The following is a 71,589-nucleotide window of genomic DNA, read 5'->3' as shown; positions in this document are numbered from 1 at the left end:
CTCATTGCAAAAATAAATAAGGAGATAAACGGATCTGGAAAAACTTAAAGGTTCCCCATGTTCTCACCAACGAGAGGAAACCACTCGGAGTCCCCCTCCCTTGCGACATTCTTCTACAGGAATCATGATGGAGATGAAATACACTTTTTTTCATGCAGACAAAAATGGCATTGCACGCCACGTACGAACAGGCCACACACTTTCGCAGAACAGCGGTGGCCTCCATGGGCCACGGAGGGGTGTCCTTCAAGGATGCCGTCTTCTTCATTGGCTCATTAAACAAATAGATACTGAACACCTCCCATGAGCAAAGCGCACGTCTGGGAGCTGGGGATTCAGCGGCAGATCACAGGTCCTGGCCGTGTGGAGCTTACATGCTAGCAGAAGGAAAAGGAAAAATAAAGTATAAGCACAATAAACGGTCGATCATGTGGTATGTTTAAAGAAGAAGGACAAGCAGACCCAGGGAGCTGGAGACACCAGAGAGGAGGGATGGAGGCTCAGGCTCTGGATGAGGGGAGCGAGGGCATCGCGGGCTGCTTGTCCGAGGGGCAGGCGTGGGGCGTGGTGGTGGTGGAGGGAGTGGGCAGCCGACGCACAGCAGAGGACCAGACCACCGGGGAGCTCCGGGCACTGGACATCTGTCTCCTCCACGTACGTCGTGTGAGCAATGGTCTTGGAAAGGCTTGCAGTGAGCCCAGAATTGCCAAGAATCAAGAGGACGACAAAACTCTGTGGGGTAGATGAAATCCAACGTCTGATGTCCAGAGCGGGGAGCTCTAGGAAGGAGACAGGGTCTTTAAGTCACAAGTGAGGGGCAAGAAGACCATGGCCCTTCCTCCAGCACTGGGGAAGAATCTGGGAAAAGATCTTCTTTGATCAAGAACCAGGTGTCCACCCGGGCAAGATGAGAGCGAATCTGGGGACAGTAACACTTGGCCACCGAAGGACGGGACTCACCTCCCCCTTCTCTTCCACACCGTGTGAGTGGGTTTTCCCTGAACTAGGCTGTAGGCAAAACCTACAACCCAACGGTCACTGTGACATGAACAGGTGAGATTTACTAGTTTTAATCAGGAAGATGCCGGTGGCAAAACAAAGCAAAATCCCAAAACATGCAGCCCTTCGTGAAAACTCCTTTTTTTAGCATCCCACTTAGTAACTCAGGCACAGCCCTTCGGAGAGGTCAGGGAAGGACCTCAGAGGGGCTCTGGGGAAGCGGCACCAGAGCACAATCCCGAAAGGAGCAAACCCACGCAGACCTTTGTGTTGGGTCAGCATCATCCATTCCTGTAGGTCTGCGAGAGCCCCTCGGAGGTGGTGCCGGGGCAGTCGTTCAGCGGGTGATCTGTGAATCATCGTTCTCCATCATCAGCCTCCCCCGCCCCGTTCCATAGTTCCAAGCACACTGGTGCCGCGGGAAGTGGGGGGAGCACCCCACACGCACCGGGACATCTGTATGAATCTTGGCGCATCTTCTCGCCTTGCACAGAAATGAGTTTCTATTTTCATCTCCTCCCGAACAGAGGGACAATCATTAGAAAAGTCTAAAGCAGTATTCCAAAATTACGACCCTGATCCCCTCGCCTCCGACGCGGCTTCTCCTTCATGTCTACATGTGTACCTTTTGGACTATTTCCCAAAAATCATCTATTGGGGTCCTCTATAAATTTCATCGATTTCTGACTTCTAACAAATTCAATTGCTGACGCTATATTTCCTTATTCAGTTCTCTTGCATTATTTGCTTCTCATAAGAAAAAAAAAACAGTTAATTTATTCTTATATATTCTTGGAATTCTTATGTACTCTTTTGAGTTTAGTAATAAAAGGATTTCTAAATACTAGCTTTCTCTGGAACCCAACTTTTGCTGAATACCATGTGTTTGAAACATAATATTATTATACTCACTTCCTACCCTGTATATAATTACCATTGCTGTTTTCTCATTGAATCAAGAGATATTTTTTTCCAAAAGTATCCAAACCGATTCCTTTTTCTTTTTTTGTTAATTGCTACTTTTGTTGTGGCTAAGGAATATTTTCTGAATGCAACGCCCACTTTGGGGTCTTCATTGGGGTTTTCTTCGAGCCCAACTTTTGTTTATGTTCCAAAAGCGTTTAGAAGGAAAGTGCATTCACTTCATAGTGCATGCAGTTTTGAATAGAGCCTAATAATTATACTACATCATTTCTACTCATAATTTCCATGTTTTAATCTTGAGCTCTGTCAGAAAAAGAGAACTTTCACTACGATGATAGTTTAAATTTTTTAATAGTTGTTGTTGACACCATGGTATTTATTAAACAGATATTCATAAACGTTCTATCTTTATCAGAGATGATCAGGGTTTTGCCTTGAACCCCATTCCTTCCAGCGTCTTCTAACGATGCATTATTTTAACACCTGGGCTTAGTATGTATTTTCTAATCCCACAATTTTTAGTTCTTCTGTGTCCTGTCTTCTTAGATCTCTTTGTAAATAATACATTGTGTTTCTTACTCGATAGAAGAGATTGTCTTTAAAATCATGAAAATGAATATAGCATGTATATCATGACCATCATCATGATTATGATCCCGGTTTTTTTGTTTAATGCTTTCTTGCTGTTAATTCTTACACCTTTCCACAGGTTAATGTTATTTGGAATTTAAGAAAACTTCCTTTTTTTTTTTGAAGATTTTATTTATTTATTTGACACACAGAGATCACAAGCAGGCATAGAGGCAGGCAGAGAGAGAGAGGAAGGGAAGCAGGCTCCCCGCTGAGCAGAGAGCCCGATGCGGGGCTCGATCCCAGGACTCTGGGATCAGGACCTGAGCCGAAGGCAGAGGCTTTACCCCACTGAGCCACCCAGGCGCGCCTAAGAAAACTTCCTTTTATCCTACAAATAGGTAAAGGATGTTGAGGACCCCGTTCTTTACCACATCAGGAATATCCACTACTCTCAGAGTAACTGCTCTGGGCACAAAACTCAGTTGTCTTATTACCGACTTTGCAAACACCCTTGGAAATTCCACAGGGATAATCTGAGTCATTGGCCCAGATGGGTATCATCAATCTGTCACTGTAACGTCTTTCTTTTTTTTTTTTTAATAATACTTACATTTGCATTAAAATTTGATCTTCCCCAACTCCTGGCAATGAGCTCCCTAGATGTGTGTCATAAGACAGAGCTGTGGCCATCAGACTGAAAACCAGAGAGGTCACAGGAACTCAGGGCCTGAAATTCAGACCCTCTGTGACAGAATCTTCCAGACTTTTCCCCGCCTTGTGGGTTGGCACCGAGTTCTCTGGATTTCTTTCTCTATCTCTCTGTAAAGCCCTCAACACTCCTCAGTGGTGATGGGCCACGGGTCATGAAGGTTGCCCTGGGCTCTGCACCTACCCCCAGTCTCGCCCACATCCCTGCAGCTCTGAGCCTGGGGGTGGAAGGTTCTAGACTTCCTATGGGAAACTGTCTTCCAGACTCCTCAGTGGACCCTTTCCCCACCATCTCTCACCATCTGATCTCTTGTCTCAGATTCTCCACACATGTCGAAAGCATCTGGCTTTTTCGAGAATATCCTTCTCTCCTTTCCAGTGATCTTAGATATTTTTCCATACTCTTGTCTTTGGGGCTCATCTTACGAGAAAAAGGAAAAAAGCAAGACCCTGAGGCTGAAACTGTCACCTTGAAACTAGACTCTCGTGGGCCCGGCGCTGTCTTCCTTTCTCTGAGATTCCCAGGCAGGTCGGGCCATGGAAACCCAGCCTTCCCGATGGAGACAAGGGCTATTTTCACTGCATTGTTCCCAGACGCCGGCCCAAAATTGATTTTGTTTTAACCACACTGAAGGACATCGTTAAAACATACTAATGGAGGGCTCCGTCGGTTACGCATCTGCCTTGGGCTCAGGTCACGATCCCAGGGTCCTGGGACCCAGCCCCGAGTCAGGTTCCCTGCTCAGCCAGGAGTCTGTTTCTCCCCCTGCCTTCTGCCTCCCCCACCCCCACCCCGGCTCATGCTCTCTCTCTCTCTCTCTCTCTAATAAATAAACAAAATCTTAAGAAAAAAAAAAAAAACATACTAATGAGTGGCCCACAGGCAACCTACGTTTAATGAAATCCCTCTCGTTCCTGAATGCAGAAACCATTTTTGTGGTGGGTTTTCATTTGTATTCTTTGTCTTTTGTATTTAGGTCTCGACCACTAAATTCCTGTCCCCGCCCTGACAAGTTTCTTCTCTCTCTCCCAGCTCTGCCCCTCTTCCGGCCAGATTTCCACCTTCCTCTAAGCCCGGGGAACAGCGAGGTGCCCGGTTGTTCCGTGGAGGGGTCAGGTTTTGAGACAAGCTTGACAGGTGCTGGGTGACGCTCTGAGCAATCGGGGACAGCTGGTGCAGACCCCGCGGGCCTGGAGGTGAGCATCCGAGTGAGAAAAGGACATGCCGACAGACCCGTCCACGTGAGCACATGCCCAGAAATGCCCGGCCGAAGGAGGGACCCAGCCCCCATTGCCCGGCGGAGCCTGACCGGGACGGGACACGCCCCAGAGGGACCAGAGCTCAAGACCCAAGCTGCACAGCCAATGTGAGGGCGAGGGCTCCGGGATGCCGCCCCATCTGGAAAGCCCGCGCTCCGCCTGCCCGCTGCCCCCCCCCCCAAGCCTCTCCCTCACAGAGACCCCGCCACCCACTCCGGAGCCTGTTCCTGCAGTGGCCTCTCCTCCCAGGACCCGCCCGCACCCCGTGCGTGCAGGATGGCGGGGAAGCATTGGTTTGACAACTAAATCTTTTATGTCCTATTAAATGCCCGTTCTCATTTTTTAGCAATCCCTCTTTGTAATTCAATGTATTGATCAAAAAAGTGGTTTCTGTCTGTGGAGAGAAATAGAGCTACATGTCTGGCTTTTGTTTGTTTGTGTTTCTTAATGTTTTGTACTCCTGCATTATTCAAGTACCCAGAGGCTCCACACGACGGCCCCATTTTTATAAATCCCCCAAATAAATAAGTAATAGCCTATTTAGAAGAAGTACTTTGGTTTACCCAGGACGTTGGCTGCTGGTGTCTGATCAGTCACATCCGGCAATGCAAGGCAAAGGACCGGCCAGGACAGTGTCACCTGACACGCTTCAGACATTAGAAGTAAACCTCACGGCCACCCCGCCCAGGTGTGCCTCGGAGGGGAGCGCAGCAAGGGAGCTTCTCCGCTCCGGTTCCCTGCTTGCCTCCCTCAGGAGCCTGGCTCGCTCCGACACTCCGGACAGCACACAGTTAATTGAATGACAAGTGACTTGATGAGAGCCTTGCATTAAGAGAAAATAAAGACATCTTGTCCAAAAGCATTTTGGGGGTTTTGTTTTGTTTTGTTTTTCTCCCTCCAACTCTTTGCCCTGCGACCCACGAGGCTCGTGGCTGCTCTGAGGGGATTTACACAAGGGTTGATTCACTTTGGCAAATGGCGATGGAAAAGGAAGATAATTTTCCTTATTACGCTTGTTCCGGGTTTCTCTGATTGAAGAAGGGAGAGGAGGAGGACGTGCATCTTCCACTGACGGAAACTGCGTTCCTCTCGGGACTGGGTGGCGGGGGGGCTGCTCGTGTCCCCACCACCCGGGGCCCCCCCAGGGGCATCCTGTCCACCTGTTCCCCCGTGTCACCTTCAAGGCAGCGGCTCCCCCAAAACACACTGAAGGCAGCGCTGAGGCTGTCGCGTTGTGTGGCTGGCAATACGACATTTAAAATAATTCACCCAACATTAAGGTATTTCCTTTTTTTGTGATCGATCTCGTGTCCTCTAATTGCAAGGGCAAATCTCCATGACAACGTGCTCGTGGGAGCCAGGCTGTGCATCCAGATCTGCGTGTACCTCCCTTACTCCACACTCTCGGGAGGACCTCGGGCTTCTGGATTTTTCCGTGGCTCTCCTCCCGGATGCGTCCCCATGATGCACATTTTATGCACACTTCCCTGGCTCTCTCTTTTGTGGTGAAACGCATTAGACTTTCCCTTAGTTTCACTTTGGCTTAAGATCAATATTTCGACTAAATTCATATCTTTGATATATAGCATTTCACTAGGAGAGTATAAGAAGCCATATATTATTTTGCTCTTAAGAAAAATGGGAATCTGATCTGGAGATTACCTGCTAAGCGGTTGTGAGGATTTATTTGAATTCCTCTAAGAACCTGTTAGTGTATAATTTGTTGCACAGGATTTATGACCCTCCCAGGAGATTTCACTCACTGCCTAAGAGCGTTTCCCTGACCTGTCAGAGACGGGCTGCTGGGCCGCGATTTTTGTGTGTTTTTGTGTGTTCACGCCGGGTGCTTCTCATGAAGATTTGGCTACGCGGCATGGACCTTGCTTGGAGGTGTTTCAACACGATGACAGTCTGGCACGTTCCTTCAGAATCGAGTTCCTCACATTTTGAAATACAGCCCGGGGGGGGCCTTCATTTTCTCTGCTCTCGCAAATCTCTAAAATGGGTATCCACTGCAGCAGAACGTCTCTGGGGTTTACTGATCCTGTAAATCTTCCGGCTGATGGGACTATACCAACACAGCAGCGGCCAAAGAAAACATCTCCGTCCTGTCTCGGGCCCTCCCCACACTGAAGAGCGGCCGGTCCGGGAGAGGTGGGCAGGGGCGGGGGCAGCAACGCTTTGTTGCCTTTCCTCTCTGTCTCAACCAGTCTTTGGGATCGTACAGTGAACGACCAGTGGGCTAACCTGCGCTTGGGCAGCACGGCTCAGGTGACCATATGATTTCTCACACAAACTGCACATTTTGGCTTAAGAAAGGAGGGTATTAATAATTACAGACAGCAGCACTGATCAAGACCGTCCCAAGCCACCTGGGAAGTTGGCTCTAGGACGATGTAAGCAATGCCAGACGGGCTGCCGGATCCCCACTCTCTTAAACTATGGGGAAGGGGTTCGGGGCCCAGGAGGGAACTGGGGATTGAACGTTGGGAATTACAGAGCTCATCACAAGCACCCAAGCCCCTGCCCTCGTGTGGGCTCCCTGCAGCCCAGCATCTGTTCATTATACCAACTCTGACTATGGTTTTAGATTGCAAGGACCCAGGGACACCTGAGTGGCTCATTCGCTAAGCATCAGACTTCGGCTCAGGTCATGATCCCAGGGTCCTGGGATGGAGTCCTGCGTGGGACTCTGCACTCACGGGGGAGCCTGCTTCTCCCTCTCCCTCTGCCCTTCCCCCCACCTGCATACTTGCTCACTCTTTGTCTCTAATAAATAAATAAATAAAATCCAAAAAAAAAAAAGAAGAAGAAGAAGTTTGCAAGGATCCTGATGGCTGCTCGCTTCACAAAAGGGTGGTGGATTATTAACTAACACAAAGAGAGGAATGGGCCTCATCATACCAGGAAAATGCCACCAACTTCAGGGGGTAAAGAAAAAAGTTAATTTACCATCCGAGAGTTAAGAAATCAATCGAACAGGCTTGTACCTGGAACTCTGTTCGTAGGTCTTAAGTTTGTCCAGGATATTAAGGAGTGCCCCCCCCCCCCGCTTTATAAATTGGCTTTGACTTGCTATTGGAAGAGGAGCCAGAGGACCGTGGAGAACAGAGGGGCCGCGCTGCGCTCAGAGGCATTTCGTCCGTGCCGCCGCTCCAGGGGAGAACCATCCTGCCGTGGGGATTCGGATGCCAGAGGGAAATGGAAAATCGGAAGATTCTCGTGTGCTAGTGTGCTCGACTCTAGTGTGCCGCACAGGAAAGACGAGACCTCAGCTGTCAGGTGCAGAGCAAACCTCGGACGTCGTCTGAAAGAAAAGATGGTGCATGTGGGGACTCCTCTAGCCCCACGTGGGTGAGCGGTCCTCTTCCTCCTGACCGAATTCAGATTCCTCGGACTCTCGGGACCACCGGCCCAGAAGGAGACACACGGCCACAGGGGCTGAAACCAAGAATTTCCTCTGCCTTCCCTTCCTCCCTCGGGCACAAACCGGCCTCTCCAGCAACACACCATGGACCTGGATTGTGCTAGATTCGGGCTTCCGGGAACATAACCTGACAGCGGTCCCGGAGCTGGGTCGTTTTTCCTTAAAAGAAGTGGCTCTCGAGGGAGCCGTGTGGCGATCCTGTGTTTCTTATTCACGCAATGACCAACTTCCAGGACCCCCGAGAACTTGGCTCCAGCACTCCGCAGCCCGGCTGACTGAAGACCCTCTCCCCGCAGACCTCGGGAGGAGACCCACCCGACAGGGTCTGAGCGGTAAGAGTAGGGAAATCCTCTCTTTCGGATGTTGACTCATAAGGTTAAGAAAATTCAATTCTATTTTGACTTAAGCTTAAGAAATGAACTTTGACACTTTCTCAAAAGACTTCTAGCTAAAGAAGTTTCGCTGTACATCAGGATTTTTTCGCTGCACAGAACAAAATCACCCCAAGCCCACCTAAAAGGAAAGAAGAATCATTCCCAAGATCCCCTCTCTCAGGGGCCAAGTGGAGGGACCTACATGGGTCTCGGGTGGGGGCCAAGCTTCCTCGGCTTTCCATGTTCTCCCTTACTGCTTCCTAGACTCCAGGGTGGACAGTGACCTTCACCCCCCCAGGGAGAGAGCAGCTGACCAAGTCCATCCTGCCCCACCTCACACGTGTTCTGCACTGGCCCTTTGGTCCTGGGCCCTTCCCGTCATTGCCGACTCTGCTTCTTTCATTGCTTCTTCATGCAAAAGGACAAAAGTCCGTACTAGGCTTTAGGGCAAGCTTTCCATCCTTGCCACTGCTGCTGACATCTGGGACGGGATGAGTCCCTGGGCAGTGGACCGGTGGAGCAGCGTCCCAGGCCTCCACTCCCTAGGTGCTGGGCCCCCCCGCTTGCTGAGTTGTGGGAACCAAAGTGTCCCCAGACATCACTAAACCACCTTCAGGGGACCACGGCTTTAGGGACAAAGGTACCTGGGTTGATGCTCTAACTCCTTCTTTCCGTGTGATTGTAGATCAATTAGCTCATCTCTCTGTGTCTCAGTGTCTTCAACTGCAAAGTAAACTTAATCAAAATTTTAAAAATATCAATAATGGAAAATTTTCTGACTTTCACAAGATAATGAAAACATTTAACACAGGAGCATGTCATAAAATACTTAAAAATGATGGTTATTATTTATAAATAAAACCAAATAACCAGCTGACATTTTTTTTTATTTTAGAAAAAAAAACTTTAGGTATCAATTTAGTGTCCTTGAGTAGCAAATTATTCTTTAAACAATGTATTCAGTCTAGTCAAAAGCTACGTTACAGTGTATTTGACCTAGATGAGTCTTGTTGTACTTCCGCTCCTGAAAACCTCAAGCATATTTACTCTCCACCTCTCAAAGTTCTAGTTCCAAAGACCCTTAAAAGTTACACCAGATTCCTGAATTTAACCTCACCCCAATATTACCTTTTTCAAATTCTTCAAAATGGAAAAGACAAAAGAGTAAAAACTAAAGGATGCAAGGGAGAAAGAGAGAGACAACTTTAAATTTGACTTTGAACTGAAACATAATCATGAAGGTCTGAGGCAAGAAAGGGACACACGAGTCCCGGGAATGGACAGTGGAGGGGGGGGGGGAGCAGATGATATTTCCCGAGCTTCAGCAGGGAGAAGGTGTGAGGGTGCCTGCCTGCCGAGCACAGCAGCCCCCAGGCTGGGAGCCCCGATTTTGAAGAGTCTCAATCTCTTAAAAATAGAAACTAGATTTCTAGGAACTCAAGGAATTCTCTTAAGATGTAACATGGGGCTTCACACGACGAGCGCTTTCCCAGCTTGAAGCCAAGAGAGTAGCTGCCACCTGCCAGGCTCACGAGCGCCAAGGATGCTGTTAGGCAATTGTTAGAATCGCGACCTGGAGTGTGGATTCCAGGCCCCAGAGGAAGGTGACACAACTCTACAAACCACGTTGTCAAAATGCATCACCCAAGTTCTAGCAGACAGTGGGCAGTCCCCCTGTTAGAGGACATGGGGGATGTGTCCTGCGCACACATCTCTCAACGCACCCGCCAGCCCCAAGCCATCAGCGCCCATGGAAGGAAGGACGGAGCACCACACAGGACCCTGGGGACAGAGGGCGCGTCCGCAGCCCCAGAGCATGAAATGTCTGAAGTCAGGGGTGCGGCAGGGGAGGAGCAGAGCAGACAGTTTTTAGGGCCGTGGAGCTATTCCGTACGATACCGTGGTGGTAGGTACGTGTCATTACACCCTTGTCCAGACCCCTAGAACAGGCACTGCAGAGCGTGACCCTGATGTGAATCATGGACTCTGGGGCGATGACGATGTGTCCGTGTCACATCTGTTGTAACAGATGCTTGGCTCGGATGCAGGTGTTGGTGGTGGGGGAGTCTGAAGGAGGACAGGGGTACGAGGGAGATCTGTACCTTCCCCTCAATTTTGTGGTCAACCTAGGATGCCTCTAAAATACTCTACCACGAAAATGGAAAAGAAAAGCCATGGCCTTTAAAAAAAAAAAAATCACAGCTAGTACAATCGTGATGATGAAAGGGGAAAAAAATCCATTTTGTTTCCTAAATTTACCCCATCACCTTGCATACATAAAGTCACAATAAACCAAGCTAATTTAGTTACTTGCTTAATAAAAGCTCGTATTTACAGGGACCTTCTGAGTTCTAGGCTTAAAAGCTTTACGTGGGCGACTTCCTTGCGTCTCAAAAGAAGAGTGAGCTCCGTGTTATTTTATCTCCATATTCGGAGGAGGGGCCTGAGACAGAGAGATCTGGGAAAGTGCCCAGGGTCCCGCAAGGGCAACAGAGTGACCTTCAAGACTCAAACCAAAGGCCACTGCAGGCTGGGCTCCGTGAAGGTCACCGCGATGGTCCGGCTTCTGGGAGCCCACGGACTGGAGGAGAAAACTGTAACATTAAGAAGCAACAAGCTCACAATCATCCTACCTTAGAGGCGGAGGCAGCAGCCATTAAGAACCAGCCCCAGAAACCCCATGCCGGGGGAGCGGAGTTGGGCACAGAGGATCCCAAAGGCATGTCAGGACGCGGGGGCTGGTGAACCAGGAGGGGTTGGTGAACCACTGGGTTGAAAAGCAGCGGTCTTACTCAATTCCGAGAGATTTGTTCGGAAAAAAAAAAAAAATCAAATCCAACTCACTTTGAGAAATATGTGCGGCTCTCCGGGACACGGTTTAGAAAGAGAAGCCAAGGGAACCGGACCGGGGCGCGGCGGTGCGACCCGACGTGGGGAGCACGAGGAGGAGCACGAGGGTGACAGGAGCACCGCCATCCACGCAGGAAACAGCCCAGAACGTGAAACGCGGCTGAGAAGGCAGGGGGAAGGGACCCACCATTTCCTAAGTCAAAGTCCCAGGGAAACGCCAGCAGGTCCCCCTGCTCCTGCGCTCCCAGCGGCCCCGCCTCCGCACCTGCGACCCCCACCCCACCCCGCGACGTCCCTGGCACGGACGAGACCTCCCGCCCTGTCCCCCGAACACGCTGCCGTTGGCTCCGGGGTCCCGTCGCTGTCACTGCCCATGTCACCCGTCCCGCGCTGCGGCCTCCGTGTGGACAGGACGCCTGTCCCCACAGCAGGCCTGGTCCAAGCTCGCCGCACAGATGCGCGCTGCTGGCGGCCCCTGCCTCCCCGCGTCGGCCCTCGCATACACCCCTGCCCCGTGCAGCTGCTTCACCATCTCACGGGCCCCACCGCCCCCAGCCGGCTTGCCCCTGGCCTTCCCCCACCCCAGTGTCTAAGAGGGGCCGATGTCATTTCCAGCCCAGCTGGGCAGACTGATGCGGCGGGACAGCGTACTGAGGACAAAAGCCTTGTCCCTGCGACAGAGCATCTCAGCTCCTGTGTTCAAAGTTCCCGCACCCACAGGAGCTCGCACACTACTGATTGTGCCAAACTTGGGGTGGGTCAGGGGCTGGGAGTGGAACATACGACTGCCACCCCACCTCAGGGCTTGTGTTCCCTGTCCTCAAGGTTTTTCCAGGATTCTTGCACACCTGATCCTCCCACCACCCCTCTGACCCTTGGCAGAGCCCTGCCTCCAGCTTCAACACAGAACAAAGCCCCGAGGCAAATATCTGTTCTCAAGTCTCCCTGCCTCTCCCCTCTACCACCCACCCCCAGGCTGTCACTCATTTGGGGTGGCCATGGGTGCTCGTTCTGGGTCATGAATCGTGTAGGCTCTCAGCCAGTCAGGACAACCCAACTCCTGACTCAGACACTGCCTCAGACACTGGGAGAGGGGCAGCTGGTGACCAAGTTCCAGCCACTCACACAGAAGGCAGAATCTGCTGAGGGCCTCCTTAGGAAGATTTGGCTTCCCTGACAACACGGAAAATATAAGGGGAGAGCTTGCTGAGGCTTTCCCTTTCCCATTGCCCTGCCTTGACATGGATGTGATGTCCGGAGCTGCAGCAGCCAGCTTATAACCATGAGGTGGAAACATAAAAACAAAGGCCAGCAGGGGAAGAGGGTAGCAGGTGATGTAGTCATTTGCCAACCAACTCCTGGACCATGCCACGGTTTTAGTTACTAAGTAAGCAGTAAATATCTTCTATGCCCTGCAGCCAGAGGTATTGCTAACTAACGCAATGCCTCACCCCAAATCTCTTCCTTCCAGGATCTCTAAGTGGTTTAAAGACCCAAGCAAGGAGTCTGGGTGTATTCACACACTTATCTTATTTCTTCTCCCCTATCTACGTTTTGGCCAGGTTTTCTTGAAGTCACTTGCTCTCTTCCTTTCCTGAGTACTTCTTCCTCCTACCTTCCTCATCTCTCACTTTGGTTACTCCGTAATTAAACCTATTTGAATCCTGATCTTTCAATCCCCCTGCCATGCTGTCACCATCTTTGTAAGCCAGACAGCCAAGCACTGCCCTGTTGGGAAAACCCAGGCTCCCTCCCAGCCTAGACTACACAATACCCCATCAAGGCCTCTCCTGGAGGCCTCTCCATGGTCCGACCTCTCCGGCCTTTCTGCTGCCTCTGCCTGTGCTCAGCCAGATGCCCCGTATTCAAAACTACAGCTTCCTTAGGACACTGCTACTGCAGACCTTTGCGCCTGTGCTCCTGGCTAATTCGCCACCCGGAAAGCTTTTCTTCTTTTGCTAGCTGCTGTGAGACATCTACCTTCCAAGGTGCAGTGCGATGCTTTTCCTATAAAACTTTTCTGGTCCCTTCCATCCCAGTGGAAATTCCACTCTCCCCTGTGTATACCCACTTTATAAATAGGTGCATCGTGTTAAGTGCAGTATTTCACAATGTGTGTGAGGCTCTATGTCCCTGTTGGTCCTGTGAGGATTGGGAACATATTGCCTCTGTGTCTACAGAGACTCGTACAGATCTTGGCAAATAGCATGCACTCAGTAACGCTGCAGGGACGGATGAGTGTAAACGTATTACGAGTGTACACAGTATTTCACTTTTGGGTGTGCCGACCTGTCTCTCTGCCAGAGTGTGAGCCCCTTGAAGCCGGGATTCTGTGTTCCTCATCTTTGAATCCCCAAAATATAGCAAACAGCAAACATTCAATAAATGTTGCATCGAACACACCAGGACGGAGGTCATTCCTGCATCCAGGGGACAAGCGAGCTCATGTGTTGGTCATCTTACGTAGCTCAGACACCGCTTCGTACAGAAGGGAAAGGGAGACACAGGAGCCAGAGACCACGAGCTGAATTGAGATTACCTGCTCTCCAATTCCCTTCTGTCAAATATATTCTGTGTGACCTTGGCCAAGGTGATTAACCTCTCTTAATGCAACTTCCTCAGATGTGCTATAGGTTTGAAAGTGCTTGCCTCACGTGGCAGCATAAGGATTAAACGGGGCAGCAGGTTTAAGCTCCTTGGCACAGACAGAGGATCGGCATGGTAGGGCCGCCTGAACAGGCACCCCAGCCTGCGGGTGGGACGACAGACATTTACCACCTCCCCGTCCTGGGGGCTGGGACACCTCCCGTCCTGGGAGCCGGGACCCCAAGGTGCAGGCGTGGGCAGGGCTGGTGTCTCTCCAGGCCTCTCTCCTGGGCATGCAGACGCCGTCCCCTCCCCGTGTCCTCACGTGGGCGTCCCTCTGAGCTCGTCCGTGTTCTGCAATCCTCTTCTTATAAGAACACCAGTCACATCGGATCAGGGTTCAACTAGTGACCTCATCTAACCTTAGTCACCTCTGTAAAGATCCTGTCTCCAAATACGCTCACACCTTCAGGTGCTGGGGATTAGGATGTCTACACAAGGATTCGGGGGACACGATTCAACCCATAACATGCTGGCACATGGAATGCCATGGGTACATAACAGTACAGTTAATAAGTACTATTTTTGAGTAAAAGGCCATTTATTCCTATATTTATCACCTCATTTATTAATGCATGAGAAAGACATGAGTCAGGTGCCTTCTGTGTGCCAGACCAGGTCAGCTCCCGTGAAGCTGGGAGGGAAAGAAAGAAGCAACCACAGCATCGTCGGGGAATGCACCTTGGACCCCGGAGCTACGGCTGTGGGCGGGGACAGAGTGAAAGCCCAGGCTGCCGTGGCCAGGGAACATCTACTAATAACTGATGTTACTCAGGAAATGCAAACCTCCATGTTTCCGAGAGAAGGGGAGCCATCTGTCTCCACCACCGGCTTGCCAGGGGCCCTTCTCACCATAATCACCTGGCCCAAGAGGGGTGGGAGGGCTCTGAGGGTGCAGGGAGCCCCAGGCTGTGCTCACGGAGAGGCCAGACTGAGTAGCCCGGGTGGGAGGAAGGAAGTCTCTTTCCCCACAAGAGTGAACACGCTCCAGGCTCAAAACCTGACCTCTGAGGAACTGTGTGCAAAGACGGACACAGCAACTCACATTGAAAGAGCTGATTTCAAAGGTGGAACAATCAGAGAACAACAAACACACACACGTGTGCACATGCACGCACACAGACGCAAGCACGTGCATGCCCCCATGCATGCACACAAGCACACACATGCATACACACCATACACACTCTGCATGCATGCATGCACACTATATACATCTGTGCCCACATGCACACACATACTCACACATGTGCATGCACGTGCACACTCACATGTGTGCACACATGCATGCACACATACTCACAGGTATGCATACACGTGCACGCTCACCTGTGTGTGCACATGCACACACACCATACACACGTGTGCACATGTACATGCATGCCCACACATGCACACGTGGTCTGTGCCACAACGAAAGGCACATCCAGAGTGTTGAGAGAAGCAGCAGCTGTCCTGGCCACACGGGTGGTGAAAAGAGGCTTGAAGAACACGTTACAGACTTATTCCTGACACACACGGTTCGTCACACGGAACCGTATTAAGCTCACTGCAGACTGTCATGCACTACATGTTCACGTGGGTTCAAATGCTCGTGCCTGACTTCTTCATTGTCTCCTTCAGTGATATTTTCAAGAGTCCTTCGGGGTATCGGGACAGCTGTCTGGGCCAGGAGGACCGAACCGCCCGCCGCACTGAAGGGCAGAATGTGCCTCGGAAGACGCGCCTCTCGGCCGAGGGGTGACTTCGGCTGAAGGCACTTAAAAGACGTCAGGTCCAGGAAGGGTGCTGTGCCCTCCCCTTCTTCTCCGGGAAGCAGGAGGAAAGACCCCACATGGACGACGTCCTCCTGTGCCCGGGGAAAGCAATGTTCTCGTCACTGACGCCAAGCTGGAGCTGAAGAGCCCAGCAGACCTTGTCACGATGATCCCGTCCTCCTTGGCGTCCTTGTATACTTATTTTTCCAGAAGTTCCTCTGTGTGTTCAGCCTGGTGGAAAAGCATTTAGGTTTGCCTCTTCGTTGGGTCTCCAATCCCTATGAGGGTTTGCAGCACCTAACCCTTACACGAAACGGCCGTGGGCTTGTCTCCTGCTTCAGGTTAACACTCAGGCCCGGTCTGCACAGACCCTAAGTGCACGGGGGACCCTTTCCCGCCTGACGGAACCTACTAGAGCTGTGGTCTCTGCGGTCCCTGAGTAAACCGCACCTTCACGCCCTTGGCCTGGACGCGGCAGATCGAGCCCTGTATATGCAGGACGTCAGATCACTGTAAGCACCGCATGGTCCCCGGACCACAGGGAGGGCTGTGGTCGGGGGGACTGGCCTGCGAAGGGCCGGGCGCACCTGCACGCAGTGGCAGCTGCACTAGCCCGGGCTTCCGCAGGTAGAGGCCAGACCGCCCCCCGGATAAAGTCCCTGCTCGCTGGGGGCAACACAGAGGGTGAGGAGATGAAGCTCGCCATCCTCCATGGGCAGCTACGTCGGGAAACCACGCGTACGTGAACAGCATTCAGTGTTTTAATCAGATAAAATGAGGGTTGGAGTCTCTCCGACATGCATCCGAGGCCGAGGCCAGCATCCAGGGGCCACACTGGTGAGTGAGAGACTAGGACAGAAAGGGAGGCACCTGCGCCCGAACCCAGAAACCTCCTCAGGTGGGTGCTGGCGGCCCACCAAGCTCCCTGCCCCGTGCCCGGGCCAGGCTCCTTCCCAAAACTTCTGTCACTGCTGAAGGATGGGTGGTCCCAGGCTTCCCCTGCAGTCGGCCCACACCGGGGGCCCCACGTCAGCCTGTCCCTGTGCTGGGGAACCGGGCCTCACTCCCTGCCTGGGACCCAGGTCCCTCGCAGTCCGCATTCCCGGGAAAGACGCACACTGAGAGTCGTCCTGACCACCGCACCCAGGAAGCTTTCGAGAGGCGCAAAGACGGCTCTGACCCAGCCTCCTAGAGGCTTCTCCTTCCTCGTCCTTCCAAGAGGGTCGCACACAGGTCGTGAAGGCCTCAGGGGCTCGGCCCAGCAGTACCAGGCACAGAAGACCGTGTCGGCTGACCTAGGACAGAGCTCACCGCAAAGTCCGCCCCTTCCGCGGGGGGCCCCGGGCACAGCGGCCAGGGCTTCGAGCTCAGCAAACACTGGCCTTCACTTGTTCCTCGTGACAAATAGGGACACGGCGGCTTGAAGAAGCTCCTACACCTAGAAACGCAAGAAGGGCCAAAGCCAGTCACCGCCAGCAAAGAATGGCTCGTTTCAAGGCAAACGCTGCGGTTGGTTTTTAAGATGTAGTTTTTAACCCAAGTAAAGCAGTTTTGTTTTCTGAACTGAATTGTGTAGAAACCCACAGATGAGCAGGGCAGTCGCAGGCCGCTGCTGGCGGGGCCGTCCTGGGGACACCCCCTGACCTGGGCCGGGGCACCAGACCAGACGGCCGCTCGGGGACTGACTTTTAATTTTATGGTTTTGTGACTGCGTCGGGTAAGATAAGGCTTCCTAAGCAGAGCACAGCCCCGCGAGATCTTATCTCCTCCCCACACAGAGCTGGAATAGCGCAGGAGAACGTCGGGAAGAGAAACCAGATACACTCGCGTGTGCCTGCGCCGTCGTGTGTTCATGTGTGTGCGTGTGTGTTTGTCCGCACGTGACTGCGTGTGTGTGTGTGTGTGTGTGTCTGTGCGTGTGTGTGTGCCCGGGTGCGTTTCCCGACAGTCCTTACCTAGGACGGAAAGAAGTGATTTTCCAAAACAGAGAAATCGTTACAAGTAAGGTTTGAAGATACGTTAAACACTGGTGACCTGGAGGAGGAGATGAAAGGAGACGCTCAGGGCTTTGCTTCGGTGAAGACGGTCAGGATCCTCGTCCTCTCGTGAAAGCCGTGGCCGGGCGGGGATGTCAGCAGGAAGCCCCTGGAGCACACAGCCCCCAAAACGTGGAAACCCTGCTCAGCGATGCGCCTCGGTGGGCCGCCGTCCTAAGAACCCCGGACCGCGGGCGGGTTAGCCCTGGATCTGAAGAGCCTTGACTTCCTCTACAAACGGAGGTCAAAGCTGGGTCCTGGACCGACTCCCAGCAAGCGGCTTTGAGAGCCAGGATGTGAGCCCGTGTTTTCCAACTACAAAGCAAAATGAACGGCATAAACGGCCTGACTTATGACCTAGATGCCTCCTACCCACTGGAGTCTGGTGTTCATTTTGGTGGGAGCCTCATCAAATTTGATTAACCGGTTAGCTGAAAACGTCCAGATGATCGCAACAAAATAGTAGAAAACAGCCAGACGTTTTGACCATAATCTTAAGACCATCCTCTTGGAGGTGTTGGTTGGTTCCCTTAAAACAGCTCAGTTCTCAGCCAAGACACACAACCTTTTCAAGGGCACGTTCCCTTCCTGCCAGTTTAACCAGTGGTGGCCAGTCTGCATCACACAGTTGGCCCCCGGAGACTGACTGACACGGTCAATTCTATGGTATCCTAAGAAGAAAATCCTGGCAAAGAGCAGGAGGGGAGGACAGAGGGGGGGTGGGAGGATGACAAAAGAGGTTGTACAGCGGGAACGGGTATTTTTACTCTATTTTAACTAAATGTGTCAAGTTAAAATGACATGGGTTGACCCCAATTTACCCAAATAATTATGTCGCTTTACTTCCTCATTTCCGAGATGTTTCTGGTCTAAATATATTTCCCTTCCAACTGGTTTGTAAGTCACTACCTTGCTGCCTTTCCTCTGGTTGGAGCTTCCCTCCAGACCCTGGGTCTCCGGACCATCTGTCCTTAGGTCACAACCGCGGGGAGAGTGCCAAGAAGTCCCACACCGGCCTCCACTGGCTCCTCTCCCTAACCAGGGAAGGTAAGTTCAAACACGGCCAAGAAAGGGTATGACCCGGCAAGCCCCCGCCTGCAGTATTTGCACGCAATGGGGACCTCTGCAGTCCAAGGGTCGTGAACAGGAGTTCGTGGAAATACTCCATCTTCCGCGGCTCTCCACGATGCGGACGCTCTGCTTCCCTCCCGTGACTGTCTGGGGGGAAAAGGGCAAAACGCAAGTGAAGTGGCTGTTCCTGCAGACGCTGGGCGGTGTTGTTGCCAATCACAGCAACAAACGGGCTCCCACATCCCCGTGAGATGCTCGGGAAACAGCTCCTCCCCTATGAGCCAGTAGGAGGACGAGGAAGAGGGGGGGCATTAGACCCTGATTGGGGAGGTTTAAGGTGCCACAGGCCGCACGCTGCCCAGTTTGTAAAACTGCCCTTATCTTGAGAAAGCCTCGACTTTATCATTCTTCCACTGGCTTTCCCTTAGCCCCCAGGCGGGGAGCAAAGACCACTGACCGACCCGTGAGTCGGCGACCGAGGGGTGACCCTGAGTCACTCCCCCGGACCACGGCCAGGCGGTGGGAATGCAGGAGCCATCGTCCTGGGCGCCCCTCTGGGACCACGGCCAGGCAGAGACTCGGGGAGGTCAAGGTCAAGGGGCTTCCTGGGGGGAGAGGGCAGGGGTGGCGGCCGCGGGCAGGGCCGGCTCTGCAGACGCCCCGAGCTCTGTTCCGCGACTGTCTGTCAGAGTGACGGATCGCGCTCCTTGGTCTCCTCTCTACCTCATTTTCAAGTGACTCCTTTTTTCCTCTAATTCATAAATCCTCCCTTCCGTGGGAGACTTCTATATGATACTTTATCAAATGCCTTTTGAAAGCCCCCGCAGAAATATAGCCTGTGTCCCGGACTTCCTTCTCTCAGCTATTTCTTCGGTAATGGAATCCATTTTTTAGAACGGGAGCCGCGCAGCGGGGCAGGGACGGTTCCTGGATGCGCGGGGGCTCCCCCACGGGGCTGCCACATCGCGCCGTGCGGACTCCGGGTAACTTGCCCTCATGGTGCGCTCCCTGGGAACGCCGCAGATAAACCTTTACCTCCTCCAAACCCTTTAACAGACACTCGCAAAAAATAATCTTGGCTTCCAAACCGCTGGGAAGGATGCATCCGTCTCCACATAAGGACACGCAGCGAGGCATCCCAAAAACACCCATGGGATGGACGGAGGCCCTTCCCCTGTTGTGTTCGAACGCCCCTGCAGCCCCAGCCTGGGAAAAAGGGGCTTTCTCTCTCCACCTCTCTCTCTTTTAAGATTCTGTGGTTTTGGAGCAGTTTTAGGTTCACAGCAAAATTGAAAGGAGGGCACAGAGGTTTCCCAGGTACATCCCCCCACCCTGACCCCCACAAAGGCACAGCCTCTCCCCGGCAATGTCCCCACCAGATGGTGCCTTTATCGCCATCCATGAGCCCTCAGGGACAGGCCACCCCCCCCCCAGAGTCCACAGTCCACAGAATGGTCCCCCTTGGTGTCGTGCATTCTGGGGGCTTGGACAATGTCCGTCGCCACACGTGAGACCCAGTGGTCCCTCTGGCTCCGAGGGCCGGTCCCTCCCTCCGAGCTCAGAGCCTGTGTGCAGGAGCCCAGGGAGAAGTGTCCCCTCTGCCGACCGCCCTGAGCAGCAGGAAGACCACGGTGCCTCTGGCCCCTTTTACCCGCCTCGAGAAGCTGAACCCAAGCCCCTCGGGACTCTGCGTCCACGCACCAGGGGACGCGGCCGCCCGGTCCTTCCCCTGAGCTACTGCAGCGCTGGAGTCTGTCTGTGAGATGAGGGAACTTGGCCTATCCGCCCCAGAAAGAAAAGCCAAGTGCCAGGTGATTTCATCTGTGTTATCTCACACCCTAAAAAAAAGACTAAATTCACCTCCTGATAAAGAAACTTGAGAGGATTTTTTATAACATCCCTTAGAAATCGCCTCCTCTTTAGCCCTCCGTGATAAGAACATAGGACAATAATAGCACGGTGATTCGGGGCGATTTTCCTTAAATACCGCTTCCGTGAGATACGGAGCCCGTCAGATGCTGGGAAGCGCCGGGACTCTGTCCTCTGGAAAAGCCGCATAGATTGAGGGACTCGGACAATGGGGTTTGGTCTAACGCCTCCGTGGTCACCACTTCTCAGGGGCTCACCGTTCCTGCCGATTGGGCCACATCCTTCCTCTCCTGGCTACATCCAGACCCCGGTCAGCGCGGCCTCGGCTCCAACCCGCCTGCGCTCGGGGCTCCGACAAGGCCCTCGCTAGACCCCGGGACGGGAGCCTTATAATTCAGCTGTAGAGATCGGCGTGAGCAGACGCTCAAGCTACAAGCCGAGGAGGCCCGACGGAAAGACCACTTAACCTGCGTTTCTGGGCGGGGGGAGGTTTAGAAGACCGTGAGCTGGCAATAGGAGAAAACGATCCTTCATCCCTTGTCTCAGTTTTCTGCCTAATCTCAGCGTCCCGGAGGAGAGGCTGGTCTTCTTCCAGACTATCTTCTCTCCATGACAAATATCTTCCTTCTAAAACGCGGACGATCTCTTCAGATGAGAATTCATTATTTAGAACATGTAACGGGTGTATCTGGAAATTCATCAGCTCGTGCCCGAGTCCGGGGCATGAAGAAAGCGCGGGCCGGTGGGCAGACCCCACAGCAGCGGCCCCCAAGTGCGCCTGTGGATCGCGCCCACCGTACCACCTGACGCCCCTCCGAGCCCCGTCCTGAGCTCCGAGGGCCTGTCGCCGGAGCAGAATCCGACAGCAGCGCAGGAGATCCCCGAGCCCCCCGACCTTGCCGGGCACAGGGGACACAGGAAGAACCGGGTTTGGGGTGGCAGGGAGAACCAGACGGGGGCGGGGCAGAAGCTGCGGGTCTGGTGTGGTCCCCGCGGAGGGCTGGGGTGGCCGAGGCCGGGTGGCCAGCAGCGAGAGGAGCACGGGGAGCAGCTGGGAGGGGGCCGTTTCTGCTCGGGCGTGCGAGGAGGAGCCCGATCTGCGTGCCCGCGCGGCGTCTGCAGCAGCCTCTCCGGCAGGGACAGCCCCCAGCTGCTGTGCAGGACAGTCAAGGAGGAACCAACAAGGCTGAGGCCAAGGTCACCAGCGCCTGGCAGGGGTGTGACTCCAACCCCACGATTCGTTTTTCCGTCATTCGGTCTCCAACCCGACGTCCCTCAGCCCCGCAGACTCTGCTCGTCTGCACCTGAAATCAGGACTTGCTGCCCCCAAGCTTCCACACCTCCGTTTACACGCCCTCCTTTGTGAGGCGCCTCGTTTCCAATCCTTCGGATGCCAAGCGCGGTGTCCACGGCTTCTGGCCTCCTGTCGCTCCACTGTCCACCTCCCACCACATCTACCGAGTTCTGCGGACGTCTACGTGAGCAACACGCCCCGATCCGTTCTCCCTCCTGCCTACACACTGCGCCCTACAGCAGCTTCGTAATCACGTCCGTCCCACTCTGGGAAAATCTAGGACTCGCCTCCTGGATGCAGGGAGCCCCATCCGGCCCCCAGCACCCCCCCCCCAGCTCCCAATTACTACCATCAGCCAAGTGGCCTGCTTAGCTTTAAGACGGCCACCAAACGTCCCCCACCACACGCATCCCAAAGGGCGGCCCCCTCCAGCGGGTCCTGGTGCCCTGGGCGTGTGCTGTGCCCTGCAGCCTGGCCTCACCTCGCCCCTGTGCTGGGGATCTGTTCCCCTCCTTCCTTCTCTGGGACTCAGCCCGAACCCCGGGACTCCCTCCGCCCCAGGGTGCGCGCTGTCCGCCTCACGCTCTCTTCCTGTGGCCTCGTCCGCCCAGACTGCCCCTCAACCTCACCAGTTGTAGGCATTTTCTTAAAAGGGAGGAGGACAATTTTGATGATTTCAGATCACGAGTGTTTGCAAGTCTACCCGGGGTGTGCGTTTAACACAGATAAAGTCACATTTGGACCGTCGCTCCTTCACACAGCTCCGCAATGATGGTCTAGGAGGAAGAGAGGGGTGGGCTGGCCTTCATGGGGGCTCCTGGGGGCTCAGGGTGTTGGGGGAGCTCAGGACCACCCTTCCCAGGACCGCCCCTCTGCCCCTGACTGTCACTGAGTCAGATGTGGCCTTCCAAATCCCCCACGTCATCGCGAGGCCGGGACCTGCCTGCTTCGCTTTCTTTCCTTTGTCTGGACCCCCCTCTCTGGTTTCACATGTATGGAAGTGCCCCCCCGCCACCACACACAGCAAAGTGGGAGTGATCGGGGAGCAGCAGTGTCGCCGCCTCTGAATCCCGGCTCCCATCCCATCTCCGGGTCCCTGACGACCCCTTCCCCCACCGTGAGATGCGTAACGGATGTTTCTCACGACACTTTCCTTCCCGTGTCAGGACTGTCTGCCCGACTCTCCTGTGAGACTCCATTCTCCCGCTCCCCTCCAACCCCCAACACCCTCTTTCTCTTCCTTCCTGAGGAAGGAAGATACTCGAATAGAACCCGCCTGCTGCCCAGCCTGTCCCGAGTTCCTCCTCGGGGCTCAGCGGGGACAACTCCCCCTTCTCACCCACGGACGGGGCCGGGGGGGCGGGCAGCACCTGGCAATCCGGCCCCTTCTCTCCACCATCGGAGACTCGCTCTGCAGACGGACCCTCCTTGGGCATAAAGGGGTTGCTCCTTTTCCCGCCCTACAACACACGCCCCTTCCCCTACCTTTCCCCCAGACCCCACCCCATCCCGTCTCTTCCCCTCCCCTTTACGGTCGCGACGCTCGTCCGCCTTAACCTTCATCCCGTGTCTCTTCCCTTTAAACCTCTGCAGTCAGGCACGGATCCCCGTCAAGACCCAAATTCTGTCCCACTTTGCCCCGTGTCTCCTCCTCCGTGAGGCCTGTCCCAACACCCGCAGAAGAGCACTGTTGGCGGGATCGGAAACGGGGCCAGCTGTCATGGAAAGCAGCATGGAGGCGCCTCCAAAAAATTAAAAATAGAACTACCCGGGGCGCCCAGGTTGTTCAGTCCGTGAAGCCTCTGGCTCTTGGTTTATGGCTCCGGTCGTGATCTGAGGGTCGTGAGATCGAGCCCCGCGTCGGGTGCCCTGCTCAGCTGGGGAGGGGAGGGGGCGGGGATTCTGCTCGAGACTCTCTCTTTCTCTCTGCCTCCGCCCCTCCCTGCACCACGCACATACACCCGAGAGCACTCTCTCTCTCTCTAAAATAAATAAATAAGTCTTTAAAAAATAAACAAATACTAAAAATAAAACCGCCCTATGATCCAGCAATCCTGCGTCTGGGCATACGCGCAAGGGCAAGGAAATGAGGGTCGGAAAGAGAGTCTGCTCGCCCAGGCCCATCGCTGCGTCACTCACAACCGCCCAGACGCGGGGGCAGCCTGAGTGTCCGCTGGTGGACGAGCGGGTAAAGGACATGCGATCTGCTTACACGCACCTGGGAGTATCACTCATCCGTACAGAGGAAGGGGACGTCTGCAACAGGACACACCAGGGGTGGGCCTCTAGGGCGTCACACGAAGTGATATCGTCAGACGCAGAAAGACAAACGCTGCGTGACCTCCCTTGTCCGTGGAATCTAAAATGGACCCACAGGGACGGACCATAGAACAGTGGCTGGGGGCAGGAGTGGGGAATGGGGAGACGGTGGTCCAAGGGCACAAACTGAGTTTGAGGACGGATGAGTCCTGGGCTCTCAGGGGCGGCACAGCACGGCGGGCCGCGGTTAACAATAAACACCGCGGATACTTGAGCGTTACAAACAGGGTAGGTCTCCAGGGTTGTCATCACAAAAGAATAAAAACGGGAGTCGTGCGAGGTGATGGGGACATTAAGTAGCTTGTTAATTAATCCCATCACAGTGCACTCATATCAAAACATGCCATATGCCCTAAATTTACAAAAATGAAGATTTAAGAACAATTGTAAAAGGTAACATCGTCCACAAGCGGAAAAGGAAACCGGTGTGGAAACCCCAGCCACCCTGCTCTCCCAGCGAGAACTCACCCCTTCCCACACACCATGCAACTGTCCTCTTTCTGGGTGCTTGGCTTTTCCGTTCATTCCTTCTCGGCAGCGACTGTCCTGGATCCCCGCCTCCAGCCGTCGCCCCACCAACTACCTGCGCCAAACCCTAGCACTGACCGTGAGCTCTCAAATTAACCGTTGATTGAATAAACCATCATAAAAGCAAAAAAACACCGGGGGCCTGACCTCCTCCTCACCTCGTTAGAAATCCACTGTCTTTGCTTTCTCTTTCCGTCCCCACTCTTAGTTTTATCCTTTTTAGAGTAGGAAGAGACCCCTGGGGACGCCGTGGTTGAACTAACACTCACGCTCCGGTTTGCAGAAGACACTTGCACTAAACAGAGAGAACAATGAAACACTACGTCGCACACACACGGCATCTGCTCCAGGGGCCGAGGCGAAGCTCGCAGGGGTCCCTTCCGGGAGTAATGAGCCTGCGGTGACATCAGCCTCAGCGACGCGCTCGGGGTCGGGGGTCCTATGATGCCACCGCTTTCTGACTTTATCCCGGACAAGTGAGAAGACAGACACTGAACCCGCTGTCCCCAGGCCCAGCAGGAGCCCCAGCGCGCAGTAGGGACAGATTTAACGGGTCGTCACAACGGGTCCCAGGAGTTGATGGTGAGGCACAAGAGCCTAGAAGTAAAATTTCATGACTCTGAAATCCATAAACACAGCTCTTAGTAGGACCGTCGTCGCAGCGAGTTGGGGCCCGCCAGCTGCTTCTGTCTCCCGCCGAGGCAGGCGGTAAGGAGATGCTCCCGTGAATTTAATTTCAGAGGCTTGCATCGTGAAAGCAATACCTACAGGAGCTTTTCCCCAGACTGCGCACCGCGGCCGAGCCGACGCGTGCGCCCTCCTCCCCTCCCAACCGGGAACAACCAAGGAAACCAAAGTGCGCGGGAAAGCTCTGTGGGGCCACTCGGGCTGCCGCTGTCCAAGGAACCGTGGTCACTCATCCGTCACGACGACCCACTGCTCTTCGCGTGACAGCGGAGACACACACGAGCTTCTCGGAGTCAGTGGCCTGGGACAGCAAACACGCACAGATGACTGCGGACCTCGGGGAGTCGCCCCGTTTCCAAAGAACCGAGGTCGCGGTGTCCGGGGTGTAGGGTTGCAGCAGGCAGGGCCCGACACGCGGCTCTCCTTGACCTGCGCTGCTCCCTCGCTGCGAAGCGAGGGCTCCCTCGGGTACCGAGCGAATGTCCTAACCATCCCCCCTGCCCCCCGTTCCCAACATCCTCCCGGTGCTGCTGAGTTCAGAGGGGATCGTGCCCCCCACAACTTCGAGCCCCTCTTTTTCTCTCACTGCTGCCGCAGGCACCAGTCCGGGCGGGCAGACCCACCCAGGCTGCGCACACTCGAGGAAACGGCACGTGTGTTTGCTTCCACTAGCGCTCGACGCCCGGGCTCTCCACGGGTGACGGCGGCGGGGGGGAGCCTCCGTCCAGCCCCGTGGGGAGCAGCCAGTCCGCTCCCAGTGGATACGGTCCTGGAGGCGCCTGTGCCCCAGATCCCCACATCTTTCCCTTTCCTGAGAAAGGCTAGAATTCTCAAACTTAAATTAAACTATCTAGAGCGGTAAATACTGGAAACAAATGCAATCAAGACGAATGATGAGTTAACTTCGTGCTCAGCAGACGAGTCCCACCTGTGGGCCGGGAGTCTGGTCTGTCACCTCTGGCCCGTGGGATTAAGTCAAAGGCCTGAGCACAACGCCCGGCTTTCCCAAGACCCTCCCCCGTCCTTCCCAGCTGGGCGTCAGCTGCCGGGTCAGAACCACGTCTCACCGCACACATGCACAGGCTTTCTCCCCGACCCCGGGAAACGGCGGCAGCTTCACGCTTGTCCGTGCATTTGGAAGAAAATTCCGTGAGTGTATCGGAGCCGGAGAAATGGGGGATTTCAATTACTGGAAGGTACTGACCTCAAGACCCCCTTTTCCCTGCAGAAGGGAGCTGTGGGCCGCGGGTAGCAGGGGGCGGGTACCGGGGGGCAGCCGCACAGAACGAGCAGCCTTGGCTGTCTCCTCCCTGCCCGTTTCACAGCTGGAACGTCCAATCTGGTATCCAAAATATGCCTCAGAAACTCCATCACTAGGATCGAAACAGCTTTTCAGTGAATTGTAAACGTACTGCAGGGGCTTTTCCTCCTCCTTAAGACGTCGGAATTTCCCCTTCATCACCTGTAGCTTTGCCTCCTGTGGCCACACACAGGGGAAGAGACGAGGGGCTCTCTGGGGTCTCCTGGGGGAGCACTAACCCCGTCACGGGGGGCCCACCGTCGTGTCTGAGCGCCCTCCCGAGGCCCCTTCCTAACACCGTCCCATCGGGATGCTGAGTCCAGTTTGCACACATGGGTGTGGGGCACCAACCCACGGTCCGGAGCGGGAGGGACGCAGGTACAGCAGGAACCAGGGACCGTAACGGGGAGAGGGACACAGGGTGCGTGACAAGGTGCCGGGAACAACTGATACGGAGACGCGAGTCTGTGATTCCCCTTGAAACAAAACCGGTGACTCAGCCGGCGCCGGGACCGAAGTTCTCCTGCAAGACAACTTTCTCTACTTGCTCTCCCCCCTGCCCCGCCCCACAGATACCGATTCAGCAGCACCAAGATGGGAAGCCCGTGTGTCTCTGCAGGCGTGAGCTGCGCGGTCTGGAAGAGGGACCCTGCGGAAACCCAGCGGGTCCTCACCGTGCCGGGCGGCGCCCGGGCCCAACGGTGGGAAACGGCACACGTATCAGAATGCGGGCCAGCGATCATGCTGTACCCACGGCTGGGGCAGGAGCGGTCGGCCCGGGGAGGCGGGGACCTGGGGGCCACGCACAGTGTCTCCGAAGACGTGAACTCAGAAAGGTTTCCTCCTGGGCCTGTCTTTATCCACGTCCCTGGTTGGTCCCTGGCTGCAGCCTGAGTCACGCCACCCACTCCCGGGGGCCCCCGGGCCCCGACGGCAGCGTCCCCACGGACGGGCCCCAGACGGCCGCGTCCCCACGGACGGGCTCCAGACGGAGCACGTGCATTATGGTCTTGGTTCCTGCCCAGCACGTTCGCCTCCCACGACGCTCGGTGGGTTCCTCCCCATAGAGAGCCTCGGGGGTGATAACAATCTTCCGAGAGACAGTTTATCTGTCCCGCACAGACGGGCGAAAGCTTTGTCAGTTTCCCCAGGATGGTTTAATCAGATGTCTTTGAATATGAGAGAGAATGAGGTCTGCTTAATAAACATGTCTTGCTTTAAGAAAAAAAAAAAAAAAAACCTCTTTATAATAGCTCAAGATTTGTTTCCCTTTCTTCCCTCGACTTTTTAAATGCCTTTGAAAGCTGCCATTTGAAGCCGGGATGTCTGAACTTTCCTCGCTCTGCGTGCCGCACAGATGAGAAGAAAGCCCGCCATTGTGGTCCGTCTCTCCTTTTCGGCGTGAGAGATAAGGCCTCGCCGAGTGCTGCCATGCAACCCTGGAATTTAAGAAGGCAGGCGATGCAGAAGAGCCCGGCGCTGGGCTTTTAGGAACACTCTTATATTATTTATATGAAGAGGCAAAGATACAAAAGAAAAAAAAGTTCTCCTTGAAGGGAAGAAAATACGAAACACCAACACCGTGGACAAAGTAATCAGCCACCACGAGAGCCATGAAAACACGGGAGACGTGGGGTTTCTCTCAGGGATGAAGCTTTCTGGGCACTGGATATTTTGAGACCCAGAAAATAATAATTTGTATGGTTTGCTTTTGTCCTCCTCAGAACCTGTAACTCCACGTCCTTCACAAAGGCTCCCCCGCCTCAGAGAATTGCGGGCCACTTAGCGCTGCCCCCCCCCATAACCGTGCACACGGTCCTGCGAGACTTGTAGCTGCCGTGCTATTTACACACACGTGCAAGGACACGCGTGCATCGGGAGCCGATGGCATGGGGCCCTCACACCCGGCCGGTGTCCCTGGAGGTCACTCCACAAGTATTTCTTGCGCAGTAAGTGCCGTCGTGTCAGAGGCGGGCTGGTGCTCCGCTGGCTGGGAGGCGTCCGCGGTCGGCACCTGCCGACGCGGCCTGTTGACTTGATCCTCTGCACTCGGGCCCGTCTGTAAACTGAAGAATCTTCCCACGTGCGCCCAGAGTGCCGGGAAGGCGGGAGTGACATCCTGGTGTGACCTCCAGGGGAGGGCCTGGCTCTCACGGGACCTCCTTGCCAACACGCCCCCCACGCGTGGGTGATGCTTCTTGCCCGTCCCGTCCTTTCCTGGGCCACATGGATTCCCCTTTCTCTAATATACGGCCTGAAATTATTTCTAAATAAACTGGCTCAAATGATCTGAATAATTTCCTTTGCTGCTGTCAGTTCTCCCTGATTTACGATGCCTTCTGACACATCTTTGCATCAATTCACAAATCACATTCTAAAACAACATTCCCTGGGAAATGTGAAATTTATGAGACACTATCGTCGGCCGGAATGACTCATGCCGACAACCGGAAATTGATCGACCCCCATCCATCTTACAGCGCACACCTCTGCTCACTTGTGAATCTTTGTAACCCCAAGGCTGGCGATCACCCCAGACGTAAGAATGAGTGGTGACACGTTGCTCCCTTAATCTGTACTCAGTAAATTAAGGAGTCATGTGCTTTTGCGTCAAACAGCCTGGAGTCGCAGGCCAGGGACGATACCCTCGCGACCTCAACGTCCGACCTCGCTCCTCCCTGGCTGGCTGGTCCACCGAGAGCTGCCACCACGCCCCGGCCTCCCTCACGAGTGCAACGGGACGCATGAGCTCCTGTGGGACACAGGTCACGTCACACCACGCATGTGCGATGACTGGTCTCGGCCGTCGACCTGGCGGCGGGATGCCCAGAAAGCTGGCTCGATTCTTCCGGGGTGTCTGTGAGGCTGTCTTAGGAGAGATGAGCATTCACGTCAGTGGACTGAGTAAAGCATTCGCCCTCCAGGGCAGCGGGCGTCCTGCACCCCTGGGGGGCCTCATAGAACAACAAGGTGGAGGGAGGGAGGGTCAGGCTCTACGTTGAGCTGGGATGTCCTCTGCCCTCGAACATCAGGCTGTTGGAGTCGCTGGATCTACACCCTGGACTTAGTGGCCGTAACGGCACAAGCCAGTTTGCACAAAATCTCCACTGGTGTGTCATCCGTCCAGCCGTCTGTCTCCTGTTTGTCTGTCCTCTGGGGAACACTGACTAATACTAGGATTCTAGATTATTCTTTGATGCGAAATGTCGCTTTGGGGCACTATTCCTCCCCGTTGTGTCTTGGGCCTGGATGGGCAGCCTGGAGTGGGTCAGCGTCGGGCAGCCGAGAAGCACCAAGTTTGGAGACGAGAAGGGCAGGGCCTGCCCTACGCCACCCGGCTGCTCTCCACACCTCCCGTTACGCGCGCCCGGTGAGGACCTCACGGGTACTAGTCACTTGCACCCACGTGCGTCCCAGAAGCAAACGATCACAAACCATGACCCGGAACCCCAGCCCGTCCTCACGTCCCTGTTGCAACACCACTGGCTTCTCCCTGGCCAGGGAGGGCTCTGCACCCACAGACACCAGCCCCGCACTCTGAATTTGCCAGCCACGCGGTCTGGTCAGGGGGTGATGTGAATTCTGGTTGTTAATGATTTTTGTAAACGCGGAAGCTAATCTCATGAATGGAAATGCCTGACGTAGGGCCGTGCCCCTTCACCTCGGTGGGCAGAGGGGATCCATCAGGCTGACAGTGACGCAGCAGAGAAGGGGTCCCAGCCCCAGGCTGCCTGCGTAGGAAAGGAGGGAGACACGCAGGCGGGGTGAAGCAGTCCTTCCCACCAGCCGTAGGCCGAAGCTGGCAAGGATTCAAGGAGAGCACAGAGAAGGGGCTGCAGCCCCCTAGGGGCCTCGGTGGCATTCCCACAGCCCAGGGGTGCTGCACGGCGGGGATGCAAGTCTGCGAACGTCCCTATGGTCCAGCCTGCAGACCCCAGGCCTTTGTCGGGAAAGCGCAGCTCGTACTGGGGACCGCGGGGAGAAGAAAGCCAGCCTCCTTGGAGTTCCCGAGACCACAGAAACTCGAGTATCAATAATAAATTTATGATGAGGACATTAAAAACAGGCAGAAAGTCAACAGGACGGGGGGGAGCATGCATCCGTGCATTTCTCTGTGTTGTGTCTTGTCGACACCGGTGAACCGAGAAAACCATCCCATGCTTTTGGGTCACCACAGAAAAGAGACAACTCAAGTCTGGGGAAGAAACACATTCCAGCCCTTCCTAGTAATTGTGCCTCCGCGTCATAATTTCTCCACGGAAGGACGTCTGCGGTGCATAAGGCGTAAACTTTACTCATCTTGGGGGAAAAGTGATCACGTGTCAGTAAGATCCGAGACCCTGATGTATAAGTTACGGTTTAGAGAGCCACCCTATGTGACCAAATGCTCATTTAGCAAATCTGATTTTCTAATTTGTGTTTTTCTAAACTAAGAAACAAAATAGCAGCTACCAACTCCCTTCGCTCTGGGCTGGAAGGCTCATGGTGCAGGGGTGAGGTCCACACTGGAGGGCAGGAGGGCCGGGCGTGGGCGGCATGACTCCAGGTCCAAGGGACAAGCGAGCGCGGCTTCTTGTTGTCACTGCGGCTTGGTTGCGGGGACGCGCACAGAGGGAGCAGTTGGTCCAACTCGGCAGTCGAGCTACAGGGAAAACCGTCAAGCCAGACATACCTTGTGCCTTCCCCGCGCCCTACTCCGGCCCTCCCTTCCCTTCCTGACTTTGGAAGTGGGGCGGGACAGCCTTCACGGCGGACTCGGCCCCTGACAGCGTCCCTGCACCCTGCCCGGAGGAGGAAGAGCTCTGTCCTGCGCGGAGTGTCCGTGGATGACGAAGGACGGCGTGGCGTCGAGGTCAGGGTTTCGGCACTCGGAGAGGAAAAGTCCCCCACGTAGCAGCGGGGGTGACCGGGGAGCCGGCAGCTGCTGTGACATTGCCGTGCGCATGTGCCCTCCTGAGTGCCCCAATCTGCCCCCCACATGCCTCCTGCCCCGCACGAGCCTCCGCGAGGTCGTCACACGCACGTGAAAATAACCAGCCTTTTCTAGAAAGAAACCGATGGAGCTGGGCGACGCTGCTGTGTCTTCCCTCCCGATGTCTGAGGTCGGTGCGAGCCCGCGTCGCGCAGGGGGGAAAGCGCGTCTCTGCGCGGTCAGCGTCACCCGCCCCGCGCCGGGCTGTCTGCAGCGTTGCGGGAGCAACCCAGGAGCTGGCGTCTCAGGGTCGCACTTAAGGACCGAGGCCGCTGTGTCGGGGGAGCCATGGAAGGATGTCCTTACTGGGGCGATGGGAAGAACAGGGGATAGCCCTGCTTCTCCCTGATCAAATGGAGCTCCCTGTAGACCCAGAACTCTGTCTCCTCCCGCCTGGGGCGGCTGGCGGGACGTGTCCGGGTGCCGGGCCAGGGGCAACTCGGTTCCTAACACCCCTCCCCACCCCCGGCTTCCTCACCAGCCCCGCTCTGTGTTCACACGCAGCAGGACGGAGGGATTTCCTAGGACAGGCACGGACGCGCGCAGCTAACGGCGGACCCCTGAGTGGAAACCGTCCATCCTGAAACAGGCTGTTGGCAGACGTGAGCACCACCCCTCGGCTCCCCTCCATCCTGCTTTGTGTGTCGGCAGCTGGCGAGGCGAGGTGACACAGTTGCTCAGAGGTTTGGTGACAGAGCCAACCTGTTGGTTAGGATGGCGGACGGCGGCGCCCCAGGGACCTCACCTGAGTCCCGCACCTGGCAGGTGGACGGCCTCGGTGTCGGCTCAGCCATCCAGTTGTCACCAAGCTGCTTGTCACCCCACACCCCCCTGCACCTCTTGTCACGCCCTCTCCCTCTCATTCTCAGGGCTCTGGAAGTTTCCTAGTGCCACGCTCCCTCCCTTCCGGGCCCTCCTCCCTCCCTTCGACATGGGCCCACGGAGTTCTTGGTGTTTGCCTCACTCTAAGGAGGGAAGAGGGGGCCACAGACACGCTGCTGACTCCCCTGGCTTGGTGGCCAAGGGTCCCCTGCCCGCTTGGTGACCACCCAGGCCTCATACCTTCGTTCACCACCAGTTCGCCCCAAGGAGCCTTCGTGGCTGCCCGCTAGGACAGGTGCCTTATCTCCAGTTCTGGAAAACTCCTCCTTCGTGCATTAACTCACCTTGGCCTCTGCGGCTAGACAGCGGGTTCCAGGACACATGTCAGGAACCGGAAGCAGCACACGGAAGTGGCAGGGGCACGGGAAATACCGGGGGGTCACGGAGGCCTAGCACAAGGCGCGTCTGCTTTCCCAGGTTCACAGTCTACTTGGAAACACGTCACTTAGAGGGCGCCTGGGGACTCCGTCGGCGAAGCGTCTGCCTTTAGCTTAAGTCATGATCCCGGGGTCCCGGGAGGGAGCCTGCTTCTCCCTCGGCCTCCGCCCCTCCCCCACCGTGTGCTTCCACTCTGTCTCTCTCTGTCAAACAAATGGATAAAATTTTTAAAAATTTTTTAAATTTTTAAAAATCATTTTTTAAAAAAAAGAAACAGGTCACGTACACGAGTCTCTCTCTATTAATCGAAGGAGTCGTTTCTAACAAGGGCAAGGACGTCTGTGTGTGCGTTTTCAAACAGTTGAAGTTAATGTCCCAGTGAGCTTGTTGGCCCCCTTCAGAGAGAATCCTGGGGCCACCCAGACCGTCTGCTCTTCCTCTGTTTTTGTTATTTTGTTAACATTACTTTTAACATAACGAATACCAATATATCATCCCTAACTTCTGGATTTATGCTATTTCATTCTATATATGTATGTAACGAGTTTTGTCAGTCATTTCAGGGGCTTTCGAAACTCAGTTCATCACATGCTGTAAAATACCTCCAACTGCATGACAAACTTAAGTTAGTACGGTTTCCTTGTGTTAATTTCCAAGCTATCACCGAATAAACAAAAACTTCCCACATATTTAACAACGCAAGTAAATGCAATAAGCTGAATCCGTCAACACGGTGATTCTCCAGTTCTCCGCAACACGGCGGTCCGGTGTGAAGTGTTACTCAATTACCTTACGCCTTTCAATTTAAAATAACAAGTCTAAATTTAACGGAGCAATTACACATTTTAATTTGGAATCATGAGCCTAATCTCTGAGATAGTCTACGTGTCAAAATCTCTTCAATATTACAATGACTTACAATCCAGAATACAAACAGATCGTTCCCCACAACAAGAAAGTGTTGGCACCCGGGTCTGACCTATTTTATGGCGTGAGTCTTCAGGAGAAACGTTCCCAAGGTTCGGAACGCGCAGCCGTTAGTCGAGGAATCACCCCCGCCCTGGGAGTGAGCCCCTGCCCAGCTGAGCCCCCGGAGGCTGAGGCCCTTTTTATTCTAAATGATGCTCTGCCAAAAGGAATTTTCAGACTATCCCCTCAAATTCGGTGACTTTCCAGCCCTTTTCCTCTTGACATTGTTGCTTCTAGTCTAATTCTTGTAAAATCTTGTTCCGTACTAGTGTCTGTTTAGGGTGTCTGACACCCTGGGACACCCTGGGACACCCTGGGACCATCCCCCCAACCCCACCACCGGTCAATGCACTAGTGTTCTCAAATCAACTAACCCATTTTAGCCTGATTTTGCAGAATCGGGCCAGAAGTTCTTTTCTTAGGTGTCCTCAATGACAGAAACACAATGTTTATTGTTTTTTAAGATTTATTTATTTATTTAGGAGGTAGAGAAAGAGAGCAAGCGCGCACGAGCAGGGGGAGGGGCAGAGGGAGAGACAGACTCACGCCTGAGCAGGGAGCCCGATGTGGGGCTCGATCCCAGGACCCTGAGATTGCGACCGGAGGCAAAGGCAGACACTTCACCGACCGAGCCGCCCAGACGCCCCAGGAACACAGTGTTTTCCTGAGTGTTTTTCTCCTCAGCCTGTGCAGTGGACTTTACCCTCACCTGCTTCCTCCCAGCAACGCCTAGAATGAAAAGGAAAGCCGACCTGTGCGTGTCCTCCTCTTCATTCCCAAATGATGTTTTTCACTTGGAGATAATTAATTTAAAAAAAAAAAACAAAACGATGCTTTGTCCACCTACAGAAGAGTGGGCAGCAGCCTAAGGCTGAATAATCGCCCCAGTGACCTCCACGGGCCCCCCAAGTACTGAGAGACGCTCAAGTCCCCTGGGGCGACCTTTCCAATGTTGGGAAGTGGTGCCCACTTCTCCGCGGAAGCCGGCGCTCGGTTCTGCCACCGTAGCGCGTTGGTGTTTTAAAACCCTTCCTGCTGTGACCTCGCCTCCTCCTCCTCGGTCTGGAAGGGGCAGCTCTTGCTCTGAGCAGTAAGTAAAAATAACCCAAGTTGCCTCTGGGGTCACAGGTCCCACTGGGGGTTTCATCCTGCTTGTGCCTCGTGGAGGGACCCCTCTTCGGGCCTCAATCTCCCCACCCGTAAAGACGCAGGTTGGGACCACGGTGCTTGTAAGATTCCCTCCTTCCTCAAAGGTCACGAGGGAGTGAGCTGGCCAGGAAAGCAGCGAGGACTGAAGACCAATTATTTTTTATCATGGCCATTGTAAGTGGAAAGCCAAGGAGGCTGGAATTTCCCTTCCAAATCACTGGCTTCACTGTAGCGCTATTTCATAGGCAGACCTGAACCTCCTGAGATAAGAAAAAACGTGAACTTTCAGATGACCAAATGGAATATTGCAAGGGAAATATGCTGTGAAATTACGCTGAGATTGTTATCCTGATGAAAATGTGGTCAAGTTCTCCTTATCCCGGGAAAACCATTTCAGGTCAGACAATAACATAAAGATGAGTTTTCAGAGGCTGCCCTAGTACATTTCCCACACTTGCTTATACATCCAAAGGTTTAAGAGGTTTCCAAGTAAATCTGCGTGCTGGCCAGCGCCGCAACACACACCCCAGCAGGACCGGCTTCTCACACGCGGCGGAGAGCGCACACGGGCGTCCACAGCCCACGCCCTGCCCGGAGAACGTTGCACACATCGTTCTGTAACCCCTACATCGTCATCCTTCATGGAAGACGAGGAAACTGAGTCCAGAGCTCGAGCCTCTACCCCAACAACCGGCTGGTGACGGACAGACCTGGGCCGTCAAGTCTGCCTTTCCGAGCGGTGTGCTCCGCCTCTCCCTCCGAGGGGAGGTCTGGGAGCCCCACGTGGCGCGTTCTTCTGAATGACCCCTTCAAATCAGATTTTCTGGGGCCTCTGTCTGGTGCAGTCAGTGAAGCGCCCAACCCTGGATATAGGCTCAGGCCATGATCTCAGGGTCCTGGGATCGAGCCCCATGTCCAGCTTCATGCTCAGCAGGGAGCCTGCTTGACATTCTCTCTCCCTCTCTCTCTGCCTCTCTCCCTCATGGTCTCGCTCGCTCTCTCTCTACCTCTAAAATAAATAAATTATTAAAAAAAAAAAACCTATCAGGTTTGTCCCCCTTTTCAGAAAATGAAGTGACTTCTTGAAGGCAGGTGTTATTTATAATACCACGGGAATAGTCCAGATCTAGAAAGTAGTCTACATTTCTATTATAAAGATTCTATTTCACCCCGGGCTTACTAAGAGAAAAAAAAGATGCTTCAGGTTTTTGATGGGCTATTTAGGGCAAAAAAGAAAAAGAAGAAGAAAGAAAGGGGGCATGTGGAAGAGAGTTCACAGAATGAACAAGTAAGGAAAGAGGCTCTAATGTATGAGCCAGCAGTAAATACCTAAGAGAAAAACAGATGTAAATAGAACAAAATGCTTACAGGCATTCATGTAAGGAGACCCTGCGAGCAGAGAAAATGCTGCCACATTTCCAGACCCGAAACTTGATCAAAAATCGTCTCTCTTGGGACGCCTGGGTGGCTCAGTGGGTTAAGCCGCTGCCTTCGGCTCAGGTCATGATCCCAGGGTCATGGGATCGAGTCCCACATCGGGCTCCTTGCTCAGCAGGGAGCCTGCTTCTCTTGCTGCCTCTGCCTGCCTCTCTGCCTGCTTGTGTGTACTCTCTCTCTGACAAATAAATAAATAAAATCTTTAAAAAAAAAAAATCGTCTCTCTTCCTGCTGAAGGGAAGAAGGTGGGTCCACATGTGGACCCCGCGTCCACGCCCCCCCAGCCCCTGACCCTCTGAGACGCTCTGCAGAAACAGGTCGGCCTTCAGCTCAAACCTCTTGCAGCTGTCATGGAAGTAAGTGGTTTCTATTTTGATTTATAATACAGGACTCTGGCCTCATGTTATTAAAAAAAATAAGAACAGCTAAACAGCTTGAAAATATGTTTTGGAAACTCTGACTTAAAGTGATTGGACATCCTAGTACTTTTCATCTAGAAATTCTGAATATTTTCTGCTTTCCCAAGGAAGGACGATGCATTTTTTTGAGAAGGGAGGAGTGGAGTTTGCATGGCCTCCGATCTGACAGTCTCGTTCCTTCAGAAGTTACGTCAACATCTTGTACTCCCCAAGGGCCTGGGGAAATGTCGAAGGGTTGGCTGGCGAGCGTGGCCCTAGTTGTTCTGATGGGCGACGCTCCTGGATGCTCCTGCCTTTGCCTGCCATGTTTGCTCCCCGCATCGCCTCCCTCTGCAAAGCCTGCTGTGCCCCATCCTCGGAGCATACAGGACCCCGTGAGAGCTGGGACGTCCTGCTGGTGTAGACAGCCCTTGACCTGAAGCCCGCCGGAGGACAGGCTCATGGTGGCCGCACTGCGCCACTACCCTGATAAACACCCAGCAAGAGTTTCAGCAACATGGTTTTTCCCATCATATTTTAACCCTTTTTCTGTTCTGGATAGAAACCCTATTTCCCAGAAGGAACCCAATAATGACGCATGCTTTGACAACCACTCAGGACATTCGTACCAGCTTCCCTGAAGCTGTCTGTATCCAAAACATTACCGAGCGCCGTAGAAAAAGAATAACCCAAGTAAGAGTGTCCCGGGGTGGGCGGGGGGGGCTGAAGAAGGAGAAAGAGTATGTTTTTCAGGGAAACGTTATCTTGTTTGACAACAAACTCATCCGGTAGAAGGATGGGACCGCACCGCAGAGTAAGAGCCGCAGATTCATCAGGGTGGACGTCTTCCAAAGATAAATGATGCTCAGATGAGCTTCTCCAAGGAATCGGAGAACCCAGATGCCCCCAAGAAGAGAGAGGTCTGCGCCAAAGAACAGGAGGAAGAGAGCGCGGCCGGCAGAGAGCAGAGCAGAAGGCGCTCCCGGGGCTCTGAGGCCGCGGGTCCCACACTAAACAAAGCTGGGGGAGCTCATGGGACCCCCCCAAAATATTTTAAGTGCACTTGAACTGGATCCAGGCCCGTTCTTTACAATTTCTGCAGAACCACCGCGAGGACGCCCGCAAGACGATGTGCTCAGGGGCGGGCATGACGGCTGGGATACAGCGTGGAACGAATAGCGGTTCTCAAAACCAGTCGCGTGTCCCCATCTCCTAGGAAGCCTGAACACGCGGGCAGCCTCACGGCACGGCCACCGACGCAGAGCTCCAGGGCCTGCCCACCCGCCACCGCCCGGGGGAAGCTCTGCACACGGTCCTGGTCCGTGGCTTGGCTCAAGGCCGTGCGCTCCGAAGGGTCCTGGAGACGGAGGCCCAGTGGTCTCCGTGGCAGCCGCACAGCCACGGAAAGGATCGGGAACCTCAGGAGGCATAAGGGACCCTACAGCGCGCCCTGGGGAAGCAGGAGCAGGTGGGGGGCAGGTGCCCCGGACGGCCCCCGGGGGAGGGCTTGCCGGGACCCCCGGCCCTCGGCGCCTGCCTCGGGACCGAATCGCGGCCGCAGCTAGAGACCCTGAGCCCGGTCGGCCTCTTACCAACTCGGAGTCTCGCCCGTGCGTGAAAGCCAGCCGCTGTCCCTCAGCCTGCCCTTGTCACAGTCCGCGAGGCTTGCTTTTTAAAGAAGGAAGCGGGGAATGAGCGGCGCGTTTTAGGTAAGAAGGAGTATCACCGGGTAATGAGCAAAGAGAAACAGTTTAGAAGCCCGAAGCTCACCCGGTTTGCACCGGGCTCCGGGCCGGCTTGCGCGTGTCGCGGGCGCCCTCCGGCGGGTGCAGCGGGCGCGGCGGGCACTGCGGGAGGCGCCGAGCCGGCCTGCGGGCCCCGCCGTCCCGGCCTGCGCGCGCCCGGAGTGGGAAGCGAGCCTCGGGCTGGCTCATGGGGCAGCCGCCGAGCACCGCAAAACAAAGAACCATCTGCTGAGTTGCTCTCAATTAGGCAATTTTGCAAGAAGATTGAGCAAATTATCAAATTGACACTGCAATCAGCAAAGATAACTGAATTCCGTCTTCTCTTCTTCCTACGTCCCATCGTTTTAATTTATGAGGGAAAGGAAAGGGGGGCACAGGCAACTTTCCGTTACCGACTCTGCTGATTTGTCTGTTCGCTAAGAAGCTGCGAAACGTTGCAAGTCAAGGTTCAGTGCGGGTCAGAATCACAGCATCAGAAGGGACGGCCCGAATCCGAAAGTGTCCCAGGGACAGCCGGACGGTCCCCACGTGCAGGGGTCCCGGGCAGGCTGTGCTCCAGCTCCTGTCCTCCTAGGCTGGTGGGGGGTGTGGGGGGACCCGGGCCCTCAGCAGCTGAGCTCCCCACTAGACTGTTAACGTTCTCTCTGCACATTTTAGAGCCCACGGCCCAAGGACGTGACCTTGGCCATGAAATCTCACTGGTCCCTTTCACACTGATTCTCTGACGTCCGGAAGAAGCAAGTCGTACTCAGTGAACCCTCCAGCATGTGGGATGCTCCAGGACCCCAAACACCCGGTTTCAAGATCCACCCCCTCCGGAGTATCCCCACGCACATATGGAACACACCAGATCAGAGCCTCGGGTGTGGCTTAAGGCAATGACTGTGTGTGTCCACGAGACCGTCGGTGCACGGAGCATTTGGTGCAAATTCCCACACATCACTGTCCTCCAGCAGAAGGCACATGCTACCTGCTCCCTGCTGCAGGGATGACACAGAGGTGGGGCGGGGGGAGCGGGCCTCTCTCCCAGGCTGAGGAGAGGCACGAAAGAGGCCAGGCTCCTATTCCCACTCCGAGGTCGCCTGCATTTCCAATCGGCCCCTTTGGGTATTTTCAGCACACAAGGAACCACACACAGACCCTGGATCTGTGCCACGGAAAGGCGGCTGGCATGGCTTCCGTGGTCCTGTACGCTTTCCTGCAGAAGGACAGTGGGAGAGAACAGCTCCGGCATGCTGGTAAACCAGTAAGCACCGGTGAATGGGTTCCCACGCGGTGTCCCCGGTGTGCAGCCAGATTACTCATTGGCGGGGAGCCCGTCAGGCTGGTTCAACTTTCTCGGTTGTTCTTGAAGCTGCACGGACGGGGGACGGGTGGCTGGTTGCGCACACGGTTCCTCCGGGAAGCGGAGTCGAATCCCGGAGCGTCCCTCACACAGGGTCCTGACCCTCCTGTCTCTCCCAGCTTCCAGCCTTGATCAAGAGTAGGGTTGTTGGAGGACAGTCCTCAATTTCCCTTGTGTGATTCTGTTCCTGCGGTAATTTCCATGGCCCACGTTTAAAGGTGTTTGTAATTGCCCAGGTGCGGGAAACCAACGTGGCCGGGCGCTGTGTTGGTCCCAACCGTCACAGCACAGCCAGGCGTTGTAAGCGGTTGCCGGGTCTTACCATCCCGCCTGCTCCTGGATGTGTCTGTGCGTACGTAGCCCCCGGAGCAGGAGGGCGGGAGAGGAGCCCCTGCACGGCCGGGGAAGAGCCTCCTTCTGGAGGCCGATTGTGCTTCTGGCCGTGCAGGCGCGGGGGAGGCCGGAGATTAATAGAGAAACCAAGAATACATGACCGTGCGTGAGTCTTGAGTTCGGAGAGTGATAAAACACTATTTCCAAGGCTAGACGTAGGACTACAGGGCAAAAGTAAAATAAACAGTGTCTAAGAATATATTCAACTCATTAATAAATGCAGAAACAATGTGATGTTAAGACGAGTTGAACAGAAACGGCGGGGGGGGGGAGCAAAATGTGCCGTCAGAAGGCTGAACACACGCTCGCCAATGGCGACAGGCCACTAAATGTCCTGGAGGCAAACGAAAAATAATGCCCGTGCTTTAGCTTTCCTCAGGAAGGCAGTCCACGGTCTCTCCACCAGAGGCAATCCCCCGGCGCTGCTCCGAGCCCATGTGAGTGGATATGAGTTTCCTGAGTCAACTTCTATTTCTGCAGAACACTGCTCGGTGGGCAGTGACTGTCCACCCCAGGGCCCCACAGACCACCGGCTCTGCACAGAAAGGACCCCCCCCGCCCCGTCTTGCACCTGTGCCCCAGGCCTGTGCATGTGTCCTAGCAAGGGCAGCCAGCAGTCACGGACAGAGTCCTGCAGGACTCGTTCTGGAACCCAGCGTCAAGTGGGAGAGTGTGACCCCCCGGACTCTGTGACCAGAATGGCCACCCCAACTTTGGATTTGCCCAGTGGAGTGACTAATCAATCCCTGTGATGCAATCCTGAAAGGAAACCACCCAGGCTGTGGGAACAGGACGGAAGGAGGCAGTGGCTCGGGGAGGGCTGCATCGGGTCCTTGCAGCCCAGAGGGAGGGATACCCATGTCCCGAGGGCGGGGAGGCGGGGGTGGGGCGGCAGGTGGTTGGGGTCCACAGAGCCAAAGGGCACACAGAAGCTGGGGCTGCCAGGCCATCTGAGGGCTCAGCCAGTCAGAACTGAGCACTCCCACGAGCCCTTGGACCTACCCGCATAGTTCCCCAAGGAGGCAGGACAAAAGGGTTACCCCATCGCCAGTGGGACAGTTACTTTAGATTTGAGCTGGCCATGCTCGAATTCACACCCGGAAACACCAAGTCAAGGGAAAACATTCCACGTCTCTGGGCCATCTGGAATTCCTGATCTGCACCGCCCCAGATGTTGGAGAATGGGGTTGCTGAGAGCAAGGCCCTTCCTCAGACGCTCGCCAGACATTTAAAGGATGAGGAAGGTTATCCTGAGAAGCAACCGAGCTCCTAACGCGGCAAAAGCTACTTTCTCAAACAACTATCTGGGCACCTCTCGTGCAATCATTCTTTGGTTCCGATTAGAAAAATAAAGCATGCTCAATAAAATAAAAATAAAGCATGCTCTTTGTCCGAAGAAGGAGAGAGAGACTGGGGGGAAGGGAGGGGGAGGGAGGGAGAGGGAGGGAGGGAAGGAGGGAGGGAGGGGGAGGGACGGAGGGAGGGAGGGAGGGAAGGTTTTCTTCTGCCTCTCATGATTTCACAAGTCCAACTAGAGAAACCATTAACAGTGAGGTCTGGTCACCTCTTTAATTCATTTTTACAGAAAGAAATGATGCCCAAATTAGTAATGTTCACCACACCTGAATTAACACTGAGATTTCCATCAAAGGGAAATAATTTTGCAAGATCGGAATTGTTTCTGCTACGCCTGAAGCCCCAAATCGAGGCATGACAGTGAATAAAAGTGAGGACATAAAATGGACCAGCGGCACAACATTGCAGCTCTCCAAGCCGGGGGCTCGGGGAGGGCGTGCACGGACCTCTCACGGGTCCGACCCCCACAGCTCCTTCAGGCTGGCCGCTTGGGCTGTTTCCTGCGGGGGCAGGTGCAGGGACAGCAGAAGGAGGGAGAGCAAGTTCACGGCACCCCCACACCCCCACGCCCCTCCCCAGGCCAAACCAGTGCTCCCACCCCTCCGAAGAGAGTTTATTCAGTCCAGGAGCCCCGAACACTTGCCACGCCAAGTGCCTTTAAAATGGGTTGGCGTAAAGCAGAGACAGTGGGGAGAGAGACCAGACCCAGCCGCTGCCTGCTTTGCTGAAGTCCCTCAACAGCATTGCACACCGGATCAGCCCCACACGGGACATGTGCAGAGGCTGCGGCTGGTCCTTTAGGTGTCTGACGGTATCTTCCGGCGTAAATCCCCACCTGGGCCGGGTGTTCCTGGATCCTGCCCTCTTCCTCAATCCTGAGGGCTCTCGGACTGAAAAGTGTCCTCGTGCATTTGGCATCCTCGAAATACGAACTTGGTGGGGGGGGGGGGGAAGCCTGTGGGATGAACACGAGAGAGAAGGGAGTGTGTTGTTGGGGTTCGTGGGTACTTCCCATACTAGCGATCTTTTCTCTGTCCACGTACAGAAAACCTCTTCGCAGAGATGCACATTTTAAAAATAAGTTACAGGGAGGATAGGTAAAGAACAAGCTTCTCAGAATTGGTCTGCTGCTCAAAAGAATCTTGAGGGATAGGCTCAAATGCCTTTCTGTTGAGCGTAAGTGGAGGGAGCTCACACAGCCCACGCAAAGCGCCCGCATCCCGCCTCCCTCCTCATCCGGAGCCCAGGCCCCACGCACCGTGCCTGCCTGATTTATACCAAAGCTGCCGACGGGAGGGAGAAGACACTTTCAGCCAGACAGAGAACAACGAACTGCTTATACCTTTGTGAAACAATGAGAAATTATATTATTTTGCCCAAAAAAATCTAGAAAGGAAAGAGTTCAAATTTTTGTAGTAAGTAAGGCGGGGAGAAAGGTTAATAATGCCCATTGGACATAAAACTCAGTAGGTATCTCAACCAGTGGTCACAAAAGCAATGATGACCCGTCGTGGGGGGAGGGAGGCTGATATTTAATGGTCTCTGCCTGTTGTTACTTCCTTACCCCTTTTCGGGGCGTATTTTTCCTACTTGCATTCACTAATTTAAAATAAATGGGTGCTGCTGTTGACGTAGAAAGGAGAAGGAAAGTCTGACCCCCTTGGGTCCTCTGTCCACCTTCCTCTCACTCTTGGGGCGTCCGGAAACACCCCCATTCAACCGAGGCCTTCTCTCGAGCACATTGTGGTGTTCCTACCTCACCTATGGGATGTTTGTGTTCCCTGCCGTGTGTTTCTGTATGTTTATGCCGATGCTGAAACCGGGTGGGAGCACGGGCGCCTTCTCCATGGGGCTTCGTCAGAGTACCTGAGAGGCAAACCCTTACATCCCGGTTGGCCACATCTCCACGTCCCGCAGGCTCCCTCCCTCAGCCCCTCAACCGCAGCTGCCCCGGGAATGGACTTCCCTACATCCATCCCAGCCCCGACTTTGTTTCCATCATGGGTGTTGACTTCCCTCACGGCCTCCAGCGACAGGGAGAAGCAGACCGAGAGCAGAAACTTTCTATGCCGCTCCGTAGAGCACAAAGTGGAGTAGGCACCACGCCCAGCACGGAGCCCCACGTGGGGCTCGAACTCACGACCGCGGGATCGAGACCTGAGCTGAGACCAAGAGGCAGACGCTCAAGCGACTGAGCCACCTGGGCTCCCCTGTACACCTTTGTGTTAGAATTACATTTCTGGACCCAAAAGGAAAGGAGCAGAGATGTGGGGATGTGGTAAGAGGAGACCGGTGGAGCCCAGCGGCCCTCGAGGTAGACCTGCCACAGCGGCTCCACGTCCACCAAAGAACGAGCGAGAGAAACTCCCCCGAGTGCGTCCAGCTCCCACCCGCCGGCGATCCTGAGCACGGGGAGAGGCCGCCTGATGCCTTTCCCACCGCAGGTGTCTCTTCGGCTTCCTTGGGAACTTGGACGAGCTTCTCCGACGCGCCGGCATAGGGAGAGCAGAGCCCTGAAGGGGAGCTGAGCGTAGAACAGAAGAACCTTCCTTCCTTCAAGGTCTTCCCGGGCCTCACACCTTCACAAATCAACAGAGTCAGGGTCAGGTAGAGCCTGAGACAGGTGTCAGCGCAGCTTCAAGAGGTGCCTTTCCACAGCATCGACACCCACGGCCCGTCAGCCTCTGACACCCTCGCCCTACAACACGCAGGGCCCTTCCTTGCCCGCCCTCCCTCCCCCGTCAACACACACTCTGTCACCAGGATTGTGGCAATTCCACACCTAGGGGTCCACGCACTGGCCAGCAAAGCCCGGCACGTCACATTGCGATGACCGTCGGACCCCCGCCCGCACTCTCTCCTGGGCACAGACGACTCCACTTAGACACATCATTTCCCCAATCCCATGCTCTCCTCTGATGTCCTCTCGTCGAGCTGTAAATACGGAGCCACAATGATTAACATTCCAAGCAGGCATCTAAGAACCTGGTACCTTAGAATCAGGAACTTGAACTCCGGCCAACGGCTGTGGTACTGGTTGAGCAAATCTGAGGGATTTACTGTTAATGAAAAATTACTCTACAAAAATAGCAACAGTGTGAAGGATTCAAGGCGGTGTGGACTCAGCTGCCGTCACTGCTCCCACGGCTGTGGGTCAACAACCCTGCAGCCGTGCGGAAGGAAGGCTCCACAAAGAAAATGTCAAATAAATATTCAAGGTATTTGTACGTTTCTCCCAGAAATCCTAAATGCTTTGCCCGATTCAGCGAACAGTTCATTAGAATGGATTATGCTGAGAACTCTATAACCTGTTTTGCCCCTCTCCTGCGTATCCAAAACCATCCTTTGTGTTCGGTGTTTCATGGTCGGGTCACGTTGTCTCCATCGTGTTGGGCGTCTTCCTCCCTATGGGAAGCATCAAACCGCATATTAGCACGGATTGGATCGGCATCCCTGATACAGAGCCATTAACGATCCTCGAATACCGGTCTTCAGTCGCGGGATTTAGGTCCTTCGAGTCTTTTCACCTCAATTCAGTAAACTAGTCAACGTTACTCTGAGCAAAGCTCACTGACTGTTGTGACGGGGGGACGTAAGGGAACGAGAGGCTGATCCTGTCTTCAGACAGATTACAGTCTGCGGGCGTTATGACCACATCGAAGGGCCAGCTCGGGACACAGCTTTTCAGACAGGCCGGGATCTGTCTTCTGTCACTCACTGAACCAGGAGACACAGTGTTGGAAAGACACGGTGTCTGGAGAAGAATGAATATTCTGACGTGAAGGCAAGGTGAGCTTTAGTGAGTGAGAAAGGGAAGAGCAAAAGTAGCGAGATAAGGCTAGGAAAGTGCAAGGTCACGTGAGCCAGGGGCTGGACTATCGTCCCAAGCACTTGGGACAATCCCACAGGCAGATCACAGTCCTTGAGCTCCCAAGTGGAGTTACCCAAAGGGGCTTACGAACTCAATCAAGGACTGGTGTAGATAACCCCTAAGGGTCTTCCCAACCCAAGACCCTTGGCTCCAAGTTCAGAGCTATGGATTTAGATAGGAAGTTACGAAGGAATGAGGGTTGTGAGACGGGAATGGGGAGCACGCAGGTGGCCCCCTCGAGGGCTGAAGTAGGGCGGTCAAAACCTAAGCCACACGGACTGCAATATGGATACGATGGGGACGGTATTTCGGGGACACTTTCAAGTGAGGATATATAGAAATGAGCAGTGATAGCTGGGAAAAAAGGAAAAATGTGATTCCAAGGGTTAGAACAAGATTTTATAAGCGGCAGTTGCATAGCTTCATGAATTTTCGTATGCACGGTTATTTTAAAAACAATAAATTCCGAAGCCTCACTGAAGCCTCAGAACCTCCATGGAGTAAATCTGGGGAGAGGAACGGGAAAGCAGCTCCGCTCGCGGATCTGCCGAGTGAGCTGAACCTCGTGAAGGGTCCAGCAGAACTCCACGGTGCTGCGTGTGGATGCATCACAGTTCCAGCACCTCCTTCTAATGGGAGACCTCTGAACCCTAACCAAACACCAGTTGCATAGAGGACTGGACTCTCCGGCCTATTTCCTGGGTCCATTTTTCTATCATTATGCCAACACACAGTGCATTATCAATTATATCAATTACACAAGCCCTCCAAATTTACTATTTTTTTCAAAGTTATCTCATTCTTCTGGATCTTTTGAACTTCCAGATTGATTTTAGAATGAGCTTGTCAGTTTCTACCAAAAAAAAAAAAAAAAAAGCAAGTGGGGTTAGGACTGGGATTGCATTAAAGCTATATGGGTCAGTAAGGATAGAATTAACACTTAACACGATGTCTTCTGAGCCATGAACACAATCTGTCATTCTGTTTACTTAGTACTTCTGAAATGTTTCTCAGTAAAATGTCTTACTTTCTAGTGACAGATCTTGCACATCTTTTGTCAGATTTACCCTTAAGGATTTCCTCTCTCAATGTTCTCTCTCTCAGATGCCAACTGGCTGCCCACACAGAGAAATACAATTAATTTTTGTGTATTGATCTTATATCCTGCAACCGTACCAAGCTCACTTAGTGCGTTCTTGTTACTGTGAGTTTAATAGCTTTTTGTAGATTCAACGGATTTTCTATGTAGATGATCATTTCAGCTGCATGTAAAGACAGTCTTAAAATCTTCTCTTCCAATCGGAATGGATTCTATATATTTTTTCTTGCCTTACTGCACTAGCTAGGCTCCAGGACAGTGTTGAAAAGTGTGAAAGAAGACATTGGGGCTCATTTCTAATCACAGGCAGGGGACGGCAGTCTCGTCCACTAAGTGTGATGTTGAACGTATGGTCTTTGTACAGCCCTAGATTAGATGAAGGAAGTTGACACCGACCCCACCTTGCTGAGAGTTTCTGTAAGGAACGAATGTTGAGTTTTGTTAAATGCTTTTTCTGTGTCTATTAAAACAATCAAATAAGAACATGTGGGATTATTTTTTCCTTTTTAGTTTGTTAATGTGGGAAGTACATTTATTGATTCTCACATATTATATTGATCCTGAATTTCCAGAAAACCCCCTCTTGGTCATGGTGCTGCTTTATATATCGCTGGACTTCATGTGCTAACATTTTGTTTATAATTTTTATATCTATGTTTAAAAAGGGATATCAGTCCACGGTTTTGACTTCAAAATAATGTCATCCTTATTAGGGAGTTAGTAATTATCCTTTTGGGACCATTTTGTAAGAGATTATGTGTAGAATTAGTATTATTTCATCCTTAAGTGCCTGGTAAAATTCATCAGGAAAGCTATCTTGGTCTGAAGTTGTGGGGAAAGGGGAGAGAGAGGGGTTTTGTTGTTGTTGGTGTTGTTTAAATATTTTACTTATCTATTTGACACAAAGAGAGCACAAGCAGGGAAAGAAGCAGAGGGAGAAGCAGGCTCCCCGCTGAGCAGGGAGCCCGACGTGGGACTCGATCCCAGGACTCTGGGATCATGACTTGAGCTGAAGCAAATGCTTAACTAACTGAGCCCCCCAGGCACCCCCAGAGGGGAGGTTTTAACTACACATTAAACTCTTCAATAAATATAAGACTATTTACATAAATGAATAAATACTGATGCTTTGTGTTTTCATTTTTGTTAAATTCAAAATACTTTTTCATTTCCCTTTTGGCTTCTTCTTTGACCCATGGGTTGTTTAGATGTGAGTTATTGTTTCCACGTATTTGAGTCTCTTCTAGATTTCTTAATGTTACTAATTTCTAATTTAATTTCATCGTGGAGGGATAGCATATCTTGTATGATTGAATTCTTTCACATTTATGAGATTTAGTGTATGTTCCACAGTGTGGACTATTTTGTCATGTTCCTGTGTGTACTTGGAAAGAATATATGGGGGCACCTGGGTGGCTCAGTGGGTGAAGCCTCTGCCTTTGGCTCAGGTCATGATCTCAGGGTCCTGGGATCGAGCCCCACACTGGGCTCTCTGCTCCGCAGGGAGCCTGCTTCCTCCTCTCTCTCTGCCTGCCTCTCTGCCTACTTGGGATCTCTGTCTGTCAAATAAATAAATAAAATCTTTAAAAAAATAAATAAATAAGGGTGCCTGGGTGGCTCAGTGGGTTAAGCCGCTGCCTTCGGCTCAGGTCTTGATCTCAGGGTCCTGGGATCCAGCCCCGCATCAGGCTCCTTGCTCAGCGGGGAGCCTGCTTCCCCCTCTGCCTCTGCTTCCTCCCTGCTTGTGCTCTGTCTCTGGCTTTTTCTCTCCATCAGATAAATAAAATCTTAAGAAAGAGAGAGAGAGAGAGAGAGAGAGAGAGAGAGGGAGTGAGGAAGGACGGAAGGAGAGAGCGCGTGCGCTCCGGCGCGGTAGGTGAAGTATTCCAGGAACGGGTCTCCGGTTGGCGATAATACGAAGTCTCTATATTCTCACTAGTCCTTTATGTGCTTGTCCTACCGCGGAGAGAACGCTGGATTCGGACGATCTGCGGCCTGTCTCCTGGCTGTCCTGTCCTTCCCACTGCTGGCTGCGTATTTTGGAGCCCCGGCATTCGTTGTATAAACGTTCAGGATGGGCGAGTCTTTCGAAGAACGGATCCCTTTTAATTATAAATTATAAAATTTTAATTATAAAATGTCTCTGCTTTGCCCAGTGTACTAGCAGCGGCAGCTTCCTTCGGGGGGTTAAGGTGCATGCGGGGAAGGGCTGACGCAGCCGACCCGCCAGGCCGCAGCCCTGCCCAGCGCTCCTGCTTCCTCCTTACCGGGCTCGCCGCCGCGTCTGGCCGCACGTGCGCTCAGGGGGTCCGCAAGCAGCCTCCATCCCCCGGCGCGGCGGTTTCGTGCTTGTGACAGGTGCTGCCAGCAGCATCAGGGACAGCCACAGCTCCGCTGGTGGAGGAACGGTGAGCAGAAGTGCAGTCGCGAGGTGTCGGCCCGCGGCGTCGTGGAGCAGAAAAGACTGTGCCTGAGTCAGGGCGAGGGGCCAAGCAGACCCGTTCAAAGAAGCCCCCGCAGCAGACCAGTCCGGAAACCCCATTTCCTTCCGCAGACCATCTGCGCCTCCTGGAGAAAGAGAAGGGCCCGTGGCGGTCACGCGGCCACCACGGCGCCGGACAGGCAACATCTGGAGCCTTAGCCAGAGGCAAGGCCGGCGAGGCTGGCGGCCGGTGTCTGGCGGAGCCCGGCCCCGACACCCGGCGAGGGGCCCCGTGTGCCGCCACCGACAACATATGTTTACACACTAATGAACACTGGGCTCATTTAGAATAAATTTGCATCGATCAAAGTCAAGCAGCGAGCAACTGTTACGGTGTGTGTCCACGGCCTGCGATGCCGGGAGAGCTTGAACCCCCTCCCCACTCAGCTCCCAAGTCATGGCTGAGGGGACACGCGGGCAGCACGGAGGGCTGGGCGGGAAGTCACGTGGCCCCGAGGCCTGGGGCGGTCTTGCCACGAGGCAGAGACCCCTTCCTGGGATGCTCCGGCGGGAGGGGGACCAGGTGGGAGAAGACGGGGTTCAGGGAGATCAGATGCGGCTTTGCTGAGGCTTCTGGGGGGCGGGTCCCTACGCTTCCGTGAGTCTCGGTTGCCTCTTCTGTACATGGAAGGTTCCCTGAGAGGAGCTTCAAAGCCACTGGCAGCGGGAAAGCTCTACGGCTCGTGGATGCAGCATCACTGACAATTAAGCATCTCGGTTTAACACGTTTTAGCGAACCAGGCTTTGCCCTGGTTTCCCCCTTCCTGGTGTTTTCTAGGCTCTGGCAGGTGGCATCTCTCCGCGGCGGTTACCAGGGGCTGCTGTGCAGTGGGGGTCTCCCTGCCTGGCGCTGTCAGAGGTCTCAGTGTCCCCTCCCGGCAGCTGTCAAACACCAGCCCCATCCTGTCCCCCAAAGATAATAGAAACATGGACAGGACAGACGGAGAGGACAGCGTGTGCACTCAGGGACTGTGGACAGGCTTTAAGGAAGAGCTGGCCACGATCCCTGGGGACATAGCACAAGCTCTTGTGACCTGCACTGGGTGTCACCACCTGTCACTGGCTGAATTGGGTCCCCAAAATTCACATGTGGAAGTGGTAACCCCAAGACCTCAGAATGAGACCGTATTTGGAGACAGAGTTTTTAAAGAGGTGACTAAGGTAAACTGAGGTCACTAGGAGGACGGGGGTCCTCATAGGAAAAGGGGAGCAGGCCACAGACGCGCACAGAGGGACAATCGTGTGAGGACCCTGGGAGGGGATGGTGTCTGCACCCCAGGACAGAGGCCCTGGGAGACACCAGCCCTGCCCACAATTTCATCTCGGGCTCCCTGCCCCCAGGACACGGGACAGGAAATGTCTGACGTTCAGGGCACCAGGCTGTGTGCCCATGGGGGCCCGAGCCCACCGACACAGCCCCTCTGGTGCTCAGAAACACACCTGCAGCCGCTCGTCTCCTGGTGACCCCTCGGCCTGCCCTGATGGACACACGGAGGGACCATGCATCTCGGAGCACACGGTCCGCACACAGGAGGGAGCGCAGGTCGTCCGAAGCCCTGGGCGGACGCCGCCGCACTGTTACCCCAAAAGCGGCGATTCGCTCTCGGCTTAGCCTTCTAAGTGTCATATGGATCCTTCGTCTGGGCCTCGTGGCCAGCAGCAGTGTGTGACCTCTGACGCTTGGGATCACCCCCCACCCCACAGCCTTGCACACCCCTTCCCCCACGCCGGCCTCTCCTCTCCTGCCTGAGGCCCTCCATCGCCTTCCCCGTCCCAGCTCCCCGGGCGCTCTTTCCTTCCTCTGGCTGTCTGGAGGTCTGTGTGCCCCCAAACCTGGGTACGACGCCTGAGCCCAGGGTGATGGCATCAGGAGGCGGGACCTCTGGGAGGGGAGGAGGTCATGGGGGCAGGGACCAGGTGATGGCATTAGTGTCTTCCTACAGGGGACCCCAGGGAGACCCCCACCCATCCCGCCACGTGAGGACACAGCAAGCCAGAAGGCGCCGTCTGTGGAGCAGGAAGGGAGTCTCGCCGGGCTGCAGTCTGCTGGCGTCCAGATCTCGGACTGGGAGTAATGGCAGTTCTCTGGATGACACGCCGGGGCCCAGCCTGTGGCGTCTGTCAGAGCGTCCCGAACGGACGAGAACGACCCGGCCACGCGCACAGAGTACTCTGTTCAGGGCCTGCGCTCCCCGTGGCCTCCAGCCCCTCTGCCCCATTGGCTTGGGTTCACCCTCTCTCCTCTCAAACTAATAAATAAAATCTTTTACAAGAGTTTTCAAGATTAAGGTTCAGTTTTGCTTCTTCAGGAAAAGCACCCCATTTACCGGCTCGACACGACGGGGAAGGAAGTTGCTTTCAGCAGGGAAGAGATCCCCACTTGGGGTGGACAAAGCAGCCGTCCCAGAGTGGCCGTGGGCAGTGGCTCGGGCTGGCAGGCGAGATACAGGAGCAAAATGCCGCAAGAGAACGTCGCCCGGCCGGTCCTGACGACGTGCGGCAACACCTCCTCGGGAATCACCCGCCACCCAGGAGCCGAACCCGAGAGCCTGTGAGTTTTTACTTCCATGGACTCCTGTCACGTGTCGCCGTCAACGTCTTCTGGACGGAGGTTGTAGCAAATAAACAGTCGGGGGGTTCTGCGTGCTTGGCGTCCTGGGCGCGCAGGTGCGACTGGTGGGGTCGGAAGGCGTCTGGCTCGCAGGCTATGAGGTGTGACTGAGAGATTTCCAGCAGGATCAGTTCGAGTCTTGGACTCAGTTGCAAGATTCATACAGACACAGTTTCTCTTCTCAGGAACCTGGCACCATCTCTCTCCACATCCAGTCGGGGAAGACGACTTTTGTAAAAATTTTACACGAGGTGCTGCTGCTCGGGTCCCGCAGGGGTGAGATCACCCCGGAGGCAGCTGCCCGGGCTCCATCCCGAGAAGATGAGACGCAGCTTTGCTTCCTCTCAGTGAGCTGACGGGTCCCAAGTGCAGAGTTAACGCAAATGAACAATTTAGCTTTCTTCTAGAATACGAATCTTACTAATTGTGGGTATGAAAATGGATTCTGAGCTCCGCAGCCCCGAGTGGAGGAGAGAGAAGGCAGATTTTCAGAACCTGAAGCAGGAGCGCACGTGAAGCCTGTCTTCCCGAAAGGGGGGCGTGCCCGGTGCCTGGACTGGGCAGGATCGGGGCGGGGGGGGTCTGATGAAACGCGCAAACCGCCGGGGGCTTTCTTTCCTTATTCAGGAGAGCCAGTAGCAGGTGGCCAGGTTTACGTCAGACATCTGCAACGTGAAGTCACTCCTGCGGGTTTGGTTTTTTTTTAAAAGATTTTATTTATTCATTTGAGAGACGAGAGTATGTGAGCACAAACCAGTGCACAGTGCGGGAGAGAGAGAGAGAGAGAGAGGGAGAAGCAGGCTCCCCACTGAGCAGCGAGCCCGATGCGGGGCTCGATCCCAGGACCCCGAGATCATGAGCTGAGCCGAGGCAGAGGCTTCACCGGCCGAGCCCCCAGGCGCCCCACTCATCTTGGACATGAAGCGCATCGAGCTGTAACTCAAGCATTATGAAAGGAAGAAAGAAAATTCGGCAGAAGAAAAGGATGAAAGGAAGAAAAAAGAAAGAAATGAAGACGGGAGGGAGGGATGGGCGAGGGACGGAGGAGAGAGGAGGGGAGGGAAGGAAGGAAACAGAAAACACCCCCAAAGCGTGGGAGCACGGCGGCCGGGTTTGCGGCAAATGCCGTCGCACGTGCTCAGTGTCGGAGCCGAGCATCCCGCTCCGCTGTGGGAGCCCATGACTGCCTGCTGGTCCTGCGTATCCTCACGAGCGAGCCGTAAGGCCATTCCTGCGGCAGCAGCACCTCGACTCCCGCCTCGGGGGCCTGCGCGTCTCAGTCAGCTGAGACTCAGCCCCGCGGCAGGCTCCATCCTGCGGGAACACTGTGGGCGGGAGGAGGACAGACGGGGGACAGAGCAGGGGGTCCACGCCCGGGACCCTTCTGGGAGGAGCTGGCCGTTAGGACCACGAGCCAACGTAACACGCCCAGAGACGTGGGCTAAAACTGGCTCAAACTGTCAAATCAAATCAAGGCAGCAGGCAGACTCGGAATTCTGCAGATGCCGGCGCAGCGGCAGGTCTACACTCTCCCGCACGCGCACACGCGGCGCACACAGGCACACACGCGCACACACACCGCCCACAACATCTGGGAAGGCCCCTTGCCTAACCGTGATTACAGCCAAACCGCGGAGACGGAAGGGTTCGGCAATCACGGCCAGGCGGATGGCGTGTCGCTCTGCAGCAGTCGGCGTGATGACTCTTTTACATAATGTGAATCACCGTCTCATTGTGCGTCTGATTGCACCTGCCGTCCGCGAGCTCAGGGGCCCCCACCCAGCCTTCGGGGAGCACAAAGACGGGAAGGAAATCACAAAAGCACGGCTTCCGTCCGTCGCGAAAGGAGAAGAAACCGCCCCCGTGTGAAGCCAAGCGGGCTCTTGGGCCGAGAGCGGGACGTCCGGGGGCTGAGCCGCCGCCTCAGCCGCCGACGGGACAGGGGCGAAGAGCCACCGGAAAGGCAGGGTCAGACTCTCTGTAAACTTCCACCTGCTGCGTGACACGGTGAGAGAGGAAAGCCCAGGGGACCCGGGCGTGCACCCCGCCCCGCCTCCTCCTGCCGTGCGAGCCCGAGCGGGCTCCCCGCGTCCCGCACGGACATCAAGGGGGTCGGGACTACAGGAGATCCTATAAAGCAATGAAACAAAGCACGGTGGGTCTTCAGCGAATGTCAACTACAGTCTTTTCCCTTTGTGCCGATTAGGTCCACTTAGGAGCCTACGGGTCAGAGGATCAAAAAATAGATTCTTGGTGCATTTGTTACCTGAGCAAATCCCAGCACCCCGGGTCTTCATCCTTCTCACCTCCCCCACTGGTTAGGACACGCACCACTGTAGCATCTCGACGCCCGCCGAGAGCAGCCGCACGGCCGTCACTGGGCTCTGATGTCTGCCATGAAATCTGCCCTTCCTTCCCGTCTGCGGCTGAGACGCTTACTTCAGGGCGTTCTGATGTTCCCGGGACATGGTTCTTACCTTCAGGAAGCCACTGGAGGCAAAAGGATCCTCTAGTAGGAGAGACACCGAAAGGAATTACCTGCCAGAGCCTCTTGGGACAAGGTTCTGCCTGATGGGAGGCTGGGTCCTGGTCCGGGAGGCAGCCAACGGCCCTGGGCCGTGGGTGCACATGTGTGTGGCGACCCAGGCCCCCGTGAGGTCGGATACCAGAGCAAGCAGCATGAGGCTCCCGAGTGCCTGGCCACGGCCTGCCGTCTCCCACCGGCGGACACGAGACGGGCCTCCCAGACGCTGCCTGGCTGCAGAGAGTGGGGTGAGCAGTGAACTCTCTGGGGCCCCAGGGTCAGGTGGCCAAACATCCCAGCCACACACAGAAACCCTGACAGATGGCATCACCCCAGAGTCCCCACCGGGGTGAGCCGCGGCCAGGACCACACCGCCGGGTGAACCCCGCTTGGCCACGCCCTGTCACCACAGCTGGGGGTCCCGGGCTCAGCGTCCATTTCAGGAGACGCCAACAGCCTGTGGCCTCCGACGGCCACAGTACCTGGCGGTTGTGACGGCAAGGACACCCTTATGACCGCGTTCAACCTGAATTACTTCCGTAAAGGTCCCGTCTGCAAATACAGCCACACTGGGATCCTTGACACACGAATTTTGGGAAGATCCGCTCATCACAGCACCCAAGAGGCCACGTCACCCCTGCAGCTCCGTCCAAGGACACCCCATGTCGCTTGCCTGCCTCGCAGGGTTTCTCTGAGAATCAAACAAATATATAGAAAGAGGCTTTTCAAACCATGAGAAGCCGTACAAACATCCGTTAAAAAGGAAAGAAGACGTCATTCAGATCTACAAGGTGCGGCGCATAAATCACCGGGACCAGAATCGTTTTCAAGTCCGTGTCTTTGCACACTTCTCCTTTCGAAGAAAGATGCCAACGGCCGCATAAGAAAAATCATATTTTTTTAATGATCCAGAGGAACAGCATGAATGCTCCCTGGTCCATTTTCCACATTTCCTACCAGACAATGAGAAATGAGGCCAGACTCTCATTAAAATTCTAGCAATGACAACAACGCTCACAAGGTTAAGAGCGGCCTGGACCGTTGCGGGAGGAGCTTCTGTCGAAGGAGCAGACCACAGCCCACCCCGACACCTCCGGGCCTTCCCGGCAGGCGTCGCATAAAGGAAAACAAACAAACAAACACGCAGAAGGCCCTTTCTGAAACAGTCGGTCTACGTGAAGGAACAAGAAACGCAGCCTTTTCCTCCCGGACAGCGGGTGTCCCTCCCACCCCCCCCGGCCGTCCTGCCCGCGCCCTCCACGGTCAGCTCGCCCCGCACACTTGGACTACGCCCCGCGGCCCCTCTGCAGAAAGCGGTCCATGGAGCACAGCAGAGAAAGGAGACCGTCCTCCTTAACCAGCCTCCAAGAGCTTGAGGTGGGAGAAGGTTCCAGAAAACCCACCAACGCAGAAAGAACGGCGGCAAACGGGCCACGCGCTCGCCTGCTCCCTCCGTTTGACGGGAGTGCCCGTGCCATATCCGCCTGCCTCCAGAGAACCTTCCAGAAACCAGGCAGTCATGGGTGCTCTTCTAGCACACGACAATGGTTTACCAAGGGAGGATGTTACTGAACCAAGATTCCAGGACCAGCCCTGTGTCCCGCTCACATTAATCGTTTCCAAACTGAATATCATTCGTTCAAAAGCTGAAGAATTTATATTATGTTTATCTTTTTCTTAGTCGTGTTAATTTAATTGTGTAAAAATGGAAGCAAGCTGGGCCGCCCTGTGGGAGCTCTCCACCCTGCACAGCGTGGACACACGTGAGGTCTGGGGAGCAGAGATACAGTTCCCCTTGTCCTAAATGCTGAGAAGGGCCCAGGGTCTCGGGCCGTGATTCCCCCTCCGGTTCTCGGGTTCTCGGGTTCTCGGGTTCTCGGCTCAGGGTGAGCGAGGGATGACCTCAGCACAGGAGTGGGGGACAGACCCCTGCAGGAGAAGCGCTTCCCGGATGGGCTACAACCCAGTCATCCAACCCGGTCAACCCAGGCATCACCCAGAACAGCTGCTGGTGGCCACTGAAGGTAAAGAGGACAATTCTGGAACTTAGGAAATGTCATCTGGGTGGGGGATAATTTCTGTCCCCTCGCCTTGCTGACACAGGTTTTAAGTCCGTCCATGTCGAAAAACCAAGAAGGGTCGGAGAAGACTCCCCACCTCGGTTTGACCTCTGTCTGCTCTGCCTGCAGGAAGGGTGAGTGTCCTGGGACGGGAGGTCAGCTGGCAGCCTCCCTGCTGGCCAAGGAGCCCGGGCCTGCTGGGGCCTCCTGGCATGCCCTTCCCGAGGCTGCTGGTCTCCATGGCACCCAGAAGGTCCCGAGAGAGGGCGGGATCTGCTAAAGAAACCATGAGACGCCTCGCCACACCCTCCTGACCGCCCCCCATCATTCCCCACACCCAGAGCTGTTCGCCACCAAGGAGACAAACGGAGGCGGAAGGGATTTTGCCCACCTCGCGTCCTTCAGACAGACAGGCTCCTCGCTTCCCAGATGCTGCAAATTTCCCGAACGTCCGAGATATTTCAAAGTGCACATCTCAATTGATCAGATCAAGCCAAAATCACTCCGTCTCAGACTCCTGTCTCCTGGTCCGATTAACGAGACCCCGTGTTCAGCCACACGGGGACAAGCTGGAGACTCAGCGGCACACCCTGGGCCCCCAAACCCTCAATCATCAAGATAATTAACATTTTCATCCAGTATTTTAAAAAATCAACATTCACGCATAAAAGTTCATGATGAACAACAACAAAAAAAAATCAAAATTTTAAATCAAGACAGGGTCCAACTCTGTTGAGGTGGGTCAAAAGGAAAGTTGTGAACCCTCATGTACATGTCTCTGTAATTTTTTTCAACGGCTAAATTTTTTTTCCAGATCAGTAAGGTTGTTGAAAATTTCAGCATAATTGAAAAGTAGGTATATTCAATTACACAGCACTGTTTTAAATTTCAATGCCTTGTATTATACCAGAAGCAAAATTTGTTATAATTTTACTTTCTGGACATGCATGGTCAGCAATATTTTCAAAATCTACCCTTTGCTTATCCTGTCTTCAGTTGACGGAGTCATCATGTTTGGCAATTTCTTTGGACCAAGTATCAACCTTAACATTTTTTTTAATTCACTTCAATTTACTGAAACATTTTTTGTGACACATCATTCTAAGTCATACTGTTACAAATATTCTGAACTTGTTTCACATTTCAGGAAGCAAAATTCACAAAAGAATTTTGCAAGATCCAAACACGGTGCCCGATTTGTTACCAATTACTGACAACTCGGGCTGCGGAAAATCAACTATTTCAGACAAATTTTTCCTGGACTTAAATTTTCAGGATTTTCAGAGCCAAGTCAGTGACTGCAGTTTGAAAAGCAGATATATTCATGTAAAATAATTTAATTTTTAGTTAAAAATTCAAAATCTGAAGACATTTGTTAAATTCTGCGTTTCTCCATTTGAAATGCACAATTGGGAAGCATATCAGCCCCCAACTTTGATGTGACATGCACTTTGCTGTAATAATTGGTAGCTTCTCTGATGAACACATATTTCCTGTTTCTTTCCTTTTCACTTATTGTCAATATTCATATCTTTTGGTAAAGTTTTAAATTCACCTAACGTGCTTTCCATCACTCTCAGTTTAATTCACAGTGGTTTTTGAAAAGGAGGCAAACAAAGAAGCCGATTTTGGAAACACTAGGGATGACTTTGTTTCCATTAAAGCCAAGAAGGTAAAAGTATAATAAATTCTGGTTTGGGTATAAATACAATATTTAAATTTAAAATAATATGAGCGCTAATACTCAATATTTTTTCACCTCCTTTAATGTTCGGGGGCGGGGGGTAAGTAACCATTAAAAAAAATCAGACGAGCCCACATTTTCCCGACTGCCTCGGATGGCAGGACGCGCTGCAGGGGGCAGAGGGCAGCGGGGCTCACGGACGCTCGGTTCCGGGCGGGCGGCTTCCGTGCTGCTGGCGGCCACGCGGTTCGTCGGCGCTCAACCCAGCACCCGAGGTTCGGGGGCTCCTGCTAAGTGGTCATCTTGGTCATCAGGTCGCCCGTTGCTCCCCACACCCCCGCGCAGTCTCCAGCGGCCTCCCCGTCGTCCTGCCAGCCCCCAAATCTCAGGCAGGGAAGGACAAGCCAGAAGGGACAGTGGACTCAAAGGTCGCTTTGCTTCTGTCTTGCTCCATCGTGTACCCCGGGACCAGGGCAGACACAGCAGCCGGCTTCCGGCCTGGTCCCTGCTCTGCCGTCTCCGGCCGCAGGGTCCTAGAGAGGCTGGACCCGCTGAGCCCTCGTGTCCAGGTCGCTGAAGTACTGGGAGCTGCCCCACGGGGCCCCCGTGAGGATGAAGTCACTCTCGGGCCTCCACACGCACCCCAGCTCCTAGTACGAGCGAAGCCTGTAAATACTGTTACTGTGGCGCGGGGTTCGTGCACAGGAGGCCTCCCCAGCTCGGTCTGTCCGCCCCACGCCCCTGTCACCCTGCCCGCTAGCCGAGGAGGCCACCGGACACCACTACGTGCACGTGGCCATTAGTCAGGACACAGAGCGCTTCACGCCCGCAGCTCAGCCAGCCCAGGCTTGGAGTCCCCTGGCCGTGGAGCCCCCGGGGGGGCCCAGAGGGTCCGGGACGCCGCATGGAGAGTGGGTCTGCATCATAGCTACGGACCCCCGGTGCGGATGCCACGGCCTTCAGAGAGAGCGTGAGTTTTGTGTGGCAAGAAGGCATCATGACCTCCACTCGCAAGGTGACTGGCTGCATCAACAACTTGATCCACGGCTGGATGAAAGAGTGGTTCACGCCCTGAGGTCCTGGCACGAGGGCTGCCTGCCTTCTCACACTCCTGCCCACTCCATGGGTCTCTCCTGCCCCAGGACACCAAGGGCTCTTTCAGAATGCACACATCCCTTGTCAGTGAATTCAAATCTAACTCTTCCTACAATGTTGCGAAGTCAATGTATCTTCCCTCTTGCATAGAAGTAGTGTGCTTGTTGAAGCCTAAGGAATGAATCTCTAATGGTGAAATTTCATGTCTCATGACCGTCAAGTGAAAGAGGACATTTTCTGGGATATTCCCTGAATCCACTTCTTTATTCTAATCAATTAAGGACTTGGTGCTGGGTGGTCTGGCGCGTGCTCCCTCGGGTGAGGGTCAGACAGGGCATTGGGCGAGGGCCAGACAGGGCATTGGGTGAGGGCCGGACGGGGCATTGGGTTAAGCTGCTGTGCGTGTTCCTGGGGCTGCTGCCACGAACCACCACAGACCTGTGGCTGAAATGCCCGACATGGATCCTCTCGTGCCTACTACGGACCTAAATCCAGACGCCCATGGGGCTGCTCCTTTTGAAGGCTCCAGGGAGAATCCATTCCTGGCCTCCCTCCCTCCCGGCTCTGGGAGGCCCCACGCGGCCCTCGGCTTATAGACTTCTGCCTTCTCGCCTTCGTCGTCACGCGGCTTCTCCTCTGTGTCTCCATGTGCTCTCCTCTTCTGTCTCCTTCAAGGATTTGGGATCCAGGATGATCTCCTCTGCACAGGCCCTTTTTCCAAATAAGGTCACATTCTGAGTTCCCACGGGGACACATATTTCGGGGGCCTCCTTTCATCCTGCTGCCGCTGACAACCTTGTCTGGGAGCGTGGGCGATGGCCACCGACCCGCCGTGACCCAGCGCAGTGGCAAGCTGCAGAGAGCCCCCGCGGACAGGAGGCAGGAGGCCCAAGCAGGCGTGAGGTTACCCGCAGGCCCCCTGCTGGCCGCGGCCGAGGAGAGGCCTGGCCCAGCCACCTGCGTCCCGAGGCCACGTGAGCTCACCTGCCCCCGCCCCCCTCCCCGGATCGCTGGTCACCCCGAACAGCATCAGGGAGAGACCGTGAGTTCTAGGTGTAGGTCGGGTTGACAAGATTCTGCACTGCGATCAGCTCAGGGAGTGCTTGTCGGGGGGAGGTAGTTATTTGTCGCTGTGGTATTGAAAGAAGCACGAAAAGATTCTTTCAACCTGGCCCTCCCCACCCGGCCACACCCTGCTGCCTGCTCCCAGGGGGCCCCCGGCGACGGCACAGGGGAGAGCTGCCTATGTTCATCGGTGGGTCCTGGGCCCACCACCACGGGCCAGGCCTTCCTGCGCCTCCCGGGGGCCTGTCTTTCTCATCGCGAATCAGCAGCAAGGGCGCTGTGGACACATGTCCTGCCCCGGCGGGGAGTGGGCCGGGGCGGGGCGGGGAGGCAGCCGAGAATGGTCTCCCCGCCTCCAGGCCAGACCCCGCGGCTCCTACCAGCTCCTTTACTCCAACAAACCATTCGAATACTCTCTCCACAGAGTGACCTCTGCTTCTCCATCTCAGACCCACACCCGACCTCCTGAGCTATCCGGCCCGTGCTCCGGGGAGGAGGCCGTTGGGTGAGAGAGAATCAGTACGCGGGGTGTGGGCCTCCAAGGGTCCTCGGGAAAAATCCATGCTGGAGATAGTTGGAGTGAGAAGGGAAAGCCGGAAGACGTAACGTCAGTAACATAACACCTGTCTGAGTTGAGAAATGAATACAAATGTCCACTCTGGGCCACATCGACGTGTTAGGGCAGACAGCACCGCGGCTGCCTTCTGGGTGAATCTGGCACAATCCAGTATAATTATAAATTATCCCCAGGGGAATGACAGAGACACGACTTAATTGCTCAGTGAAGACACAGTCCATCCCAATTACAGATGAACACGGTGGGCACGAGGGGCCACACCGGCCAGCGGGCTGTCCCAGGTCAGTAAGTACCTGAGATCAGGTGTGGCAGGTACCAAGTAGGGGACACGGGACATTGTCCACACAGCCCTGACTCTGGGTGTTTCCTGTGGGCAGAGGGTCGCAAACAGAAAGAGCCTAACAGCATGCAAGGCCCGGGCGCCTGGGCGGCTCAGTCGGTTAAGCGCCTGCTCTTGAATTTGGCTCAGATCATCATCTCAGGGTGGTGGGATCGAACCCCACATTGGGCTCCCTGCTCAGCGGGGAGTCTGCTTCTCCGTCTCCCTCTGCCCCCCACACCCCACTCATGGTCTCTCTCTCTCTCCCTCAAATACATAGAATCTTACACACGCGTGTGCACACACACACGCGCGCACACACGCACACACACGTTCAGAGCGCGGCTCCACGGAGGAAGTGCTCTGTGACCTGTTATTTTTCTTACAGGAGCTGTGAGGGACACTCACCAGAGCCAGGGGGCCCGGAACTGTCATCCCACAACGGTATTTTCAAGCCCAAACTCTGGGTCCCTGGAAATGTCACTTTGTTCAGATTTGGGGTCTTTGCAGATGTGGTCAGTTAAGTGGGGTGGACCCCGAGCCAGTATGATGGTGTCCTCGTCAGAGGAGGAATTTTCAGCTAAGCCACGCCCTGGGGAGAAGACCCTGTGTCAGCAGAGTCAGAAGTCGGAGCGATGCGTCCGCAAGGCGGGGAGCTCAGCGGGTCACTGGCACCACCAGCAGAGCTGAGAGAGGGTCTGGATCAGGTGCTGCCCCGAAACCTCCAGAAGGAACCAGCCCCATCAGCATCACAATTTAGGGCTCCCGACCCCTGGAACAGGGAGACAGTAGTTTTCTGCGGTTCTAAGCCCCCCAGGATAGGTAGCCCCAGGAGACTAATGCAAAGGGACACAAAGGGTAAGGATTTTTGGAAAAAGCAGGATCTGAATGAAACTGAAGCGGGCAGATGACCTGACACCAGACAGCTGGATTTTGAAATTGTGGGAGTCCGGAGCGGCTGTCGGGCTGGTGAGGCAGTGGGAGCCCGGTGGGACAGGATGACCGGGTGCACGACCCATGCCGACAGACGGGCAGCGGTAGCCCGTCCCCGCTAGATTAGAAGTTCCTCGGAGTAGGAGTGACGGCGCATCTCCCGGCGACGTCAACAACCAGCACAGCTGTGAAGACGAGGTGGCGGGAGGATCTCAGAGTCTGGGTGGCATCTCTTCAGTATGGAGAAGCCCCCACATACGAGGGGGACCCAGGAAGCTGCTGTGTGGCACGAGGGACTCCGCAGTCCCCTGCACGGGGGCGGACAGAACGCCCGCGCTTGCCAGAGGCATGTCAGTTTAGAGAACGCCGGACCAGTCGAGGTAAAGTACTCCATAAACTAGTCGTTTGGGTAGGAAGTGGTGCAGTGATCTGAATGCTGTGCTCCCCAAAATTCATGTGCAGAACCCCTCAAGGAGAGGGTCTGAGAAGGTGGGGTCTGCGGGAAGGGATGAGGTTATGGGGGTACAGCCCCCGTGATGAGACTAGTGCCCTCATAAGAGAGACCCGGGGGTCCCCTCACCCCTCCCCTGTGCCGGGACGTGGCAAGAAGATGCCGGCTATGAGCCAGGAAGCAGCTCTCACCAGAGCCCGGATCTCCTGGAACCTCGAGCTGGGACCTCCAGCCCCCAGAGCTGTGGGGAACACATGTCGTCTGTTTAAGCTTCCCCCCACCCCCCCACGCTCTAGCCGGTTCAAGCAGCCCCAACAGACTAAGCAAAAGGTCTCGGACAGTGTTCAATTCTAGAGCTCATGTAAGAAAACCAGGGGAAGGAGGGACAATAAGAAAGCCCTCAAGGTCGGGCTTTGCACAGCCCATGAAATATTCCTGCTAAAACGTCGGCTGTGAATACATCCAGGCTCCTGAAAAAAGCAGTGTCCCGTAGAGCTTTCTGCAGCGACGGAAATGATCCGTACCTGTGCTCTCCACTGGAGCAGCCACAAGACACAGGTGGCTATTAAGCTCTTGAAGTGTGGCTAGTGAGGCTGAAGAGCTGAATTCATTTTATCTTACTTTGGTTCATTTAAATTTAGATAGCTACGCGTGGCTGGTGCCTACTGCACGGGACCTTGCGGCTCTGCAGATAGCTTCCACTGATGGGAAATATGGGGACAGAGGGTTCACGAAAGACACCCTAAGGAAGAAAAAAAAAAAAAAGCTACCTCTGGATTGCAGACAATGAGTGTTCTCCCAAGAACAGAACCGGTAGGATCTGTGTTCCTCTAAGAGACTGGCCCCTGTAATTAAGGAGTATTGCAAGGCTAAAATCTGCAAGGCTGGCCAGCAGGCTGGAGAGCCAAGGAAGGGCCAATATTTTAATTCAAGCCAGAGACTGCCTGCTGGCAGAGTTCCTCTCGCTTGGGAAGGTAAGTCTTTTTGCTCTATTGGGGCCTTCACCTGATTAGATGGGGCCCACCCTCGTGGGGTGGGGGCGGGGGGATAATCTGCTTTCCTCAAAGTCCACTGATTTAAATGTTAATCTCTTCCAAAAACACCCTCACAGACACACCCAGAATAATCTTTGACCAGGTATCTGGGCACCCCATGACAGAGTCAAGATGACACAATCATCACAGAGGTAGAAAGGAAAGGTCTGGGGCGCCTGGGTGGCTCAGTGGATTAAAGCCTCTGCCTTTGCCCCAGGTCATGATCTCAGGGTCCTGGGATCGAGTCCCACATCGGGCTCTCTGCTCAGCAGGGAGCCTGCTTCCCCCACTCTCTCTGCCTGCCTCTCTGCCTACTTGTGATCTGTCTGTCAAATAAAAAATAAATAATTTTTAAAAAAAGAAAAAGAAAAAGTCTGAGGCATGAAGGACGGCAAAGCTCTAGATTCAGAGAACCCTTGGCAACACACGGACCTTGTTCCAACCGGACCCAAAGAGATCAGCCACAAAATCAGCTGAGATGACGGAGGATGCTTGATTGTGGGTGGGGCCTTCAGCAGCACGGAGATGCATCCTTCACTGCGTCGTCCGTGTTAATGGTGTTGTTGGAGCACATCCTTACTATTCAAAGACGCCGAGACAAGTATGGAGGGTTGAAACGACCTTCCATGGAAATTGCATTAAAATAATCCCAGAAAAACAAAGCAAATGTAGCAAAACGTGGATATCTGCTGAGATTTGGTGATGACACGGGAGGATACAGGACTATGGTCTTCTTTCTGCTTTCGGGGTATTTAAAAATTTGCATAACCAGCTTTCAAAAGGTAATTTGGAGAAGTGCTGCTTGGGCAGTGTGTGGCCGGAGGGCGCCACCCTGAGCTTCAATCTATCCGTGAATATCGTTATTTTATAAATATCTTCACGGTTTCCCTCGGCCTTTTTTTTTTTTTTTCATCTCAAACTCAGGACTGAAAATAGCAACCCTGCTTTCTATCTCTCACCACATAAAAGCAATCGGATTTGGAATTATGTTAATACCGTTTACCCAAGTTCCAGGGAGAACATTTGCAAATTCCCACTGTGAGCGTATTTCTAAATATTAGTAAAACATTAGGTGGCAACAGAACGCATGTTGAGGGTTTTGAAAGTGTGTTAATGGAAGGCTTATGCACAACTGGCTACTTGGGCTTAAATGTGTTCCAGGGATATTTTTATCTTAATTTGTATTTTATTCAGAACGCCAAGAAAAACAGCGATGTCATGCGAATCCCAGAACGCCCCATGCCCTCCCTGAATGTGGCCTTACTTTGGCCACGCTCCTGCGATCTCCTGCAGGGCCACAACACAGCAAATACTCAGCGGAAGAATGCACACGAGGTTTTTAATGTTTCCAAATAGCACATGTGCAGATGAGGTTTGCAGTCAGAGAATGACGTTATTTTCCAAAAAGCCCTAATTTATTTATGCAAGTTTTTTACATGTTTTCCGGTGCTCTTTAAAAAAAAAAAAACAGATTTTCTTTATTTAAAATTAAAGGCTTTTCTCAGTAATAAATGTTCACTTTAGAGCACAGTAGGGTTTCTCTTGAAAAGAAATGAAACCGGTTTTTGTTTTTGTTCTTTTTTTTAATCTTACTGAAAGGAAGATTTCCCTTGCTGTCTGCAAGTAATAATTAAAGCCATAAAAATTCCACGGCAAGGGGGAGGACTCTCCCTGTGTCCACAGGAGCCAAATCTCCCCAGCGGGGTGCCCGGCGAGGTGTCATTATGGGGCCAGATGTGCGGGCTCTCCGCACTGGGAGGAAGGTGTGGACTGCAGGCTGAGGCTGCCCAAGCGGAGAGAGACACAAAATTCTCTACTGGGGGGCGGCACCGAAGGCCCTGGGGGCCCGGGCTGTGTCCCCCTGGCGGGGCTTAGGGCTGTCCTATTTGTAGCCACACCTGTCTTTGTTTGCGGGGAGAAGTAAGTGCAAAGGGACCGACTACTGGCAATTTTGCTGTAAGACCTCAGAGCTGAGCTCCAAGTCCCCTGGCGAATCGTGCACATGTTCAACCCACTCTGGGGCTCGCCCGGAGAGCCAGCCACCACGGCCCTGGGCCCCGAGGGCTGAGCCCCCTCCACCATTTGGGGTTGGTTGGGTCACAGAAATGCACACCAGCCCCCTACCAGCGGGAACTGTGACTCTCTCACGTAGGCGGTCCTTCCTTTCCCTGGGGAAAGCGCGCACCTACCGAGGAGCTCTGGAATTCCGCAGAGCCCGCTGGACTTGAATTACGAAAGTCGGAAAACGAACCTGTAAAGAACGAAGTCTTTCTCTTTCGAACATACTTCTCCACTGTGATGGATTTTCAAAACGGACGGTTTATGGCTGAGCAAGTTTTCGAAATGCACAGAGTCTACCCAACAGCCAACGGCAGACGCTGCCGTGTCATCACAGAAGGTTCGCACAGGACTCGCCACGGGTCCCCGGCCGTGAACCAAGTGCCCTTCCCTGGCTGTCCGGGTGTCCACAAGCAGACAGAGCGACGCCAGTGGGCCCCCATGGGGCCATCCTTGCAGGATGGGTGACAAAAGCCGGTGACAGGGGCGGATGTCTGGGGAGGGGACACACAGGTGCCAGGAGCGTGCGGACATGCAGCGGGATGGACCGTGTGTGGATTCTGAAGCAAACCGGGGTTGGTGCCGGTGGCTCTCCCCCAAGCACACGCAGGTCCTGTGTCCTCTCCTTCCGAAGACATCGCAGTGCCCAACGCAGGTCATGCGAACCTTGAGGGATATTCAGATTCTGCGGGACAGCTGGGCTTGTTCAACAGTCAGCTTCCCTTCATCACCTAACTGGCAACAAAGCATCCTTTTACATGACCCGGGTGGGTCCTAGAGACAATGACCCAATGGCCACAGCAGAACACACTAGAAACACAGCAATCAGAACGGGCACTGGTGTGTGGACCCCAGAGACTCAGAGAACCCCCCTGTCCTGGGGTCAGTTCTGCTTCTCCTGAAGGGAGGGCCAGTCCCTTGGGGCTCCAGGACCTCAGTGCAGGGCAGGGCCAGGCAGGGAGGCGCAGAGCGGGGAGCACAGGGCAGGGGGGCCGGGGCTGCCCATCCCCGCAGACCTCCGCGGCGGCTCTGTGCATCTCCAGTAAATAGAAATAAAATGGGAAGTCTTCCTCCCATCTATGTACTCTGCCTAAGAGCTTTCTTCTTGACGGCCTGCCTTCCACTCGTGCGCGCATGCGTGTGTGTGTGTGTGTGCACGGGTGTGTGTGTGTGTGTGTGTGCACGGGTGTGTGTGTGTGTGTGTGTGCACGGGTGTGTGTGTGTGTGTGCACGCAGGCCTGAAGCCCGAGCAAGACAAAGATTGATGACGCTCCGGAAGGCCAAGGCCTCGCTATTAGCTTGCCTTTACGGGCGTTCACCACATCACTCATCTAAAACACCTTCTAATAGTCGGATTGAATGGGAGGGTGATTTTTATGATGTGAGTCAAATGGAAATTAGGGTGATTTTTGAAACTCTAACATATGGCCCCGCTGATTACTTCTCCCAACAAATTTTTCATGTGGTCATAATCTAAATTTAAATAAGAGTCTGGGGGAAAGCGAGGGTAAGGGTACCCCGTGCCCTCGGGCCTCCTAGGAGGACAATAAAAACCAAATTTCCTGAAGTCAAAGGAAAATCTAGGCAAGTGGAAAATTAATGGTCATGAAAAACCACCTCCAGGAAACATTTCCTGCCAGCGTCTGTCCTCCCGCTCGCTCCTTTCATGCCAGAACTGACAAAAGAGAGCGGAGATTTCCAGATAAGGCCGGAGCCAGATACGCGGCATGGTTTCCAGAAAGGAGCTTTACGAGGGGATCAGCACAAATACCAACACTAGACGGGCTGGCACGGGAGCCACGGAACCTTCCAGAACATCCCTCCTGATACAACACTGTGGTGGAACATCGCTGACGTGGTCCTTCTCAGCTTAAAAACATCTCTTTTTTATCCCCCTATGATAACAGAAGCCCTTGCCCCGTCCCAAAAATCCCGTACGTGTCCCAGACTATCAGACACGGCGATCACTCAAAAGCCGAAGGCCCACAGGCGGTGACTCTTCACGGGTGTGACCGTTTGGGCAGTTGGGTCCTGTTTTACAAAGACAATGCACCTCACAATCCAGCATACTTGAGACTTGGGTCTGCTCCTTTTGCCGTCACGGGGGACACACTTGCCATTGTTCAAGGCTCTTCCCGGATTCCTTAGCAGTGCCCCGCAAACCGCTGCACACACAGCAGCCGCCACCCGCACCCACCCCACGTCGCGGTGCTGGCGTCGTCATTTCTCCTCCACGGAACGCTAGGCCTACGAGCTACGCGACTGCTGTAGTGACAAAACGTCAGAACAGATACTGCCTAAAACCCTCACATACGACATGGCTTTTTAAAGGTTTTATGTATTTGTTTGTTTGAGAGAGAGGGAGAGGGAGGGCGGAGTGGGGAGCAGGGGGTGGGGAGGAGAGGGAGGGAGGGAGAATCTGGAGCCTACACCCCACTGTGGCCTCCATGCCAGGACCCTGAGGTCACGGCCTGAGCTGAAACCAAGGGCAGGATCACCCGACGGAGCCCCCGTACACCACAGCTCAAGGTCAGGGCCAGTCTGGGAGCTGCGATCAGATGCTTAAACTGCAGGAACTTTCGGAAATTCTCAGCAGCCTTTGGAGGAAGGCAGGGCCAGACGCCAGCTCCCTGGGAAGGTCTGATCTCTTTAGCACGGCTCATCTGCGAGGATCTTCGTCGGGCACCGACGACACGCAGCATCTCACAAGCATTGGGATCCGGGAGGTCGCTCCACAGCAGGGACTGGCTCCCAAGCGAGGCCACGTGTTGGGCAGAGTGGGCACTGTCCGTGCTGCTGGGGGGAGGCTGGGCCCCCGGGGAGGGGGATGAGTGGGATACCGCACCCTCCCCGGCGATGGCAGCTTTCCTGCCAGCTTCACGGGCCGCCGTGGGGGTGCCCACGTCCAGCAGAGCACACGGCACAGACAGATGCTCAGGCGATTACAGACGCTGATACAATCGTTGCTAATAACACCCTCTAGTATGTGAGGCCCCAGGGACCTGATACTACATAGTTACACATGACACGCTGCTGCAAGTAACATAGTTATTATGATGCGATAGATATTAATGGTATGATTGTGATAATAAACAAATAGTAATAAAATAATAACATAGTCAATAAAGTAAAAAATAAGTAACAGTTGCCAATTCTATCGCTGGGGAAAGATAGCGAGTAACAGCACACTGTATTACTGGTAGCGGTGACGTTCCACACGCATAAAAGGGCATTCACGTGCCGAAGACTCGGTTACAGCTGCTCGTTCTCTGCTTGCGTGTGTGCGTGTGCACATACGTGTACGTAAACGTGCGTGCACATGCATATGTGTCCACAGATGTGTCTGAGATAGGTTCCCTGGGGGAAACACTCGTTCTGCAAGAACGTGAGAGTATTTTCTAGCTTAAGAGAAGGAGGTGATTTGGGGAAAGTAATTATGGGTTTCGCTCCACTGTTGACGGTGAGTGGCCTCTGTGTTGTCGGTGAGACCGCAAACGTGGGAAACGACTCAGAGCAAAGTGAATTGTTTTCATCCTACTTGGTCTGGGAATGAAAGATGAGCAGTGGCATTTGGAGGAAGATACAAATTAGGAGGAGCGAGAGAGTTGGAAGGGAATCCAAGGACATTAATTTTATTGGCAGGAAACAGAGGACGTCGCGACGGAGAAGCAGGGGCGGCTCTGGGGAAGGAAGGGGGGGTGGGCACCGAGTCGCCCTGGCCCGGCATCCAGGCCTCTCTCTGATGCTCTGCCACCTGCCTTCCCGTGGAATCCTCAGCCTCTTTGTCTCCAAAAGGAGGAGAACACCTTCCTCCAAGTGCTCTTAGGAGCTCCTACTCAGGAACATTCAAACCCAGCACTGGCAATCAACACGTCATCTACCGTTTGAACACAGTTTTATACACGGAGCAAATGACAGGCAGAGTAAACAGAGTCCAAGTAAGACGTTAAAACAGCGATTTTATTAGGGGGGATTAAAAAGGCTGCATGTAAGGAGACGGATAGGTCACAGGGAGTTGCCCCCGCCCTGGGAACGTGCCACCTCGCACGTCGGACCAAGAGCTGGTCGGCGGGAAGGAGGCAATCTCAGCCCTTTATCTGCAGGCGAACTTTCAACACTCCTGCAAAAGCAAAATAAAACACCACTTTCCCTGGTGCTTTATAATAAATCTAAATGCTTTGCTAATTGCCTGTCACCACTACAAATAGTATTTGCTTTTCGGGGAGCTTTTTTTTAAAGGCCCTGGAAATAAATCAGAGCTTTTAATTCATTGGAAGACAGACTGAGAAAAAAGCAGGGGTTGGGGGGGCTGCAGGATAACGGGATAATCTTGAGCATTTTCTGAGAGGTGTTCTTTTCGGGTGTAAGTAGGAGAACATAATCCAAAGTAGGCTAGAAACAGTCTCCCGTACGATAAAAATGCCAACTGTTAAGGTATCTCTTCCTCCAAGCCCAAGGCACAAGGGAATCCCCCACGGTGAGGACAGCCTGGTCGGGGGTGGGGGCATGGATGTGACAAAGGACAGCGGTTCCTGGCAGGACGTTGAGGCGAGACCCCTGGGCTTGCTCTGCACGGCTGGGAGGGCCTGGGTGCAAACTTCGGGAACTCCAAATGCCATCTGTAGCGTGGCGACACTTTTGTCCTAGAAAGTTGGATTTATGATAATATCAAATTATCCCACTCATGGTGTCGTGCGCCTCGATATTGGTGGTAAATTCCGCCAAGCCACCAGCAGGGATCGCGGGCCATCTCGGGGACAGAGGGACGTATTTCTACGCGGTGCAAAGCTAACTTCGAAGAAGGGCTGTGTTCTGAACAATGCTTAGAAATCGAAATATAGGGCTTGCCTTCGTGTGCAGATAGTAAGGATCACAGCAACGCCACTGAGAAACTACCTTAAGGTTTCAGCAAGGAAGATGTCAAACTGAGAGAAAGTTCAGGATAAAATCTGTAGCAAATTAGGGAGGGATGACTCAGCAGAGCTGAGGGGATGTTTAAGGGAGTGAAACCGCTCTTGGGGAGCTGTGAGGGTGAGCTCCTGTCATCGCACACCTGTCCAAACCCACGGGACGCACGGCACCAAGAGGGACCCTAAAATAAACTGCGAACTCCGGGTGGTGATGAAGCAACAATGCGGGCTCATCGACTGTGACAGACGCACCATCTGGCGGGGACGTGGAGAGCAGGGCTGGCTGTGCGTGGCTGGGGCGGTGGGGTGGGCGCGTCTCCACCTTCCCTTCGGTCTCGCTGTGAATCTAAAAAATGCTCTAAAAAACAGAGTCAGTTTAAAAATCTACAGCAAGTTACTAAACAAAGCTGTTTGATTTCTTCCACACCAAACTTGGATGTTATTTTTTCCAGGTCAACGATAGCTTGCCTTCGGCTGGCGCGGTGCTTGCGTTGGTCGACCCACGAGGGGCGAAGGTGGACAGGAGTCAGAGAGGAATTTGAGCAGAGGGGACAGAGGCAGAGGGAGCCTGAGATTCGCTCCAGACCCTCGCTCACCCGGCCCCCAAGTGGCGGTCAGAGCCCCCCTCCCCGTGCACTGGCCGGAACACGTCCCCATGAGCCCCCTCCTGACCTCTCCCAGCCTCTCCTCCGTGAGGACCCCACGCTCAAGACCCTCGAAGGCAACGGGCCCCACGTGAGGAGCCTGGAACCAACCGGTAAAGGCATTTCTCTGCTGGTCCTGGTAAGTGTGCTTTGTATTCTGGCTCCCTTTGCGGGGAGCCAGGAGAGAACCGTTCCGGGGCTGCTCTCGGTGCAGACACTTCCATGACGTCCATGATGTCCCCTGCCGTTGCTCCTAGATGAGCAACGCTGACATCTTCCTGACCAAGTCCTCTGGACAGCTGACCGTCCCAGCGGTTGGGCCTTTAATTATTTATCGATGGGAGTCATGAAAGTAGGGCAGCCTGGCCTCCTGCTGTGTGGTTGGGAACAGCGTCGTCTAGGTCCTCACATCCATCCTGGCCCCAGAGTGCCCTCGTTCCCCGTCTCCTACACCGGGAAGCAGGTTCTGAAAGCGAAGTCCCACGGCCGGGCCATGCTGGGGGAGACCAGGAGGCCTTCGGCTCAA

Source organism: Martes martes, assembly GCF_963455335.1.
Source record: "Martes martes genome assembly, chromosome: 8".
NCBI lineage: Eukaryota > Metazoa > Chordata > Mammalia > Carnivora > Mustelidae > Martes > Martes martes.
Note: the sequence above shows the minus strand (reverse complement) of the source record.